The sequence below is a fragment of the Chrysemys picta genome, chromosome 17 (genome assembly GCF_011386835.1).
Source record: "Chrysemys picta bellii isolate R12L10 chromosome 17, ASM1138683v2, whole genome shotgun sequence".
NCBI classification, from domain to species: Eukaryota; Metazoa; Chordata; order Testudines; family Emydidae; genus Chrysemys; species Chrysemys picta.
Window position 1 is genome coordinate 22,104,946 of NC_088807.1, and position 69,211 is coordinate 22,174,156.

General features: G+C 57.0%; 2 protein-coding genes across 2 annotated transcripts; both read right to left on the reverse strand.

The window, feature by feature from the left end:
• Positions 1-11,022: 11,022 nt before the first annotated feature.
• LOC135976219 (immunoglobulin superfamily member 1-like) lies at positions 11,023-53,883 on the reverse strand. The gene is made up of 8 exons (XM_065570965.1): positions 51,772-53,883; positions 51,485-51,520; positions 37,419-37,703; positions 36,794-37,084; positions 19,400-19,470; positions 18,941-18,963; positions 18,330-18,408; positions 11,023-11,046 (listed from the first exon to the last, which is right to left on the reverse strand). The coding sequence occupies exons 1-8, from the start codon at positions 51,800-51,802 to the stop codon at positions 11,023-11,025; spliced, it is 840 nt and encodes a 279-aa protein (XP_065427037.1). The 5' UTR covers positions 51,803-53,883.
• LOC101937995 (uncharacterized) lies at positions 27,586-33,648 on the reverse strand. The gene is made up of 6 exons (XM_065571726.1): positions 32,149-33,648; positions 31,351-31,470; positions 30,786-30,813; positions 30,479-30,528; positions 29,917-29,954; positions 27,586-29,678 (listed from the first exon to the last, which is right to left on the reverse strand). The coding sequence occupies exons 1-6, from the start codon at positions 32,303-32,305 to the stop codon at positions 29,523-29,525; spliced, it is 549 nt and encodes a 182-aa protein (XP_065427798.1). The 5' UTR covers positions 32,306-33,648; the 3' UTR covers positions 27,586-29,522.
• Positions 53,884-69,211: the final 15,328 nt, after the last annotated feature.

Consider the following 69,211-nt stretch of genomic DNA (forward strand, 5'->3'; position numbering starts at 1 on the left):
CACTGGCTCCCAGTGCGACCCTGAGGCAGTGACTCCCCTGCCCAGGACACAGTTTCCCATCAGTGGGGTTGGGGTCCCGCCCCTAGAGCCCAGGACTTGTCAGGCGTCAGGAATGTGTGTAAGGAGCTGGCAGACCATGAGCTGGGAGGCGCTGTCTGCAGCAGGTCCGTGTTCTGGACCCCGGCTGCTGGCCTGAGTTTCTCCGTCCCTTGGCAATAAAACATCGTCTTGTTTTCACAGCCACAGTTGGTCTCCCGGTTTCTACCCCCGGCCCTGTTGGCAGGACATTGCACCGCCCAGCGCAGCACCTTTCCCAGCTCACATCGCGGCGGGAAAGCGAGGAAGAGGGCCAGGGACGGACCAACTCTGAGCATCTGCCACCCAGCTCCACGCCACCTAGAGCAAGTGAGTGGTGGGGGAAACGTCCAAGCAATGGGGCTCCCGGCCTCCCCCTGTAGGAGACAGTTTCCCCGGCTGAGTCTCTGGGGGAGCCAGACCCTGCCAGGTGCTGAACCCCCAGAACCCCAGTCAATGAAATCAGTGAGAACTGGGGGGGCTCAGGCCTCATGTGACTGGGACCTTGTGAACTTTAGCTGGGGGTTCGCAGGACAAGCTCAGCCTCCTTCCCAGGTTCTGGTCTTTCTCCAGCCTGGCAGGGAGTGTGGCCTGGGGCGGGGCAGGGGGAGCTGCTGGTCCAAACTCACTGCAAACCCCATTGCTGTGACAGGATGAGACTCCCCCGGTGTCCCAGTGCCTCAGTGGGGAGGGGGAGCGTTGGGAGCAGCCTGTCCTGGGAACTCCTGCCCGTGTGTGCAGATTGCAGTCCCTGTGCCCGGGGTGGGGCGAGCGCTGAGGGGGAGTTGCCCCAGCGGAGGGGAGGGGGGAGCAGGGAGACCTGTTAGTGAGAGGCTGCCTTGACCCCAGACTCACGGCTGCTCCCCGCTCAGTCCCAGGGTGGAGAGGCTCAGGCGGATGCTGGGGAAGGAGGCTGTGAAGGCGGCTCCAGGGCCCATGGGAAGCCGCTGCCGGCTGCCCCAGGAGGAGAGCGGCCCCTCTGGCCCTGCTGGGGGGACGCAGGCTCTGGCCTGGCCAAGAGGGGGAAGTGCCTGGCGATCTGCAGGAGGGAGACACCAGCTCCCAGAGCAGGCCCTGTGGCACGTTGTGGACCATCATGGAGGTGGCCCAGGGTACAGCTGTGCGGGAGGGACCCAGGCCAGGGCGGAGCCGGGCACGGCGGCTCTGGGGCTTCCTCTCCAGGAAGCAGAGGAGCCAGGAGCCCAGCCCCAGGGCCCAGCAGGGGCCGTCCCCCTGCCTGGCTCCTGGAGAGCCCCCAGCCTGCCCAGAGCAGGAGATGGGTGACCCCGGCTCCAGCACCAGCAGCTCCACCTGCTCCCGAGGGGCCAGCAGCCGCCGCGCAGTGGAGTGTGAGCGCGCGGAGGGTGAAGGCTCCCACAGGGCAGGTGAGGGGAGACACCAGGAGGGGAGGAGGACGGGGGGGCTAGTAACACCCGGCGCACGTCGGTTCACCAAGGCGTCAGGCCTTAGCCACGTGAGCCCCCCGACACTCAGAGGAGCTGGCAGCGTCCAGCAGGCAGAACTGGGCACTGCCGGACGGAGGTTCCTAGGGGGGTGTCTGGGACCGGAGATATCGGCTAGTGTCAGTCAGTTGCACAATCCAAGCAGCAGCTGCCCAAAGTGCTCACTCCCGGAGCTGGGAGCAGCTCACACGCCAGAGGCTGTGGGGGAACAGCCCGGGAGTGGGGGTCTCACAGCGGAGCAGAGGGAGGCTGGCTCCCAGAGTCGAGGGCTGGAGTGACCGAGCAGATCACTGGCCGGATAACACCAGGGGAACGTCACAGGCTGGTTTGTGGTTCTGGGTTTATTACAAATCTGGAGATTAACAGAATGCAAAATAACACAAACAGCCGCCTCGGCGCGTCCCCTCCCCCTCCCGGTGCTGAGCCCCCTGGTTCCCCACCCGTGGGCCTGGGTGGGGCACCACCAGCTGGAGGGAGGGCTACGGGGGGGGGGTATAAGCCGAGCCTGTTCTCTGGGGGGGGAATCACTCTGTCACCCTCTGGAGGCCGACGCTCCCTGCCCTGTTGCTCTGATGACTCCCCCTGGGTTCACACCATGGGGGTGGGTGGGGGGCGTCTCTGCACCCTGGGGCTCTGCCTGTTGGTCCCCCGGCTCATGTTGATGGTTGCATACAGGACGGGCTCGGGGGCAGGGGCTGGGGCCCCCCGCTTGGCCTGCAGCGCCTGGTGGTCCAGCTCGGCGAAGGTGAGTCCATCGGCACCAGGGTCGGGCTCCTGGGGCTGGGAACGGAGAGAGGCACCGGTGTGTGTGGGGGGGTGTTTGTGTGCGTGCGCGTGTGTGTGCGTTTGCCAACACCAACACACACACACAGACGAGACCCCCAGCCACCAGGGGGCAGCGATGACCCCAAACCTCCCCCCCAATGCACAGTTGCTCTGACATAGAATCATAGAATATCAGGGTTGGACAGGACCTCAGGAGGTTCTAGTCCAACCCCCTGCTCAAAGCAGGACCAACCCCAACTAAATCATCCCAGCCAGGGCTTTGTCAAGCCGGGCCTTAAAAACCTCTAAGGAAGGAGGTTCCACCAGGCTCTGTCCTGTCCAGCAAGGGACTCCCGAGAGCTGCTCTTCCCCCTCCCCCCAGATAATTGAGCAACACCCCCCCGGCCCACTCCACCCCACAGAGCCCCATGGGGCAGAGATCAGGGAAGTCCCCCCCCCCCCCCGACATCTGCCCCACATGGAATTCCGCCGACCCTCCACAAATCTCAGACAAATGCAAATGTTTGCAGGACGGTTTGAGGGGGTCAAGGTGAGTTTGGGGGGTGCAGGGTCAGGCTCTTATTCTCTGTGTTCTGGGTCTCCCGCCTCTCTCAGGGGGAGCCCCACTGTTCATCCCCAGCTCCGGTGTCTGCCCTGAGGAGGTACGGGGGGGACAGGCAGAGTCTGGGTGTCGACATCAGAACATGGCTCTAGTGGGACCTGTGCCGGGCCGGATGGCGGGCGGGGGGAGGCTGGATGGTGCACTGGTGCTGGGGGGGATTGAGGGGTGGAGGGGCACTTACCAGGACATCCACCTGCTTCCCTTCACCCACGAGGGCATCTGTGGAATAGAGACACCCCCCGTGGTGAGCAGCTGGGTCCAGACCAGGGCCCCGGGCCCAGCTACTCGCCCCCGATCTGAGCCCTTCGCAGACTGGCCTGCCTCGGGTGGGGCAGGGTCATTAGCCCCATGGTGCAGTGAGGGAAACTGAGGCACAGAGCGGGACAGGGCTCCTCCAAAAGCTCAGTGAGTCAGGGCTGCACCCCACATCAGCATGTGCCCCCTCCCCCGGAAACGGCCCATTCGTGGGGACACCCGCCCCTCCCCCCTGCTCCATGGCTGCCCCCTCAAGTGTGACTTACAGACTGTGGCTGCAGCCTCGGACTCCCTATGGAGAGAAAGAGAGAGAGAGATAGTAACAGAACCCAGGAGTCCTGGCTCCCAGCCCCCCCTGTTGTAACCACTAGACACCACTTCCCATCCCGAGCAAGGGAGAGAACCCAGGAGTCCTGGGACAAGTAGATCGGGGGTGGGGAGTGGAGCTGGGGTCTCACCTGCTCTGGCTTGGGGATGGTCCTTTCCCTGCGGAGACATGAAGCAGAATCGTCCATGAGTCGACCCGGATCCCATGTACCAGCCCTGCCCCTCAGCCCTACAGGGCAGCTGGGATGGGGGGCTCAGGAGGGAGTTCCCCCCACCGCTCTGCCTGGGGAGCCCCACCCTCCAGCTGCTGAGCCTGGATACCCTAGAGACAGGTCCCCGCCCCCTGCAGCCCAGCGCCCCCTAGTGCTGCCCAGGGGCTTTGGGGCCAGCTCTGACTGCCAGGGGAGAGCGCCCCCTGCTGGGCCCCTGCCCCACCCCCTTGGTTTCCTTCCCCATCTCCCATCCAAGCCATGACCCCTTCCCAGCCCGGCTTAGCAGCGGGTTTAACCCTTCCCTCACTGGGCGGGGCACTCACTTCCTCGGGTTCTTCTGTAGCAGACAAAGGCCAGGAGGAGAGGGAGGAGGCCAGCAGCCGCCGCGCTCACCCCAGCGATGATGGTGCGGGTCAGAACCGGTGCTGCGCTTTCTTCCGATCCCCCTGGGAAGCAGCACCAGGCTGTGAACACTGGGAGTAGCTGGTTCGTTACCTGCTGCCCCAGCCCCTCCCCCTCGAGGACCCAGGGACCCACAGCAGAACATTCTATGGGGCTAGTGGGGGGGCAGGAGCAGAGGGGATTCTGGGCAATAGTGGTCAGGGGGGTCACTCCCAAAGGCAGAGGGCTGTACGGGGTGGGGGCAGGGTGTGTGTGGGGTTGTATCTCAGGCCCCTGGGAAGCCAGCTGGTCCCGGATCCTGCAGCAATCCCCACCCTCGGGTCCTGCCCCTGTCCTGGGAATTTCTCAGCAGCTTCAGCTCACTTCTGTGTAGAAATCATATGGGTGGGGGGATGGCAGTGGGAGGGGCCTTCTGGCCAGGGAGGGAGCTTTGAGATCATTGGGGGAACCATGCCCTGCTGAAGCGATCAGCAGTGGAAGACATACCAGTGCTGTCATTGCAACAGCCAACATTAGGTTCCAGAGTCAACAGTATGTCATTCTAAATTGGTGGATTCAAATGTTAACACCATGTCTATCTGGATTGAGACGTTCCACAGTTAATGCTGCACTGGGAAGCACCCCAGGAAAGGGGGAGCCCTGCTTCTGAGCCGTTCCCCCATGCTGTCTGCAGACTCAGGCAGACAGACGGGATACACGGGATCATTATCCCTGGCTCTCCAACCCCACCCCTGTTCTCCCAGGGGGATATGCACTGAGCTGTGCCCCACACTGGGGAGGGGCTGTGCATTGTGGGAAACCTCTCCCAGGCCCTGTCCCCACAAAGCCAATCTGGCATCTGTACAGGCGCGCCCCCTCCCCCCCGCATATGAAATGAGGCCGAGGGGGGTTTCAGATGGGACATTAGCTGTGGGGATCTGTCCCCATCCCACCCAGCCAGCCCTTCATGGCTCTCCCCGGGGGCGGCTCCTTAGGCTGCACAAAGCTATTTCGGTGTGGGGGGGGTGTGATGGCAATTTCCTGCCCCCAGCCCCGGTACCTGGCCCCGCGCTGCCTGGGTGGGTGGGAGCCAGCGCTGTTCCCGGCTGAGTCGGGTCGGTTCCCCCTGTGGGAATAGAACCAGCGTCTGTCAGGGGTGGGGCGTGGGGGTGAGAAAGCTGGAGCCCTGGTGTCTGTGGTTAGTTATACAGGGAACTTCTCCTCCCCACAACCGGCAATGGCGGCTCTTCTCCGGGCTGAGCCGGTGTCCCTGGGGAGAGGACGGGACCCAGGGATTCGGGCCAGCTCAGCGCTCCCAGGGATCCCAAAATAGGGAGAATCGGCCCAGCGAGACCCTGAGCGCAGATACAGCCCCTGCCTGGCTCCACGGAAACCGGAACCTAAATCATTACTGACTAGTATTAATTACCAGGAGCCCTTGTTGTGGGCCAGCTCCCCCGTGTGCTCGGAGCTGTACAGACACACGGCACAAAGATGGTCCCTGCCCCAGTCAGGTGCCATTCACACCTGGAGTCACTGCGGAGCAGGTCTGGGTGCGGCTGTCCCTATTTCGGGGGAGGAACATCCCTGTGTCTATAGAGCTGCAGGGGAGCTTGTCTGCCAAACGGGGCTGAATCAAACCAGGGGGCGCTAATTCCGACAGCCCAGACTTGGTATGATTCCCCTGAGGGTCTGGCTGGGTGTGGGGCTGGGAGTGGAGACGCTGAAGCCTGCCTCTCACCTGATACCACCAGCTCCATGGGGTCGCTGGGGTACGACCAGACAGGCTGGTCCCACTCGGTGCTATATCGACAGCTGTAGTTCCCTGCGTCTCTCCGGTTTATGTGGCGGATGGAAAACTCAACCATGTCCCCCGTGGGGTTCATCAAGTGCTCTGCAGCTGTGTCTCCATCTTTACTCAGCAGGAATCTCGCTCCCTGACACCAACACTCACACCGGACGGTCACGGCTCCCCCCAAGGCGACCCCCCCACTGGGGTGCAGGGACATATTGGGTTTGGGGTAGCTGGGATCTGCAGGCAGGAGGAGACAGACCTTGAGACAGACCCCATCATGGTCACTGTGTCCCATCCCCATAGCCCAGCCCCAGTGATGAGGCCGATACAGGGGCCTGCAGGGAGAGTCTCCTGGATGCTTTTCCCCTGAATCCAAGACCGAGAGAGCTGAACTAGTGAAACAAGAGACATGGGGTCCCCCACCCTTCAGCAGGGGAATGGCGCGGATCCATCTGCAAGGAGCCCGTGGGGGGGTGGCTGGGGCAGGGCAAGGAGAGGCTGAGGGGACCTAGAGGCCAATTGCGTTTTATCTCCATCAGCTGCGGAAGGAGAAATCAGTTGAGTGGGGAATGATCACAAGTGAATCAGAGTTCGCTGGTGTAGCAGGAACTGGTGGTTAGGGTCACACTGGGAACTATTGCTGAGCTCGCCTGGACCGTAACTGCCATTGGCTGAATTCAACCCACTTCCTGGGCAACGATTTACATTCCTGGAGCACCAGGATCTGGCGTTCGAACGTCCAAGGCACTAGGCCAGAACCCACCGCTCTACGGTCCCTTCGCGGCTTCTCCGTTCTTAGGCTGGTTTGTTGTGTCTGGAGCCCTCCCCTTGCGCCGTCTCTGTTTGCTGCTCTGAGTTCCAGCTCAGATACCTGCAGCTATTTCTCCAGGCGATGGGTCGGCTTCTCAATCGAACAACTGTCCCTCCACTGCTTTTTCTAGAGTCCCTTTGCTCTTGGACAATTTTTCCCTTCCCGTCACAGCCCCTGAAGGTTCTGGGCGGACGTTTTGTCCGTACTATTTGCTTTACTTTCGCTCCAGCTCACTTCCTCCTCATTTCTCCAGCCCGTTTCTCTTTGCTCACAGCTGGTTTCTGTCACGTTTCATTCGTGCTTTACTTCTCCTGTGGTTTTCTAACAATTGCTTAGGTGACTTAGAGACTCTTTTTTCTTCTGCCCGGTTCTTCCTTTAACTTTCCCCCTCATGCCTCTGTCTTTCCTCTGTCTGCCTCCTCCTGTTCTGGCCCTCTCTGCCCATTCTTAACAGGACTTTCTCCCTGCCAGTTCTCTGCCTGGCCCCTTCGATGACACAGCTCGGCCACCGGGTCCCTTTCCACTGGCTCCCCACTCGCTGGGTCCCTGCATTTCTGGTGCCGGTTGCTACCTCGCTGTTGTTTCCAGGCTGTTTCTCAGCAGCCACCTTGTGCAGCTCTCACTGCTCTTTAACCCAACAGCGTTCAGCCCCGGTGGGCATCACACAGCCAGCCCTGGAATGCAGGCACAGGCTGGGGGTGGGGCCGGCTTGGCAGCACCTGGTCCCTGACTTCCCTGTGTTCCCCCAGAGCGGGGAAGGCTGGGGCAGCATCCCCCTGGGAAAAGCCCCCTGCTCTGCACTCCCCCTGGGGCAGGGATCCCCCCTCCCTCAGCCCTGAACCTCCAGCAGCTGCTGCTGCCCCTTGCTGTGGAACCCACCAGTGATTCTGTCCCTGCCCCCCAGCCGGGCGTCCCCTCTGCTGGGCCCAGGGCTCAGGGCAGAGCCTGGCTCTGAGCGTCCCATTGGCGCAGAGACTCCCTGATCAGAGGTGTGCACAGGAATGAAAATGTGGCTGTGTTTGGAGCGGCACTTTGTGTGCCCCCCGCAGCCAGAGGAGCTGCCTCTGCTCCACGGAGGAGTTCTGTGCTCCAGCCCCATTGATTCGGGGGGCCCCTTCACCTGCTTCCCCCTTACACATGCCCCTGCCCCTGAGGATACTAAGGCAGACCCCTAACCTGCTACCACCAGCTCCACACGGTTGCTGGGATATGACCAGACGGGCGGGTCCGATTTGGTTCTATATCGGCAGCTGTAGTTCCCTGCGTCTCTCCGGCTCAACCTGCGGATGGGAAACTCAGCCAGGTCCCCAGCCGGCTCCACGTCCTGCAGCGCGTTCGGGTTTCCATCTTTGTACAGAAGGAACCTCGCGTTCTGGTGCCGACCCCGACACCGGGGGGTCACAGCTCCTCCCAGGACGAACGCCCCCCGTGGTCTCAGGGAGATGGAGGGTTTGGGATAGCTGAGCTCTGCAGTGAGAAGGAGACAGGCCGTGAGACAGACCCCGGCACAGTCACTGTGCCCCGTCCTTACCGCACGGTCCCAGAGACGGGGCCCTGGGAGAAAACCCAGCCAGAGGAACCTCTCCGACATCCCAGAGATTGCTGGGAGCTACGCCCGAACTGCCTAAAATCCCGAGCATCCCTCTGCACCCGTCTGTCTACTTAATGGGGCCTCTCAGCCTGGGGGCCAGGACTCCTGCGTTCTATCCCCGGCTCTGGGAAGGGAGTGGGGTCTAGTGGTTAGATTGGGAGGGGGCTGGGAGTCAGAGGTTCTGGGTGCTGCACAGACACAGTGAGAAAAGGCCCCTGCCCTAGAGCCAAGTCCTGATGATCTAACCAGACACAAGGTGCAGGAGGGATGATTATCCCCATTCGTACAAGGGGAAATGGAGGCACAGGCAGGTTAAGTGACACCCAAGGAGTGTCCCATCTGCCCAGAGACCCCCATGACGGTCTGGATGGGTGTGGGGCTGGGAGCCGGGATGCTGAGCGGGCCCCTCACCTACTACAATGATCTGCATGATGTCACTGGGATACGACCAGTTGGGCGGCTCCGATCTGGAGCGAGATCGACATGTATAGAACCCTGCGTCTGCCCATCTGGCGCTGGGGATGGTGAATTCACCCCCGTCCCCAGCAGCATCCAGCTCCCGGATTTCGATTCCACCTTTATACAGAAATAACCTCCTGGCCTCGCACCGACACTGACAGCGGATGGTGACGGCTCCCCCCACAGCGATCACTCTGCTGGGGCTGATGAAGATGGAGGGTATAGGCGCAGGGAGCTCTGCGTTCACACACAAACTGGAGTGAGATGGGGAGACACAAACCCCTCCCCTGTGTCTGTAACCTGCCCTTAGCGCCCAGCCCCAGGGACAGCGCCGGGGTAACAGACACCTCACTGCATCCACAGGGAACCTGTGGGTCGGGTTCTGATCTCAGCCCCTTGGGGTCAATCCGGAGTCACCCATGACTGCACTGGGGGCCGGGCTGGGTTCTGATCTCAGCCCACCTGTAGGGTGACCATATTTCCCTCTGCTGAATATGGGACACCTGGTAAAATTACTCGTATTCAAGCGAGTTCAACGGCAATCAATCAGAGCTACGCAGTACAAACCTTCAAATTCACATCAAGTGACTGAGCCTCTGTTAAAAAGAAATTCTGCGTAGCTGGATTATTTGTATTTACCTTCTTATCTTTAAGGCTTTAGAGTTCACATGGGGAGGGGTGACACACACACACACAGATCCCTATCCCCCCCTACAGGGAGAGGTTGCACACACGCCCACACACACACCTGTACCCCTCTTTTACACAGGGAGGGGGTAACTGACTGACCCAAACCTCCCTGCCCAGCGCTCCCCGCCTTCTTTGCCTGGCTGGGCCCCTGGGGACTAACTCGCCTCTCCTGTTACCTGGGGCCATGTCTTCCTGAGGCAACATGTGTGTTGTGCGGGGGGGGGGGAGACACATGGTCACCCCCCCCCGATTTCTGCCAGGGTTCACAGCAGAATGTGGCCAGCAGTGGCCTTTTGGCCCTGTGCAGGAGGGAAGGGACGGGAGCTGCTTCCAACCACCGGGGATGGGGGAGGGAGGAGGGGGAAGGGCTGACCTGGCCTGTGTCTTTGCAGAGCTCATCTCTCCTCCTCTCCCCCAGGGATGGAAGCAGCTTGTCCCTTCCTGCCCGCACAGTGTGGAAAGGCAGCGAACACCCACAGGCTGCTGCTGGCCACCCACATAACCCAGCCGCCTCCTGTCCCCCAGCTACAGCGCGGGCAGGAAGGGGTTAAGCCCTAAGGCTGCATTGTGCCCCAGGGCCCAGGGAACCTGACTGCAGGGGCCTCAGTGACCCCGGCCAGAGCGGTGGCTCAGCAGGAGAGGGTGCCTAGGGGACAGTGCAGTCCTGTGCTCCCTGGGGGCAGGACCCAGGGCGAAGGGGTCAGGGGTGAAGAGGGTGCTAAGCCCCGGGGCTGCCGTGGAGATTGCAGGTTCAGGGTGTGAACAGGCTGGAAATCACTTTCCCCCACCTCTCCGTCCTGAACACTAAAGTTTCCCTTGCCCCACAGATACTCACGTCCGGACACCCCGCTCTGCCCGGCCAGCCAGCAGCCTGGAAAGGAGACGGGTCGTTAGGGACCAGATACCAGAGCGACTCTGATCAGAGAAACTGGATCCTACACCCTAGTCTCAGATCCCCCCCCCATGCACACCCCATGGGCACACACCCGGGTCTCAGATCCTGCCGCCCCTCAGTGGACACACACCCTCATCTCAAATCCCCCCAACGGGCACATGCCCTGGCTGTCTCCGATACTCACCGAAGAAGAAGATCATGAGAGCAGACACCATAATGGGGGCAGCGAGGGGCCCTCAGCGCTGCCGCCAACACCCCAGTGCCCAGCTCCACTGAGCCCCAAATAAGGAACTGAGCTTTTGGCTCCACCTACAGGAAGTCGACGCTGTCTTGTGTCTTCCTGCGTCCATCACACCTTGTCTCTAATCTGCAGGCGAAATCTAGTGCGGTCAAAGGAAGCAGAGGGCTTTGCAAAACCCAAGAAATACGGGGACTGTCAGCCTGGCCAGGTGTCATGCAGCTCACAGCTTGTCTGTGTATCTGTGCAGAGGGGGTACAGGTCACCTCAACGTACCCTGCAGCCTTGAGGAAGGTGCATCAGGCTGAGAGCCGGGCGACCACGGGGTCTGGTCTTCAATCTTCCACTGACCATGATTTCCATGAAAATACCCTCTCCTTTTCATTCTGGGTTCAAGCCCAGCTCGTGAACCATGTAGGTAAAATTAATAAGTGATCATGCAATTAAAGGCTGGCGTTGTAATGAACCTGCATGAGGAGGCAGAGTTAAGGTCATTCAGGAAACCGTAACTGTGGCATTTTCTGGTGCTGGAGAGTTTGACTCTGCAGCCTTCCCTGTAACTCTGCCAACCTGCCCACCTGCAACACGAGCCATGGCACCGTGTGAGGAGCGGGCACGATGGGGGACGCCTGGGTTTGCTGCCCCTTGCGCCATAGCTGAGTGGAGATGACGGGTTTACACTGTAACGCCTGGTTCTAAGAGGCTTTTCTCAGCGTGTGAATTAAATCAACCAAGTTCAAAAGAAAATTACTGAAAGAGAAATTCCATCCTGAGCCCCCAGTGGGTCACCAGCCGGGAGAGACCCAGGGACCTTCTAATGCCCCCGCAGAGACCCTGCCCCAAGCTGGAGGAGACACTGTCAGTGGTTATGTGGCCAGGCCCTAGAGAGGGACGTGACACAGGCTTTGTTTATACGCCATTGGCTAGAGGGCAAAAGAAAGCTGGGGGTCAGGGGGCTCCATTCCCGGCTCCGGGAGGGGAGTGGGGTCCACGGGTTAGAGCAGGGGGCTGGGAGTCAGGACCTAGGTGTGATGGCTGTGCCATCGCCCGTCCGTTCGCACACAGCGCTGGGTAACGCCGGGGGCACTGTGACTCGGGGGCAGTATTAGAAGATGGTGCAGGAGCCTGGCCAGATGGTCCCAATGAGACTTAACTCCCCCATCCCACTGCTCGCCAGCCGCCCCCAGGAGCCTCTCCCCATAGCTACTCTCAGCCCCACGGAGCAGGAGCAGATTCACGGCCTAGCAGAGTCACCTACCACCGCTGCTTGCTCCCCGTCTCCCATCCTGCCCCCTGTTATATCCCCCTTCGAATTCCCCCAAGCCTGCCCCCCGCACACCCTCCCCCCACACCGTAGCCCCTCTGTCCTCACACCCCCATCCACTGCCCTGTTTCCCCTCAAATGCCCACCCCCCACCCTCACTTAAGAAGGCCGCCATCTCCCAGTGGGCTTGGCACCAGGTTGTCCTCAGGGAAATGGTGCCTACCTGGGCTGGGAGGGGGCCAGTGTGGGGGGCAGGGGAACACAGGGGGTTGGGAGAATGTGGGGGAACATTGCGGGGTGGGGGCCAAGGGGTAGGTGCTGAGAGGGGCAAGGGAGTTGGAGGGAAGTGGGGAGAATGGAAGTTCCCTCCACAGTTGGGGGGCGCCTGGCTTCCCCCATTGTGAGCATTTCAAGGTGAATCTTCCCCATGCCTGACCCTGCGCCCCCTCCCTCCCCTCACCAGCCAGGTAGAGGTGCCCCAGCTCAGCTGGAGTTTTGGCTGGAAAACAAATCCCTACACACACACCCCAGCCGCCGACCCCTAGTCTGTGAGGGGGGAGCCCATCCCCATCCCCCATCCCGCTCACCCCCATTCCCCTTCCACGTCCTCCCGCTCTCCTGTCTCCCCTCCAACGCCCATCCCTTTGCCACTCCAGCACCCACCCACCTGCCCCCTTTCTGTCTCCTCTCAAATTCCTGTTCCACACTCCCTCTCTGATCTTAGCCCATCTCCCCTCTATTCCCTTCCCCCCTCACCCTCGGCCTGTCCCCCACCACAAACTTCTCTATCCCGGCTGCTCTTTGCAGAGGGTCTCACAGGCCCAGAGGGCTCAGGGGGGTTGGAAACTCTCTCCCTCGCCAGCGTTACACAGGCCGGGAGCCGGGGTTCGTTTCAAACTGAGCCCCTGGTTCTACTCGGCTCCTGGGCAAACCCCCAGCAGCAGCCGTTCAAAGGCAAAGCTTTTGGGTTAAACCCACGGACAAGGAATCAAACCCGGCCTGTCTATTGAAATGGGGGCTGAGCGACTGCGGCCAACAGCCGGAGTCAGACCGCTCCAAGTCTCGCTCCTTCGGGAGTCACCGGAGCAGAGCCGCTTGTTTCCAGAACAGCCGGGCTTTGGGGGGAGGAACCGGTTCATTTCACTCTCCAGATGGACGGGCAGGGTGGCTGCTGACCCCACTCCTAGTCCCGCTAGGGTTACCATATCTAACAAATAAAAAAAGAGGACCCTCCACGGGCCCTGGCCCCGCCCATTTCCCCACCCCCAGCCTTGCCCCAACTCCGCCCCTTCCCCGCCCTAACTCCGCCCCCTCCTCCCTCCCACTCCCAGCCACAGGGAAAGGGCTACCCAAGCGCTACCGGCTTCACGGTTTGCTGGGCAGCTCCCAGACCCTGCGCCCCCAGCCGGCGCTTCCCCAGCGCAGCTGGAGCCCAGGAGGGGAAGCGCCCAGCCGGGGGCGCAGGGTCTGGAGGCTGCCCGGAAAACCGTGAAGCCGGTAGCGCTTGGGCTTCGGGCAGCCCCTATGCCTCCGGACCCTGCGCCCCCGGCTGGGCACTTCCCCTCCCGGTCTCCAGCGGCGCAGGGTCCGGAGGCATGGGGGCTGCCCAAAGCCCGTAGCGCTCGGCTCTTAAACAGAGCTGAAGAGTCGGGGAGGAGCTGGCAGAGCCGCCGTGGCTGGAGGCTCTGCTCCTCCCCTGACTCTTTGGCTCTGTTTAAGAGCCGAGCTGCCCCAGCACTACCAGCTTCGCGCAGCCCCCATGCCTCCGGACCCTGCGCAGCCGGAGCCCGGGAGGGGAAGTGCCCGGCCGGCGGCTGGGGTCCGGAGGCAAGGGGGCTGCCCGAAGCCCATAGTGCTCCGGCAGCTCGGCTCTTAAACATAGCCGAAGAGTCAGGGGAGGAACAGAGCCGCCGCAGGAGGGGAACTGCCTGGCCGGCATTTTCCCGGACATGTTCGGCTTTTTGGCAATTCCCCCCAGATGGGGGTTTGAGTGCCGAAAAGCCGGACATGTCCGGGAAAAAGAGGACGTATGGTAACCCTAAGTCCCGCTATTGTGGGGAACTTTCCTGGCTTACACACGCCCCCGTGGGATTGGCTAGTGAAAGGATCTGAGTCCTCGCTCCCACTCCCTTTACCCTGAGGCCTGCCTGACATTGAGGGCTTTCCTTCCTCCCTCCCATGTGGCAGAGTCCTCATAACCCTGGCAAGGCTGGGCCCTGGATCCCTGGGGGCTCGACCCCCAGTCCTGTCATGGTCATTTAGGACAGAGGCGAGGGTGTCCCCGCTCCAGAGCACTCTCTTTGCAGCGGATGCTTCCCTGACCCACTGATCAGTACACAGAGTTCAGAGCACGTACAATTTATTAAACAGCAACTCTTAAAAAATAAGTAAAAATGGAGAAGGTTAAAGGAAACAAGTCACCCGCCCTGTGGGCTCGGGGACACCACAAACAGCTGTCTCTGCATGGGACAGGAAGTTCACAGTCTGTTCCTCACATGTCCCAGGCCTCCTGCCCAGGCCCTGGCCGCTCCCCAGTGTTACCCTAGGGTAATAATCTGCACCTCAAAGTAGCACCACGGGGCCCCTGTATTCACCACTACGATAGAATTATGATGAGTTGGGTACAAAGTTGCCTTGTGATGCGTCATTTTAAAAATCTTGATCTGTTGAACATTCATGTCCTGTTGTATTCTACAGTAACTCGTCGTTTAATGTGGTAGTTCTGTTCCTGAAAAATGCGACTTTAAGCAAAACCATGTTAAGCTAATCCAATTTCCCCCTAAGAATTCATGTAAATAGGGGATGTGAGGTTCCAGGGAAATGTTTTTCGCCAGAGAAAAGACTATGTTTTAGATACACACACACACACACACACACACACACACACACACACACACAAGAACATATACACAGTATAAGTGTAAAAAAAATATTGTACACAGCAATAATGATTGTGATACTTGGTTGAGGTGGTGGAGACAGAGGGTGGGATATTTCCCAGGAGATCCCTTACTGCTAAATGAACTCGCACTCAGCTGAGCCCTCAAGGGTTAACACACTGTTGTTAATGTAGCCTCACACTGTACAAAGCAGCACAAATAGACAGGGCCGGCTTTAGGCCGATTCGGCTGAATTGGGCCCCGCACTAAGAGGGTCCCACACCACAGCTCTCCACCCCGCTCCCAGCTCACTTCCCCCTCCTCCCCTCCCCTGAACGCTCTGCCCCCTGCTGCTCCACCTCCCCTGCTTCCCGCGAATCAGAGGTTCGCGGGAAGTCTGAAAAGAAGCAGGGGGCGGGCAGGCAGCACCAGGTAAGCTGGGGTGGCGGGGGGCACGAGAAGGGCTCCGGGGAGGCACGGCCCAGTCCAGCCCCGGTTCTGGCCAAGCGCGCCAGGCCCAGCAGCTCCGGCCGGGCTCGGCTCCAGCCTGGCCCCCTCGGCTTGTGTCCGGCCCGGGCCCCGCGGCTCGGGTCCAGCTCGGCTTGGGCCTGGCCCCCGTGACTCGGGTCCGGCCCAGCCCGAGCAGCGCGGTGCGGCTCAGGTCCGGCCCGGCCCCTGTGGCGCGGTGCGGCTCAGGTCCGGCCCGGCCCCTGTGGCGCGGTGCGGCTCGGGTCCGGCCCAGCCGCCGCAGCTTGGATCCGACCCAGATCGGGCATGGCCCCCATGGCTCGGGTCCAGCCTGGCCTCCGCGGCTCGGGTCCAACCCGGCCCAGCCCCCGTGGCTCGGCTCGGCTCCGGCCGCTGAGCGGCTCCGGGCCGGACCCAAGCCTGGCGACCCCGGCCGGAGCGCGGCTCGATTCCTGGGGGCAGGGCTTGCCCCAGGAATCGGGCCCTGCTCTTCCTAAAGCCAGCCCTGCAAATAGGAGGAGACACAGCATGGAAGAGAGAGAGACACACACACCCCCTGTGTGTAAGAGAGAGACCAGCATGTTGAGACAGCAGCTGCTGTCCCCTCCCTGCTCTGTGGAGATGGGATAAAGGATCAGGGGGGAGGGGGACACCCTGACATTAGCACCCCTCCCCCCGCACAGCAAGCAGGAGGCTCCCGGGAGCAGCTCCAAGGCGAGGGAGGGGCAGCTGAACTGCCCGGCAAGTGGTAGCCTGCTGGGGGCTGCCACACAGGGAACTTAGGTGAGCGGGAACTGATGGGGGGCTGACAGCCCACCCTGGTTCCAAGCCCCCACCAGCTCGACCCAACGGGCTGCTCTTCCTGCAAGCAGTGGACAAAGCAGGTGGCTGCCAAACAATGTTATAAGGGAGCATTGCGCAACTTTAAACAGGCCTATTCCCTAATTGATCAGCAACATAGCAACGAAACAACGTTAACAGGGATGACATTAAAGGAGGACTTACTGTATGTGTGATCCTTGTATGGGACGTTCTGAAGCATTGCTGTGTGTGCTACTGAAATATGTTGTGAGCTTGGGAGATGCCCACAGCCAAACTTTTACCTGTGTCAAAGGACCAGCCAGCCAGTGTTAATGGCTCATCAACACCCCTCAAGGAAAGAATCCACTATCCCAGAGACTGTGTACAATGGAGATTGCTGGACCAATGGGGACTGGCTGATCCCCGGGTCACAGCAAAGATCTTTCCAGCAAGTGGGAAATAAATATGAAAGAGGGAAGGGACATAATCCCTGGGCTTCTTTTCCCCACAACTCCATACCTGGAGGAACATCCGGAGGACTCTGAACCGGGGAAGGGTGGTCCCAGGCTGGAATGGAGTCCAGTCTGTGTACTAAGGATCTGTAACCTGCTTGTCCCATCTGTCAGGGGGAGACACTGCCTGATTCAAATCCTGTTTCGTTTGAGGAACTTAGACTGCAAATATATTTTTATTTCTTAAGCAACCAACTCTGATCTCTGCACCTGCTCTTTATAACCACTTCAAATCTCTCCTTCTGCAGTTAATAAATCTGTTTTATATTTGACCTAAAACAGTGTGTTTGGTTGAAGTGCTGGGAAATCTCAGCTCAGTACCTCTCTTTAGCATGGGGAGCTGGCCAACCAAAAACCCCACTGAGTGTCAGTGAGGGGCCAACACTCCCCTTACATTAGCAAACGGACAGACGGGAGGTGGGGGGAGACAGGATGGTGCAGGAGGGGAGTCTGGGGGTCTCAGGGTTGGGGCAGGGAGCTGGGGCGCAGGAGGGGGTCAGGTCTCTGGGCTGGGGGTGCAGGTTCTTGGGTGGGGCTGGGAATGAGGGGTTTGGGGTGCAGGAAGGGGCTCCGGGTTTGGGGGGGCTCCAGGCCGGGGGATTGGGGCGCAGGGTTGGGGCGTGGGTTTACCTCCGGCAGCTCCCGGTCAGCGGCGCAGCTGAGATGAACACAGCCGGCTGTTCTGGCTCCACAGCGGACCCTGGTGGGAACAAGGTGGAACTGCAGCACTTCTGGGGCAGAATGTATTTTCCCCGTGGGGGGAAAATTCTCTGCCTGCCCAGTGCTGCAGAATTCCCCCAGGAGCAGAAGTTCATCACAGCACCTGCCGCAGAGCCCGGTTAGGGCAGAGTGGGGCACCCAGGGCTGCTGGGGGGTCACAGACTGGGGCTCAGGAACTAGTGGGGTGACAGCATTGACTCTGGGGATGGGGGAGGGGGGCTGCAGGGACACATGGGGACGGCGGTTGCAGGGACAGGGGCTGATGTGCCTGACTGAATGGGAGAGGCTTGAGGTCAGCCAGGGTCTGCATGGGGGAGGCTTCCCAGCTCCCTAACAACGCCCCCCCCTCAATAAAACTCTTCTCCCACTCACAAACAACACCCTCCAGGTTCACTCCTAGACTCCTTCCCTCTCCCTCAGCTCCTCCATTACCCCTGACTCCCCCAGGTCGTTGCACTGCTTCTGACAGGTGCAGGAAATACAGTTCTGTCGTGTAATTTAAATGAATTACTCAAAGTTCTGTGTTAACATGCCTAGTGAGGAATGTATTTTTTTCTTTTAAATAACCAGAATATTTTTTTGGTCTCTATTGTTACAGACACACTCGCTAACAGATATTTTGAAATAAATGACCAAAATAATTGAAACTGGCAGGATTATATTGTGTTATTTTGACAAATAAAATTTGCAGAATTTTCAAATATTGTGTACAGAATTTTTTATTTTTTGGTGCAGAATTTTTTATTTTTTGGTGCAGAATTCCCTCAGGAGTATACAGTTGTCCAGGCTAGTGGGAAGTGAATTCAGTACTGGGGACAGTGCTGGCTGGGAAGCCCCTGGGCCCCGACTCCTCTGTGCATCCCCTGAGCGGAGGCAGCATCCCCCTGGGAAAGGCCCCCTGCTCTGCAGCTCCCCCTGGGGGCAGAGATCCCCCCAAACTCAGTCCCGAATCTCTAGTGGCTGCTGCTCTCCCCTGGCTGGGGAACCCCCAGTGACTCTGTCCCCACTCCCCACACAGGCGTCCCCTCTCCAAGCCTGGCTCTGAGCATCCCACCAGGGCGACCCCCTGAGGGTCTGGCTGGGGGTGGGGCTGGGAGCGGGGATGCCGAGCTGGGCCACTCACCTACTACCAGCAGCTCCACACGGTCACTGGGCTCTGACCAGACAAGTGGGTCCAATTTGGTGCTATATCAGCAGCTGTATCTCCCTGCGTCTCTCCGGCTCACGTTGCGAATGGGAAACTCAGCCATGTCTCCAGCAGGCTCCGTGTCCTGCAGCACGTTTGGGTTTTCAATGTTTTACAGAAGGAACCTCACGTTCTGGTGCCGACCCCGACACCGGACAGTCACAGCCCCCCCCCAGGATGACCCCCGGCTGGGGCTCAGGGAGATGGAGGGTTTGGGGCAGTAGGTCTCTGCAGTGAGAAGGAGACAGGCCATGAGACAGGCCCCGGCACAGTCACTGTGCCTCGTCCTCACGGTACAGAGCACCCCTCTGTACCTGTCTATCTATTTAATGGGCCCCCCCAGTCCAGTGTCCCCCCTCCTAATCCCCGACCCCCCCATGGGCCCATCGAGCCAGTATCTGCCCCTGGAGGAGTACACAGCAGCCGCCAGTATCTGCTGCCTCTCTGGGTCCCCGGCCGGGTGTCCCCCTGCTGGGCCCAGGGCTCAGGGCGGAGCCTGGAGCTGAACCTCCCATCAGGGTGGACACTCACCAAGGGTCTGGCTGGGTGTGGGGCTGGGAGCAGGGACAGATTAGGGGATTAGGAGATCAAATGGTGGCCACGTCAGGCCTAAAAATCTCTGACTCTATGAAGTGTGCGGGGGGAGGAACAGATCCTGCTGTTTTACTGTTTCACCTGCTTGTTCCCTAGAATCACTAGTGAGCAGTGGGGTGATTTGGGGAGCAGCTGAGACACCCGAACAGGCCGGCCAGGGGCAGACACCAGCCCTGCGAGGGAGAGGTGGGCGTGGCAGTGACTTCACAAGGGCCTTGGGCAGGAACTCAGCCTAGTGGGCAAAGGTGGTGAGGCGGCTGTGACCTCACAGAGCTCCCTTGACATCAGACATGCAGTACAGGGGGGCAGGGCAGGGGGAACCTCAGAGACCCCTGTGGCCTTGCTGCAGCAAATCTCCTTCTCGCCGTCTCTCCTGGGGGATTTGTGTTCACGCACCTGAGTGCTAAGGAGGAGCTTCTGTGGGAGTTTTCTCCTTTCCAGCTTGATTCTGTAGAACGCCGACACCCCTGTGGAGAAGGTAAGATTCTCAGTGAGGGCTGGAACATTTCAGTCTGATCCAAAGTTTGCCAGCTAAGTGCTAAGCTCAGAAAACACAAGGTAAGTTGGCAGGAAAATGTCCCACCTAGGAATCTGCCCCTTAATAGCTGGGTAACTAATGGGTCTCAAAATGTAATTGTAAATGAGGAATGATTATCGGACAGGTGTCTTCCTAGTAGGGTCCTGCAGATATCGGTTCTTGGCCCTACATGATTTAATATTTTGATCAGTGACTTGGAAGCAAATATAAAATCATCTCTGATAAAACCTGCAGATGACAGACAGATTGGGGGACGGTAAGTAACAGACAGCAACATACATTGTACTACCTCCAAATGTAAAGTTATACCTCTAGGGAAAAAAATTTAGGCTATATGTACAAGATGGGGGGCTCTCTCCTGGGAAGCAGAGACCCTGAAAAAGACTTGGGGTCATGTTTGCTAATCAGCTGACCAGGAGCTCCCAGCGGGACACTGTGGCCGAAACGGCAAATGCGATCTTTGGATGCCTACACAGCAGACTCTCAGCTAGAAGTGGAGAGGTGTATTTGGCACTGGTGTGAGCACTACTGGAATATTGTGTCCAGTTCTGGTGTCCACAATTTGAGACAAATGCCAATAACTTGGAGAGGGTTCAGAGAAGAGCCACAAGAATGATTAAAGGATTAGAAAACATTCCTGATAATGATAGACTCAAGGAGCTGAATCTATTTATCTTAACAAAGAGACGGTTAAGGGATGAGCATAAGGGAACAATATTTGCTAATGGGCTCTTCACTTTAGCAGACACAGGGATAAGAAGATCCAATGGCTGCAAGTTGAAACTAGACAAATTCAGACTGGAAATAAGGGGAACATTTTTAACTGACAGGGTTTGGAACAATTTACCCAGGGTTGTGATGGATCCTCTATAATTGGACTTTTTAAAATCAAGATGGGATGTTTTTCTAATAAATCTGCTCTAATTCAAACAGGAATTATTTTGAGAGATGTTCTATGGCCCATGTAATACAGAAGATTAGTTTTTATATAATCAGTAGTATGTCTAAAAGTGCATGTGTCTTATTAACTCTGTTTTCTCCTACAGCTCCAGTAAGAAATCACAGCCTGTGTGGAACCGGCTGTCCAATGCTATCTGTGATTTGGGGGGCGTGTCATAACTATAAAGGGAAGGGTAACAACCCTCCTCTGTACAATACTATAAAATCCCTCCTGGCCAAAGACACCAAAATCCTTTTACCTGTAAAGGGTTAAGAAGCTCAGGTAACCTGGCTGACACCTGACCCAAAGACCAATAAGGGGACAAAATACTTTCAAATCTTGAGGGGGGAAGGCATTTGTTTGTGCTCTTTGTTTTGGTGGAGTTCGCTCTTGGGACTAAGAGGGACCAGACATCAATCCAGGCTCTCCAAATCTTCTGAACAAGTCTCTCATATTTCAAACTTGTAAGTAACAGCCAGGCAAGGCATGTTAGTTTAGCTTTCTTTTCTCAAATTGTAAATGTTCCTTTTGCTAGAGGGTTTGCTGTAACTTTGAACCTAAGGCTAAAGGGAGTTCCTCTGGGCTCTTTAAATCTGATTACCCTGTAAAGTTATTTTCCATCCTGATTTTACAGAAATAATTTTTACCTTTCTTTCTTTAGTTAAAAGCCTTCTTTTAAAGAACCTGATTGATTGTTCCTTGTTTTAAGATCCAAGGGGGTTGGATCTGGACTCATCAGGAATTGGTGGGGGGAAAGGAATGGGAATGGTTAATTTCTCCTTGTTTTAAGATCCAAGGGTTTGAATCGGTGTTCACCAGAAAATTGGCGAAAAAGTCTCTCAAGGCTACCCAGGGAAGAGTTATAGTACTTGGGAGGGAGATATTCTGGAGGGGAGGTAGACAGAGTTTCCCAAATGACTCATAAATCATCCGACGAAATGGGTATTCACCCACGAAAGCTCATGCTCCAATACATCGGTTAGTCTATAAAGTGCCCCAGGACTCTTTGCTGCTTTTACGGATCCAGACTAATACGGCTAACCCTCTGATACTATAAATAATTTGGGTGGTGGCAGCAAAACCAGATCTAAGCTGGTAGTTAAGCTTCAAGGTTCTCATGCTGGTCCCCACATCTGTACCCTAGAGTTCAGAGTGGGGAAGGAACCTTGACAACTGGTCTTTTTAAAATCAAGATGGGATGTTTTTCTAATAAATCTGCTCTAATTCAAACAGGAATTATTTTAAGAGATGTTCTACGGCCCGTGTAATACAGAAGGTCGGACGAGATGATCAGAGTGGATCTTTCTGGCCTTGGAATCTATGATTCACTGGGGCCTTTGGAATTTGTCCTTTTTTGCTTGTCTTTACCTCCCTTCCTCTTGTCTTTGCTTTTCTCTTTCTTGTCCCATTTCTCTCTGCTGCTCGTCTTCCTGACGAGGGTGGGGCTGTTCACCAGCTGTCCTTGTAAGAGGCCCTCACAAAGAGGTGGGGTGGGAATCGTTTGCGGATGATGATCTCCCCCACAATGCTCTCCTATGGGGACTGATGCTGTCGTCTGGCCGTCTGTTCCCTTGCTCAGCTCCCAGCCCCGGAGAGTCTCCACACGGATGGGCTAAGCTTGGGGTTCTCACTGAGTTAACAGGGAGGAGACTCAGGTCCCTGTTGGCTGAGTGCAGCGAGGCTGAAGGCTCAGTTCAATGGCATTTCTTTGTCTGTCTGTCACACGATAATTTTTTATTCCAAAATTTCTCCGCATCGCCGGGAAGAACCTTGTTGGTTTTGGTGACAATTAAAAAACAGCAGCACCAGAAAAGCCTGATTTTCTGCACCACGCCCATTAAATTGGTGCTGTAGGCAGAGGTGCTTTGTGACATCAGAGTTAACTCAGCCAGTCAGTGCTAACTCTCTCCAGGTGATTTGCATAATTCAACCCCATTGGTTAGAATGAGTCAACCTGCGGGTTTCAATGGGGAGATGACCCAGGCAGGTGGCAGGGTGAGGATTTAAGATCAGGGTTAGTGGAGGGAGTGAGTGATGGGCGGGTTGCTGAGTTGTGGTCGATGTCACAAGGTTACTGCTCAGCTCCTCTGTCTGCAGCGCCACGTGGGCACCGACTGCCGAGGGGAAGTTTTTGTTGATCTGAAACGTATAAAACAAGAAGAACAGATGAGGAATGGCTCAGACGATTTGACAATCAAATGTAGGGGCATTATCCCGTGCAATTGTTACTGGTTCAGGGATGGAAACTGGGCCTACAGAAACAAACAAGTGTCCAACCCTCTAGTTAGTCTCTTTTAAGATCGAGTAAATAATTTTCAACCAATTATTGATATGATGAATTTCGCTGCCTTCGCTCCTATAACCGAATATGAGCAGTTTATGATTAACTTGAATGTGGAAGTTCTTCTAAAATCAGGGTTAATAAAAAGGATTTTTTCAAAAACAAAAAAACACAAAAGGGATTTAAGAAAGATGTCAATTGGATTATTGTCATTTAAATAAAAAACATGTTTGTTTGTTGTTTTAAAAACAAGGCTAGTGGGGATTAAATTTGAAATTATGACAACCCATGTTAATGCCTTTCCAAACTTCTAAACAGGGCCGGCTCCAGGGTTTTTGCTGCCTCTGAAATTTCATCTCCTGGATAAGCGACCTCCTGGTCAGCAAAAACTCCCTTTGCCAGCCGCTGAGCGCTGCAAAAACCACAAATCACCCCCCACCCCCACCCCCCCCCACCCCACACAGGCACAAATGATCAGTTCTGCTCTGTGATCATGAGACTGGTTTTAAAAATACCGAGCGTGGTTTATAAACTAGGGAACGTGGCTTTAATAATTAGGAGCTCGCTTTCCAAATTGTGCGCTTGGCTGCAATAGAAACCGGGACACGGCTTGAAAAAATCCTGAGAGTCTCTCAAACAACAGCGAGGCAGTTTTAAAAATCGCAGGAATAGCCTGAAACTCAAAGGTGCAGTTAAAAAACCAACCAACCACGAGAGCTTGGTTTTAAAATGGGGCGAGTGGTTGAAAACCTTGCAAGATTGGTTGACAAAGAGTGACCGTGGTTTTAAAAAATCAGGAGCCTGGCTTAAAAATCACAAAAGTGGTTTAGAAATTGTGAGATTCGTTTCAAAAGCAGGGTCTTTTAATTTGCCTTCTGTTAGGGTTTTTTTATGTTGTCGATTTGTTTTTTGTGTTTTATTTTCTTTTGATCCCCACATTTGCCAACTTCCCCACTCAACCAGGAATGCTAGAAACTGATGGTTCTTGCAAACAAAAATGTCCCATAACCCCTGTGGCAGCAAGAGCTGGAAGCTTTAAGGGAAGTAGCAAAAATGGCAAGACTTGGAATAAAATCCCCCAGACTTGGCAATGCTGTGAAAGCCATGGATCAATGCCCCTGGGGGAAGCCATGCTGGGGCGGAGAGCGCCCCCTTCGGCCTGGAGCTAGGCAGAGGGTCACAGATTCCTAGATTCTCAGCCCAGACGGGACCACTTTGATCACGTAATGTGATCTCCTGTATAACGCAGGCCAGAGAACTGCCCCGAAATAATTCCTAGCGCAGACCTTTTAGAACAAATCCGAACTTGCTTGAAATGCTGTTGGGGATGGAGAATCCACCCCCACCCTTGGTCAATTGTTTTCTCCGTTAAAAACATACGTTATTTCCAGTCTTAGCTTCAACGTCCAGCCCTCGGATCGTGTTAGCCCTTCCTCTGCTAGACTGAAAAGCCGGTTATTAAATCTTTGTTCCCCACGTAGGTACCGATAGACTGGGATCAAGTCACCCCTGGACTTTTTCTCTGTTCAGCGAAACAGCTGGAGCTCCTGGCGTCTCTCGCTCTCAGGCAGGTTTTCTAACCCTTTATCATCCGCGTGGCTCTTCTCTGACCATTCGCCAATAGATCGACCTCCTTCTTGAATGGTGGCACCAGAACGGGACACGGGATCCCGGCAGCAGTCGCCCCAGGGCCAGATCCTGAGGGGAAATCACCTCTCTGCTCCTCCTTGAGATTTAGACATCCCAGGATCACATCGGCCCTTTTGGCCTGGGAGCTCCAGATCCGTTCAGGTGATTCTTCACCAGCGCCCCTCCGCCCCCCCGCCCCGCCCCGCCGCATGTTTGTCAGAGGGCGGGGGAGGGAAGGGGCACGGCTGTCCAGTTACTGCCGCAGCTGAGTAATTTGGGACACCGAAACCCCACGCGCCAAACCAGAGTCGCTGGTCAAAGTGAGCCCAAGCTCACAGACATGCCAATTCACACACACACACACAGAGTAGATCTGAGCCCAGCCACCAGGGGGCAGCAGGGACACACTGTCACGAAGCGGGGGATTTTCGTAGTGTTTTGCATGAATACTGTGTGTGCCTCAGTTTCCCTGTGCACTGCATGTGTAACAAGGTGGTGGGCGAGGGTTGGTTGGTGCAGAGGACCAGGTGTGACCTCGCCTGGCAGCCGGAACCCCAGACAACAGCCTGGAGATGGGGAACCCGAACAACTGGTGACCTGGTGTCTAAGGGGCCCACCCCAGCTTGGCCGCCAGCCGGTTCTGGCCAGTGGGAGGACAAAGGGCTGAGGAGAGAGGACCCCGGTGACCTGTTTGCCCAGAATGAAGACACAGGGTGGAGGAGGGGCTGTGGGGAGGTGATATCGGATGATCGAGTGGAAGCAGCTCGCTCTGGGCTGGGGACAAAGAGCAGCCGGAGCCCACCTGGATTGGGACAGACCCGGCTGGACGGTGCTGAGACGGGCCAGGCCCGAGCCCCTGAGAACTGCCTGGGCTGGGTTCGGCCGTACAATAAACCTCCTGTTTTACGCTGGCTGGAGATCAGGGGCATCGCTCCCTCTGGGGGTGGCAGCCCTGGGGGGTCAGAGTGTGGGGACCCCTCCAAGGGAGCACCCAGAGAGAGCTAGTGAGGCTGGAGGCTCAGAGGTGTGGCCCCAGGAGGCCGCGGGGCCAGAGGGCCTAACCCCGGAGAGCGAGTGCGCCCCTCGGGGGGGGGGGGGCTGTCACACCAAAGGGGGGTCTCCCAGGGGCCGTACGGAGCCGAGAGAGCCCAGGGCCTGGGAGTCCATCACACACACACCCAGAGTGGGGGCAGTTCTGATCACAGTCTCCGGGGGCAGCAGGACACACACAGAGTACATCGCCTCCCCCCAAGTAATCCCCTTGGCTCTGGTCTCAGCTGCAGTTCCCCTTCCGACCCCATGGACCCCCTGCAGGGCTGCCCCCTCCCCGTGACGGGGTGTCCCCTCCCCCCACCCAGCTCTGTGCCAACTGCGCTTGACTCGGCAGGTCACTGTGTGTTGTGGGCAGGATGCGCACGCTGCTGCCCTGCAGACCCCACTCCTGTTTGAAGGGGAATGGGGCCCGGGGCCTTTCCCCTCTAGGGGGCGCCGACCCCCACCCGGCCCCAGGGCAGGGACTGGCTGGCTCAGGGGGGCAGGGAATGGGGCGCGGGGCCTTTCCCCTCTAGGGAGCGCCGGCTCCCATCCAGCCCCAGGGCAGGGACTGGCTGGCTCAGGGGGGCAGGGAATGGGGCGCGGGGCCTTTCCCCTCTAGGGAGCGCCGGCTCCCATCCAGCCCCAGGGCAGGGACTGGCTGGCTCAGGGGGGCAGGGAATGGGGCCCGGGGCCTTTCCCCTCTAGGGGGCGCCGCTCCCATCCGGCCCCAGGGCAGGGATTGGCTGGCTTAGGGGGGCAGGGAATGGGACACAGGGCCTGTCCCCTCTAGGGGGCGCCGCTCCCATCCGGCCCCAGGGCAGGGATTGGCTGGCTCAGGGGGGCAGGGAATGGGGCGCGGGGCAATTGGCCATCATTTCACTGGATTCAATGAGCCCAGATGCCCAGGGGGGTGAATGTTTCCTGGTTGGGATGGTAACAGACCACAGCGCAGAGCAGCTCCCCAGTGCTCTTGATCTCCAGTTTCACTCTTTCCAGCCAAGAGGCGCTTTAACTGGCCCCAGTCCCTTCTCCGGACCGCGCTCCACCCCTGCCCTCCCCCCAGACTGGAATTCATCTGATGCCGTCGGTCGCTGCTGAAGCATCAGAAAGAAGCGCAGAGAAAGAACCCAAAACACTCCTGGAGACGCCCGAATACATTCAACCCAAAGCCAGGGACCCGTGTGGGTAGCGTGAGAGGGTGAGGGCATCTGATTATTTATGAAACTCCAGCTGCGAAAAATTATCAGAGTCAAGGGGAGGTGGATGGGGGTGAAGGCTGAAAAGGGAGTGAGTGGGGTTGGGGGGAAGAAGATAGATAGATATAGGGGGTGGATAGATAGATAGGGTGGATGGGGATAGATAGATAGAAGGGGTGTGTGGGGATGAATAGATTTCTCCCCTCCCCCTTGTACATGCAGATCGGGAAGAGAGCAGGTGACTCTTCTGTGTCCTTGACAGCCTCTATTCCTCCGTCCTTCCACTTCTGCGTTCTCTCCCCCCCCACCCCACCCACACCCACAGCATTTTGCACCTTTGGCAGAAACTTCCTGAGCTCATGGAAATAGGACATGGGTGGGGAGGGGCAAAGGGATACAGGACCCCCACCCACTGGTGAAGGATAGTTGAGTCTTCTTGTGCCCCTGCCTTGGGCTGGATCAAAGCCAGTGCCCCCCAAAGGGGTAAGACCCTGTGTCCCATTGACCACCCCCCCTGAGAGAGCCATTCACCGGCCCTGGAACAAGGAGATACCCCATTCCCCTCCCAGAGCCAGGGGTGTGTGATGTTCCCCTGGTGTTATCCGGACCGGTGATCTGCTCGGTCACTCCAGCCCTTGACTCTGGGATCCAGCCTCCCCCTGCTCCGCTGTGACACCCCCACTCCCGGGCTGTTCCCCCACAGCCTCTGGCACGTGAGCTGCTCCCAGCTCCGGGAGTGAGCACTTTGGGCAGCCGCTGCTTGGATTGTGCAATCGACTGACACTAGCCGATATCTCCGGTCCCAGACACACCCCTAGGAACCTCCGTCCGGCAGTGCCCAGTTCTGCCCGCTGGACGCTGCAAGCTTCTCTGAGTTCATCTATTTAACGAAGAAATTGACATGTACCAGGCTTGTTCTCCCCAGGGGAGTCTGACATGCTTCATGCCAAACACGCTGCTTCCGGTAGAACAAACCAACACATTTATTAACTACAAAAGATGGATTTTAAGTAATTATACATCATAGCACAACAAGTCGGATTTGCTCAAATGAAATAAAAGCAAAACGCATTCTAAGCTGATCTTAACACTTTCAGTGCCCTTACAAACGTAGATGTTTCTCACCACAGGCTGGCTGGTTGCCCTTCAGCCAGGCTCTCCCCTTCAATCAGCGCTTCAGTCGCTGGGTGGTGGTGTCTGTAGATGGAGGTGGAAGAGAGAGGAAGAGCATGGCAAACGTCTCTCCTTTTTATCATGTCCTTTCTTCCCTCTTCCCTTCAGAGTCAGGTGAGCATTACCTCATCGCAGTCCCAAACTGACCAAGGGAAGGGGGGTGACTCATGGAGAGTCCAACAGATCCTTTGTTGCTGCCTAGGCCAGTGTCCTTTGTTCCTGTGAGGCTGTGCTGGGTTGGTCCCACACATGTCCTGATGAGGTGTGAACTGCCCCTCTGCTCCTGGAGAGTTTTTGACAGGGCTTGTTTTAAGCCATGAGGACACATTTTCAGCCTCATAACTATATACATGAAATTACAACCTATAACATCACTACAAGAACAATGCTCAGTGCATCATGAGCCTTCCAAAGACACCCGACATGACAAACTTTGCATTGGATACCACACAATCATTTTACAAGGATGAACATGGGGGTGCAGAGTGTCCCCACCCCAAGGTTCAGAGTGTCACAGGTGGGGACTAGCAGGCTCGGGGGGGGGGGGGCTCGTTAAGCAGGAGTTAAGGGAAACTGAGGGAATGGGGAGATGGCCAATGTCTGAGCACCCAGGGCGGATGGACGTGGGTCAGTCGTGTCTCTCCAGGCCAATCTGTGGGTCCGGAGGCTGCAGGGGCCAGGATCTCGGGGGAGGAGGGGGAGCATCTTGTGCAGGGGCCAGGATGGTGGAGCTGAAGGGACTCCTCCTCCACACACCGCTGAACAGCAAGAAAGCCTCATTCTGTGGAAAACAGCCCCCCCACCCCTTGCAGGGGGGATTCAGAACTGCTCCGCTTTGTGTCCTAGCCCCCGCACTGCTCCCAGTGAGTGGCGATTCCCATGTCATCCCAGAGGCAGGGCCTGGGGGCAGGGCCCGGGGCCCTTGCAGGTAAGTTCCAAGGTGGGGTTTAGCTGTGAGGCTCTCCCTGTGCCCACGTTGTCTGGCCTGGGGTCCCGAGGAGGGGAACATCGGGATCACAGGGTGATGCCCCCCTGATCTCTCGTACGGGCACCGCCCAGGGATCACTTCCCCTTTGCCCCCCCCGGCTCACGGTGATGGATCCCCCAGCACAGCAGGGAAGGGAGGACCCCATGGGGGGATGTAAACAGCCGGCGCCAATTGGTTACGGGCATCAGACCCTTCTGCAGCTTCACCCAGAGTCAGGGTGTGAACCCCAGCATCCTGGACAACTGATGCCCTTCCCCAGAGGGGCTGCAACCCAGTGCTGAGCGAGGGGTCCCTGTATAACCAGTGCCCCACCCCAGAGGTGGCTGCATCCCAGCAGTGGGCAAGAGATCCCTGTATAATCAGCCCACACCCCAACCCCATCTCCCCCAGGTGTTACACACATTCCCGGCACGGGCACAGGGGGTCCTGGAGTGCCCAGGTTGGGCTGGTTTGTGGTTCTGTGTTTATTACAAAACTGGATATTAACAGGATGCAAAATAATATAAACAGCCACCTTGGCACATCCCCCTCCCCCTCCCAGTGCTGAGCCCCCCACACCGGCCCCTACATTTGGGTCTGGGTGGGGCAGGGGGACAGCAGCTCCATGGGATGGGGCTGTAGTGGGGGGAGGGCAGCGTCCCCCCTAAATCTTCCTTAGAAGCAGTTCTCAGGGCTGGCGCTGCAGGGGGGTGAGTCTGTCGCCCCCTGGGGGCCGGCGCCCCATGGCTGCGGGGGACTCTCACTGTGGGGCCCCCTGGTTCACGTTGATCGCGGCGTACACGCTGGGCTGGGCGGGCTCGGGGGCAGGGGCCAGGCGCCCCCGCTTGGCCTGCAGCGCCTGGCTGTCCAGCTCGGCGTAGGTGAGTCCCTCGGCGCCGGGGTCGGGCTCCTGGGGCTGGCGGGGGAGAGAGTGACTGGGGTGTGAATCCACACACACACACACACACACACACACACACACACACACACACACACACGGTGATCCCATAAGTTGACCCCCCTTCCAGAAGCCCAAGCCCCACCCTAAACCACTGAGTGTGCCAGGAAAGGCTGGGAAGGGGGGAGGGGGCTGCCGGGGCCCATGAAAGTCAGGGTTGGGGGGCAGGCCCCATGGGGGAACAGGGGACACTTACCAGGGTCTGCGGCTCTTTCCCTTCGTCGATGGAGGCATCTGTGGAACAGAGACACCCGCTGAGCTGCACCCCCGGCCGGCCCAGAGCAGAACCCCACACCCAGCTCCGACCCCTCTGTCCAGCCAGGGGGCTCAGAGCCTGGCACAGCCACCCCTCCCCTGCCCCACAGCATGGGCCAGGGTCATTAGTCCCGTGTTACAGAGAGGAAAACTGAGGCACAGAGATGTCTGCGGGTTACAGCGGGGGGGGGGGGGGCTGGGAGTCAGAACTCCTGTGTTTTCGCCCTGGCTCGGGAGGAGAGTGGGGTCTAGACTAGTGGTTAGAGCAGGGGGCTGGGAGCCGGGAGTGGATGGGGAACCAGAGCGGGAAGGGAGGGTGGCCCCAGGGAGCTCCTGGGAGTCCAACACTCTCAGCTGACACCAGCTACCTCTGGGACCCTCTCCTTAGTCCCGCCCGGCAGCAGCTGTAAATCAGGCCCCGCCCCATATGGGTGGAGTCCCCACAAGCTCCCTCTCCACAGGGTCCTGCCCCACCCTGGTACCCCCTTGGGTGTGTTACTCACAAACGGGGTCTTGCTGAGCTGGGGTCTTCAACACCCCCATAGGGCTGGTGCTAAAAGAGAAAATCCCCTTGTAAATGTCATATCCCCCCACCCGCGGGGGAGATTCCTCAACACACCCAGAGAGCCCTCCCATCCTGCCTCACATTGAACCCAGTTCCCTAAGCCTCCTGCCCCAACCACCAGACCCACCCCCACCCCACCCTGCTCTAGCCACTAGACCCCACCCCCCTCCCCGAGCTGGGACAGAACCCAGGAGCCCTATGACCCCGGCAGGTCGATCGGGAAGGGGGAGGAGCTGGGTTCCTACCTGCTCGGTCTCGGTGCGGCTCCTTTTCCTGCAGAGGGAAACAAACCAGAATCCCCCATGAGCCGATCGGGATCCCCCGGTCCCAGCACCCGGCCACTCACCCCCACAGGGCAGCAGGAATGGGGGGTTTGGGGGGCTCCCCTCTGCTGCTGAGCCTGGATCCCTGCTGGGGTGGCCCGGACCAACAGGGGGCAGCACAACACCAGAGCATGCACCGGGGGGAGGGGCAGATTAACTCGGGGGGCTTTTCCTGTCCCCAATCCTCCCTCGTTAGTGACTCCTTATAATGAACCTGATCCAGGCCGTTCGGCTCCTCTGTCATCCCATGTACCGGAGAAGCACGGTGCCGGCGGCTGATTATACAGGGACCTTTCGCCCGGCACTGAGATGTGGCCACCTCTGGGGTGGCACCGTTGTGTGTACAGGGATTACACATGGAACAGCGCCCCCTGCTGAGCCCCCTGCTCCTTGGCTTTCCCAGCACAGTCCCCCATCCAAGCTGTGACCCCATCCCACCCTGCTTAGCGGCAGGTTTAACCCTTCCCTCGCTGGGCAAGGCACTTACTGGCTCGGGTTATTCTGAAGCACACGAAGACCACAAGGAGGAGGAGGACAGCAGATGCCGCGCTCACCCCGGCGATGATGGAGCTGGTCAGACCCGGAGGTGCCGGCGATTCCGATCCGCCTGGGAAACAGCAGCAGCCGTGAGTGCCGGGAGCGGCTGGTCTGTTCCCCCCACAGCCCCTCCCACCCCAGGCGGCGCCCAAGGGGCTGGGACACCGCAGGACGCAGGCAGAAGAAAATTCTATGGGGAGGATTTTGGGGGGCCCAGGGAATCAAGTGGGGTCAGAGCCAGCAAGACTGGGGGGATTGGTTGTATTAGGGAGTGCTGGGTTGCAGGGCGGGGGCTCGGTAGGGGGCTCTCTCCCCATCAGTCGGGGCTGGCCCCACTAGCGCAGCGCTATGGGGCGCTGTCTGATCCACCCTGGCCATCATTTCCAGTCCCCTCCCATATGGTGCAATGGCACCAGCCAGGTCTGACCGCACCATCTCTGGCCAAGGGGCCCATCTAGCCCGGTATCCCGCCTCCCATGCTGGCTGCTCCTGGCTGCTTCGCAGGGAGCTCCAGCTCCCCACACCCTGCCTGTGGCCACTGATGGGCCCAGCTGCCCCCAGAGGAAGCCTCTGGCTGCCCCATTAGCGGTGGGTTCGTGTCTGAGCAGGAGGCTTCGCTCCCCTCCCAAATCCATCCGCGGGGGGGAGTCACTGCCCCTGAGAACAGCCTCTGTCTCTCCCCCGGGCAACCACTGGGGGAAGCTGCCCCATAGTCTGTGACTCAATAGATTCCCCCCGGCCCCGGTACCTGGCCCCGCACTGCCTGGGCGGGTGGGATTCGGTGCCGCTTCAGGCTGTGTCGGGGCGGTTCCCCCTGCAGGAAAGAACAAGAGTCCATCAGTGCAGGGGGAGGGGCTGAAACTCCAGCTCAGCGATCGCCCCACCCCTACCCCGCAACTCAGCATCTATCCTCAGGGTCATTCTGGGTGGGGGGAGGGAGATTTTTATGGCCAGGGCCGGTGCTGTCTGGGCAGCCCCTGTGCCCCGACTCCTCTGTGCATCCCCAGAGCAGGGGGAGTCCAGGGGAACATCCCCAGGCAAAAGTCCCCCTGTTCTGCAGCTCCCCCTGGGGGCAGGGATCCCCCCTCCCTCAGCCCTGAATCTCCAGTGGCTGCTCCCCGGCCGGATGTCCCCAACTCTGGGCCCAGGGCTCAGGGCAGAGCCTGGCTCTGAGTGTGCCATAAGTGCTGAGCCCCTAAGCGTCCAGATGGGGGTGGGGCTGGGAGTGGGGATACTGAGCTGGGCCCCTCATCTGAACCCACCAGTTGCCCGGGGTCGCTGGGCTGCGAGGAGACAAAGGGCTCAGATCCAGGCTGGGTTGGGTCGGTTCCCCCTCCGGGAATAGAACCAGCGATAACTCAGCATTCTGGGTCCCCTGCTCTGAAGCTCCCCATGGCACTGCCGGATTAACCTTTTGTGTGCCCAGTGCCAAACATATTTGTGGGCCCCCAGGGGGCAAAGGAGCATGACGCAGGGGGGTCGGTCCCCAGAGCGAGGGGCCAGCCAGGGGCAATGGGGCATAGCATGGTGGGGCTGGCCCTGCTCCACCCAGCCTAGTGCAAGGGCACCGTATACACACCGGCAGTTGCCAGACGCATACTGGCCAGCCCAGCCCTGAGCTGCCAGCCTGCCCCTTCTCCTCGGGGGTGAGACCACATGTTGTGCCACACAGCCCCCGACTCCCTATGCCCAGTATCCCCCGGAACTGCTCTGCCCAGCAGCCCCACACGCAGACCCTCCACTTGCCTGGAGCTAGGGGACCATATGTCCCCATTTGGCCAGGACAGTTCCCTTTTTAAGCTCTGACTTTTTTGACAAAAACGGGCATTTATCCCATTTGCTCTTGCCAACTGATCAGCGGCTCACGGCAGGGGCAGGGGGGTATGTGTAGGGGGAGTGCGGGGGCCTGCCTTTGCTCTGCCCTGCCCCGATTCCACCCCCTGCCCCGAGGACCCCCTGCCGCCTCTTCTTTGCCTCCTCCCCTGAGTATGCTGCGACCCCACTCCTCCCCCTCTGTCATGGAGAGAGGGGGGACACAAGACCCTGCACCCCCGGCTTCCTACGATTCACCATGACTCTCAGCCAGCCAGGAAAGCAGAAGGTTTATTTAGACGACAGTAACACAGTCCCAGGCAGGTCTTGCAGGTACAGACCATAGGACGCCCTCAGTCAGGTCCATCTTGATGGGGGGCCAGGGAGGCCAGAGCCCCGTCTGGGCTCCCCTCCATTTTCCCAGCCAGCTCCAGCCGACTCACCCAGCCTCCCCCCAGCTCCTCCCCCAGCCTTTGTCCATTTCCCAGGCAAAGGTGTCACCTGGCTCCAACCCCGCTCCTGGGTTCTCATGTTACATGCTCGGGTACCTGGCCTCAAGGATAGTCTCTCATCTCCAATGCAGACAGTCCCAGTACAACTCCCCTGCAACCTTCCCCGGTCAATACTCCCCTCTCCCTGCTGCGTCACAGGCACCCACCCAGTATTCAAAGAAAACATTAAGAACATTCCCACTTCGTCACACCCTCCCTCCCGGAGCGCCGGCAAACAGCTGTTTGGTGGTGGGGAAAGCGCTGGGAGGGAGGGGGAGGAGCGGGAATGCGGCACGCTGGGGGAGGAGGCGACAAAGACGTGGGGCGGGGGGAGCTTGGCTGCCAGTGGGTGTGGGACAGAGGTGGGGGGCAGAGAAGAGCTGGCGGGGCCTTGGACTGCAGCCCAAGCAGAGCGGGCCAGGCTGGGTACACTTTGGAGCCTGGCCCTGGCGCCATGGCACCAGTGGTGCCATTGTAAACCCAGTACTGCCTGGAGCCCTGTCCTGGGCCAGCTCCCCGTGTGCTCGGAGCTGTACAGACACACGACACAGAGACGGTCCCTGCCCCAGCCAGGTGCCATTCACACCTGGAGTCACTGCGGAGCAGGTCTGGGCGCAGCTGTCCCTATTTGGGAGGAGGAACGTCCCTGTGTCTATAGAGCTACAGGGGAGCTTGTCTGCCAAACGGGGCTGTATCAAACCAGGGGGCGCTAATACCGACAGCCCAGACTCGCTCTGAGACCCCCTGAGGCCCCAGCTGGGTGTGGGGCTGGGAGGGGGAACGCTGAGCCAGGCCCCTCACCTGCTACCACCAGCTCCACGAGGTTGCTGGGCTGCAACCAGACAGGTGGGTCTCACTTGGTGCTATATCGGCAGCTGTAGTTCCCTGCATCTACCCAGCTCACGTTGCAGATGGGAAACTCAACCACTTCCCCAGTGTGCTCCGTGGCGCGCTGTGCATCTGGGTCTCCAGCTTTATGCAGAAGGACCCTCGTTCCCTGACACTGACACTCACATTGGACGGTCACGGCTCCCCCCAGGGCGACCCCCCCCCCCCGCTGGGGTGCAGGGAGATGTTGGGTTTGGGGTAGCCGGGCTCTGCAGGCAGGAGGAGACGGGCCGTGAGACACAGACCCCGGCACGGTCACTGCGTCCCGTCCCCACAGCCCGGGCCCAGTGACGAGGCCGAAACAGGAACCTGCAGGGAGAGTCTCCTGGATGCTTTCCCCCCGAATCCAAGACCGAGAGAGCTGGGCTAGTGACACAAGAGACACGGGGTCCCCCACGCTCAGCAGGGGAACGGCGCGGATCCATCTGCAAGGAGCCCATGGAGGGGTGGCTGGGGCAGGGCAAGGAGAGGCCGAGGGGACCTAGAGGCCAATTGTGTTTTATCTCCATCAGCTGGGGAAGGAGAAATCAGTTCAGTGGGGAATGATCACAAGTGAATCAGAGTTCGCTGGTGTAGCAGGAACTGCTGGGTAGGGTCACACTGGGAACTATTGCTGAGCTCGCCTGGACAGTAACTGACATTGGCTGAATTCAACCCACTTCCTGGGCAACAATTTACATTCCTGGAGCACCAGGATCTGGCGTTAGAACGTCCAAGGCACTAGGCCAGAACCCACCGCTCTACGGTCCCTTCGCGGCTTCTCTGTTCTTAGGCTGGTTTGTTGTGTCTGGAGCCATCCCCTTGCGCCGTCTCTGTTTGCTGCTCTGAGTTCCAGCTCAGATACCTGCAGCTATTTCTCCAGGCGATGGGTCGGCTTCTCAATCGAACAACTGTCCCTCCGCTGCTTTTTCTAGAGTCCCTTTGCTCTCGGACAATTTCTTTCCTCCTGTCACTGCCCCTGAAGGTTCTGGGCGGATGTTTTGTCCGTACTATTAGTTTTACTTTCGCTCCAGCTCACTTCCTCCTCATTTCTTCAGCCCGTTTCTCTTTGCTCACAGCTGGTTTCTGTCACGTTTCATTCGTGCTTTACTTCTCCTGCGGTTTTCTAACAATTGCTTTGGTAACTTAGAGACTCTTTTTTCTTTGTGTTTCACTGCCCACTTCTTCCTTTAACTTTCCCCCTCATGCCTCTGTTTCCTCTGTCTGCCTCCTCCTGTTCCTGCCATCTCTGTCCCTTCTCAACGGGACTTTCTCCCTGCCAGCTCTGTGCCTGGCCCCTTCGATGACACAGCTCGGCCACCGGGTCCCTTTCCACTGGCTCCCGCTCGCTGGGTCCCTGCATTTCTGGTGCTGGTTGTTACCTCGCTGGCTGCTGGTGTCTCTCCTGGCGCTGGGCAGCCTCCCTCCAAACTCTACCAGACATTTCTACCAGGAGCGCTGGGGGTGGGGGAGGAGCTGCTGGCTGCTGTCTCCTGCTGTTTTCTTTCTCTCCCCACCACAAAAAATTCCCCCCCAGGCTCGAGCTCCCCCCACTTCCGCTGCCCGGGAATCCTTGGGGGTCTCCCCACAGCTGTTGTTCCCAGGCTGCTTCTGAGCAGCCAACGTGTGCAGCTCCCGCTGCTCTTTAACCCGACAGCCCCCAGCCCCGGTGGGCATCACACAGCCAGCCCTGGAATGCAGGCACAGGCTGGGGGCGGGGCCGGCTGGGCAGCCCCTGGGCCCCAATTCCTCGGTGTGTCCCTGGAGTGGGGAAGGCCGGGGCAGCATCCCCCTGGGAAAGGCCCCTGCTCTGCAGCTCCCCTGGGGCAGGGATCCCCCCTCCCTCTGCCTCGAAACAGCAGCAGCTGCTGCTGCCCCCTTGATGGGGAACCCACCAGTGATTCCGTCCCTACCCCCAGCCGGGCGTCCCCTCTGCTGGGCCCAGGGCTCAGGGCAGAGCCTGGCTCTGAGCGTCCCATTGGCGCAGAGACCCCCTGATCAGGGGCATGAACAGGAATAAAAATGTGGCCGCTTTTGGAGAGACACTTTGTGTGCCCCCCGCAGCCAGAGGAGCTGGCTCTGCTCCCCGGAGGAGTTCTGAGCTCCAGCCCCACGGATTCTGGGGGCCCCTGAGCCTGCTTGGCCCCCTTGCACATGGCCCTGCCCCTGAGGATCTGGCTGGGGGTGGGGCTGGGGGTGGGGATACTGAGCCGGGCCACTCACCTGCTACCACCAGCTCCACGGGGTCACTGGGATGTGACCAGATGAACTGGTACCAATGTCGGTAATAATAGCAGCTGTAGCTCCCTGCGTCTCTCCGGCTCACGTTGCGAATGAGAAACTCAGCCAGGTCCCCAGCAGGCTTCGCGTCCTGCAGCGCGTTCGGGTTCCCATCTTTGTACAGATGGAACCTCATGTTCTGGTGCCGACCCTGACACCGGATGGTCACGGCTCCCCCTGGGGCGACCCCCCCGCTGGGGCTCAGGGAGATGGAGGGTTTGGGGTAGCTGAGCTCTGCAGTGAGAAGGAGACAGGCCGTGAGACAGACCCCGGCACAGTCACTGCGCCCCGTCCTCGCCGCACAGTCCCAGAGACGGGGCCCCTGGGAGAAAACCCAGCCAGAGGAACCTCTCCGAGATCCCAGAGATTCCTGGGAGCTACGCCCAGGATCTAACCAGACACAAGGTGCAGAGTGACTCTATATCCCCATTCATACAAGGGGAAATGGAGGCACAGGCAGGTTAAGTGACACCCCAAGGAGTTTCCCATCTGCCTGGAGCCCCCCCCCCCCCCGAGGGTGTGGCTGGGTGTGGGGCTGGGAGCCGGGACACTGAGCCGGGCCTCTCACCTGCTACAATGATCTGCACGATGTCACTGGGATCTGACCAGTTGGGCGGCTCCGATCTGGAGCGAGATCGACATGTATAGAACCCTGCGTCTGCCCGTCTGGCGCTGGGGATGATGAATTCACCCCTGTCCCCAGCAGCATCCAGCTCCTTGATTTTGATTCCACCTTTATACAGAAATAACCTCCTGGCCCCACACCGACACTGACAGCGGATAGTGACGGCTCCCCCCTGGGTGATCACCCCGCTGGGGCTGACGGAGATGGAGGGTCTGGGCGCAGGGAGCTCTGTGTTCAAACACAAACAGGAGTTAGATGGGGAGACACAAACCCCTCCCCGGGTGTCTGTAACCTGCCCTTAGCGCCCAGCCCCAGGGACAGCGCCAGGGCTAACAGACACCTCACTGCATCCACAGGGAACCTGTGGGCTGGGTTCTGATCTCAGCCCCCCAGGGTCAATCCGGAGTCATCCCTGACTGCACTGGGGGCTGGGCTGGGTTCTTCTGATCTCAGCCCACCAGGAGGTGATCATATTTCCCTATGCTGAATATGGGACACCTGGTAAAATTACTTGTATTCAAGCGAGTTCAATGGCAATCAATCAGAGCTACTGTGACAATGCGGTTCTGGCGGAACCCAACTGAGAGTGCCAACTCAGGACAAATTGCTCAAATAGGGCAGTTACAGCCCAAGGCTGGGGTTTTTTCCACCTCTAAGGCAAACCACCAGCCAGACTAAGAGGACTCCAGTCTCACCCCACTGGCTAACTGCAAGTCTCACAAGCAATCTCCTTAGATACTCCAGTTTCCCAGTATTACCACCAGTACCACTCGTTATGGGGACAAATGGTTATGAAAACCAATACCCCAGTAAAAGAAAAAGGTTCTCCTGATCCCAAAGGACCAAGCCCCAGACCCAGGTCAATATACAAATCAGATCTTACCCACAAATCACGCTGTTGCCGATCCTTTAGAATCTAAAATCTAAAGGTTTATTCATAAAAGGAAAAAGATAGAGATGAGAGTTAGAATTGGTTAAATGGAATCAATTACATACAGTAATGGCAAAGTTCTTGGTTCAGGCTTGCAGCAGCGATGGAATAAACTGCAGGTTCAAATCAAGTCTCTGGAATACATCCCCCGCTGGGATGGGTCCTCAGTCCTTTGTTCAAAGCTTCGGCTTGTAGCAAAGTTCCTCCAGAGGTAAGAAGCAGGATTGAAGACAAGATGGAGATCAGGCATCAGCCTTATATAGTCTTTTCCAGGTGTAAGATCACCTCTTTGTTCTTACTGTGGAAGATTACAGCAACATGGAGTCTGGAGTCACATGGGCCAGTCCCTGCATACTTCGCTGAGGTACAAGGCGTATCTGCCTTCTCTCAATGGGTCCATTGTATAGCTGATGGTCCTTAATGGGCCATCAAGCAGGCTAGGCAGAGCTAATCTCAGCTTGTCTGGGATGTCACCCAGAAGCATAGCATAAGTTTGCCATACAGACAGTATAGAGCCAATATTCATAACTTCAACTACAAAACTGATACACACATCTAGACAGCATAATCATAACCAGTAAACCATAACCTTGTCCTAGACACCCCATTTGACCCCCTTTATACAAGATTTGGGTGCCACTACAGGACCTTGGTTGCAACAATGATCTATACGGTCCCAGTTTATGTCAATAACGTCACACCCCCAACGCAAAATTGATGCAGGAAGGGATGACACAAACATCATTGACTGCATCCCAAGAGCTCCCCATCCTGGGTTCTGTCTCACTACAGCTAGTATTGGGTTAGAAGCCATACCAGTGTATAACAGAAATGGTTCATCAAAGTCATGTTCAATAACATGATTGAACCTCTTTACAAACTCAAGGTAACATTTAGTTAGAACAATAGTGGATTGGATCTGCTCTGGCAGCATGGTTCCTGTATGTGCCATGTGATCTTGCCAAGAGCTAAAGAAAACTGCTACTTTATCCATACAAGCTCGGGCCAATGTTTGGAACCCAATTAACATCGAATAAATGCAGATATTAATGTTCTTCATAGTCCAGGAATCTTGGCATTTAGCCATGAAAGCAATATGGTAGTGTGCCTCAGTCTTCCTTTTCATACAGCACATTAGGTCTGGAATGTCCTCTCCCCTGTGAAAAGTTCCCATATTGTTTATATGCATTGCCTGTGAAACCCCAGTGTAACAAGGCCTTTTAACATAACGTGTGTTTTCATGTATTCCTTTTAACATGTTCAATGAATTCTCCAAAAGATTAGGCACATTGTATATTTTTACCGTTTGTGGCAATAGCAACACATTAATTACAAAATTTAGCAATAACAACAAGTTCATTGCAAGTGTCCATCTACAGTCATGTTTGTCATGCCACCCCTTTGGCTCAATACCATTGGAGTTTGGGCATTTTAGGGTTAACCTGTGGCTTCCCTTTGCAAAATTCAGTTTTCTCTTTCCTCCTTGTCCTGCAGGATCAAACCCTGATTTCTCTTGCTTAACAGAATTCACTGGCTGATGGGGTGGGCCCTCTGTGCTAACAGCTATTAGCAAGTCCTTCCTTTCCCAGCCAGGCAAGTAATTTGCACTACCCCAGACCAGAGCCAGTCCACCAGTTTTCATATTCGTAACTGCTATCATCCCCAAGGCTGGACTCTGTCTTAAAGAGATACCACACAAATCCAAAAAGTCTGCGGGTGAGAGTTTGCTTCCTCTCCCCCGCATCCTCAAGCATTTAGCCATAAAACTGCTCTGCTCTGACACATCAGTAACCAAATCTGTCCTCAAACCCTGAAGCACAAACTGCTCATTTAAAGAATCAGAAAGGAGACATTCCTGTTCCAACACCATTGTCTCCCCAACAAGTTGGCCCCACACAGCCACTTGGTTATAGGGATGCCTCAATCCCTTAACAACTTTTACTTCCTCTGAGACCTTCTCAAAGCTACCCACACTGGATCTTTTACAAGGAAAGTTAGTGGATCCCTTCACAACAGACAATTTTTGGCTGCTAGGAACTGAAACTTCCTTGATTAAATCACTCTCACACCCTTCAATTGCAGGGAACTGCCTGCACCGAGTACCATGAGGATTCCTTTCTCCAGGAGCTTTTCTAAGCAGCAATTCACCCCTCACAGAAATTCTGCCCTTACCCTCTTCACCTAGGGCTTGCTCTAAAGGCACACTTTCCTGAGCAACAACAGACTCTGTCTGGGTCTTACTTACATTCAGGATCACCTTTGGCCCATCAGGCAGATCTCTACACAATCCCCTTTCAGGCGAACCCATAGACTTCCTAGATAAAAGGTTAGAAATACTTCCCTTCTCTTTGCCACACACAAGCTTAGGAATTTTTTCCTTTTTGCTACAAGTTGTTAAACTGTCCGTAGGTAACACAACCAAATTACCTTTCTGCTCTCCTTGTGCCCTGGCTAGGGTATCACCCTGATCAGACAGAGTTGTTACACCCTTCTCCAACCACACATGAGCAACAGGCCAAATACAAGCACCAGAACTGTTTGGTCTCTGGGATTTTGCTAAGCCACTAACTGGATGCAACCTAGTTACGGGGCCATTCTCCCCAGCAGATGCAAACTTAGGACCATTCCCTTCCTGGGCTTTGGTTGAATCCAGAACCAACTCTGAGACAACTAAATTACTCTCAACCATCACAGGCCGAAAGGCACCTTCTGTCTGCTCCACAGACAAAAAAGAGTTGGAGACGCATTTTCCTTTACTAGACATACTGTTTGGGATTTCATTTCCCTTGTCCCAGCACACCGGGCTGTTCACAGACAACTGCTTGGAGACTGGGGTAGCTTCCTCCATAGGCAAGTCAACACCCCTGACAGACACAGGCACATTTCCTTCACTGTCACTGTTCTTCGCACAGGAAACAGATAAGGTATAAGGGCACTCATCTTCCACTCTCCTTGCCTTCCCAAACTGCTGACTAGATAAAGCCATCAGCTCACAAGACTGCCTAGGCTCATCCAAAATCTCCTTGTTCTCCTCTCCCTTCGCTTGATCTAATTCCAGATTTACTTCTGAGACATTAGATAGACATTCAGAAACTTCATTCACAGCCAAACAGCTACTTTCCAAAGACAAACTTTTGGAGAAACCCTCCATAGGCACAACCTTAGGATCAATCCTCTCTTGTGCCTGGTTTGTATTAACTTGACTGACCATAGCTTTAATATCATTTCCAATCATAATATCCTTAGGGATTATGTCTTTTACTCCCACAACCATGGTGCCCTCCAATCCCTTCCATTTCAGGTGGATTTTAGCCAAAGGCACCCTGACAAAATACTTAGATAAGGCTACAACAGTTACATCTTCGCCTGGCAAATAATCTTCCTTCCTGACAAGACTTGCTTTAACCAGAGTAATATCTGCTGCGGTGTCCCTCCATGCCATACACCTCACTCCATTCACTTCTGCACTGCTAATAAACTCTGCATTATTTCCCCCATATTTAGCTTTAATGTGAGTTTTAAGGTCAAATCCTTCAGAGACAACAGAAACAGCATTTGCACACAGGGCACCAATGCTGGGCTCTGTGTGGCTTGCCTGTGAGTTTACAACAACAGGGTTAGCATTGGCCGTGGCATTTGGGGTTGCTGGTTTTGGGCTGCCCTTCAGTGTCGGGCAGTCTGGTCTCATGTGGCCCAGCATACCACAGCGATAGCATGTAACCTGCTGGGGATGCGAGTTCCTACCCTCCGGGCCCCCTTGAACTCCTTTAGAAGAGTCAGGTTTATTTTTAAATCCTTCCCTCCTCTTGAACTGGGGAGACTGGTGATCAGTTTTCCCCGGGGTTTTACACCCTTCTCGAGCCCTGTTTTGGGTATGGGCATCGGCAATCTCTGCTGCCCGTAGGACTGACTCAGGGTCCCTGTCACACACAGCTGCTCTCACATTGTCAGGCACAATGTCTAAGAACTGTTCCAAAGTTATTAAGTCCAGCAGTTTTTCAAAACTCCCATGAACCTTGGCTCCCATAACCCACTTTTTAACAAAACCCATCAGCTTATGAGCACATTCTACAAAAGTACAATCCTTAGACATTTTAAACTCTCTAAACTTAACTCTGTAAGATTCAGGAGTAACCTTGAATCGCCTTAACACAGAATCCTTAAACCGCTCATAATTTAACGCTTCTTGTTCCCCCAAGTCATTAAACACCTCCCTGGCTTTTCCAGTCAGTCTGGTTAGCAGGACAGGCATTCGCTGACCCTCAGGGATCTGGTACAGATTGCAGAGGCGTTCAAAGGTAGACAAAAACTCCTCTATATCCTCAGTATCATTGTAAATGGGACACATCCTTTCCCAGTTTTTCTCATGGCGGGGGGGAAGTGGAGTACCAGGTGGGGATGACTTTCTCCGCTCTTCCATTACTTGGAGCTGAAGTCTGGCCGTCTCCTGTTCCATCTTGTGAGTCTCCTGTTCCATCCTGTGAGTCTCCTGCTCAGCAGCGAGCAGCTCTAGACGCCCCTTACGGGCTCTCTCTTCAGCCTCCTTCTTTCTTTGATCAGCCTCTTTCTCTCTCTCAGCAGCCTCTTTCTCTCTCTCAGCAGCCTCTTTCTCTCTCTCTCTTTCTAACTCTGCTATTTTGTGCTTCTCCAGCAATCGAAGATCTGCCAGCTTCTGTTCATGCTCAAATTGCAGTTGACTTGTCACCCTTTGCATCCTAATTTTTTCTGCATCTTCTGCAGCCTCAGGTAAGGGCTGTGCTCTTGCCCCCTGATCACTGGCTATTAGCAGATTTCTCAATTCTTCCTTTGTAGCTTTCTTTCTAAAGCTTATCCTCTTTTCTGAACACAAATTTTCCAGGGCTTTTTTCCCAAGTCCCTCATATGCTCTTTGCTCAGCCATTGCAGCAGCTCTTTAACCAACAAAACTCTCAATCCCAAAATTCAAATTTGGATAGCGTGGGGTTCTGACCCAAAGCTTAATTGACCTGGTTCTGTGGATCCAAGCACGACTACGCCACTGTGACAATGCGGTTCTGGCGGAACCCAACTGAGAGTGCCAACTCAGGACAAATTGCTCAAATAGGGCAGTTACAGCCCAAGGCTGGGGTTTTTTCCACCTCTAAGGCAAACCACCAGCCAGACTAAGAGGACTCCAGTCTCACCCCACTGGCTAACTGCAAGTCTCACAAGCAATCTCCTTAGATACTCCAGTTTCCCAGTATTACCACCAGTACCACTCGTTATGGGGACAAATGGTTATGAAAACCAATACCCCAGTAAAAGAAAAAGGTTCTCCTGATCCCAAAGGACCAAGCCCCAGACCCAGGTCAATATACAAATCAGATCTTACCCACAAATCACGCTGTTGCCGATCCTTTAGAATCTAAAATCTAAAGGTTTATTCATAAAAGGAAAAAGATAGAGATGAGAGTTAGAATTGGTTAAATGGAATCAATTACATACAGTAATGGCAAAGTTCTTGGTTCAGGCTTGCAGCAGCGATGGAATAAACTGCAGGTTCAAATCAAGTCTCTGGAATACATCCCCCGCTGGGATGGGTCCTCAGTCCTTTGTTCAAAGCTTCGGCTTGTAGCAAAGTTCCTCCAGAGGTAAGAAGCAGGATTGAAGACAAGATGGAGATCAGGCATCAGCCTTATATAGTCTTTTCCAGGTGTAAGATCACCTCTTTGTTCTTACTGTGGAAGATTACAGCAACATGGAGTCTGGAGTCACATGGGCCAGTCCCTGCATACTTCGCTGAGGTACAAGGCGTATCTGCCTTCTCTCAATGGGTCCATTGTATAGCTGATGGTCCTTAATGGGCCATCAAGCAGGCTAGGCAGAGCTAATCTCAGCTTGTCTGGGATGTCACCCAGAAGCATAGCATAAGTTTGCCATACAGACAGTATAGAGCCAATATTCATAACTTCAACTACAAAACTGATACACACATCTAGACAGCATAATCATAACCAGTAAACCATAACCTTGTCCTAGACACCCCATTTGACCCCCTTTATACAAGATTTGGGTGCCACTACAGGACCTTGGTTGCAACAATGATCTATACGGTCCCAGTTTATGTCAATAACGTCACAGCTACGCAGTAAAAACATCCTAATTAACATTAAGTTGACTGAGCTCCTGTTAATAAGAAATTCTGCATAGTTGGATTCTTTGTATTTACCTTCTTATCTTTAAGGCTTTACAATTCAAATTGGGAGGGGTGATATATACACCCCTATCCCCCCCTCTACGGGGGAGGTTTTACACACACACCCACACACACTCCTGTACCCCTCTCTCACACAAGGTGGGGGTGACTGACTGACCGGAACCTCCCTGCCCAGCGCTCTCCTCCCTCCATGCCTGGCTGGGCCCCCGGGGACGGACCTGCCTCTCCTGGTACCTGGCACCGTGTCTTCCCGAGGCAACACGTGGGAGGAGGCAAGAAGACACAGGGTCACATGCCCCCCCCACCCCGATTTCTGCCAGGGTTCACAGCAGAATGTGGTCATGTTGCGGAGTGTGGGGGAGTCAGGGCCCTGCACCCCTCTTCCTGAGATTCACTGTGACTCTCAACCAGCCAGTAAAGCAGAAGGTTTATTTAAGGACAGGAACACAGTCTCAAGCAGAGCGTGTAGGTACGACCAGACCCCTCAATTAGGTCCCTCTGGGAGGTTCAGGGAGCTTAGACCCCAGCTTGGGGTTCCCTGCGTTGCACCACCCAGCCCAAACCGAAAACTAAAAACAAACTCCTCCTGCTGCTCCTCTCTTACCCCTCCCCCCAGCTCCTCCTCTCCTTTGTTCAGTCTCCCGGGCAGAAGGTGTTAATTCTCCCCACCCCCGTTCCTGGCTCAGGTTACAGCTCAGGTAGCTTCCTTCAAGGGAAGTCCCACATCCCCACTGCAATCCCCCTGCAACATTCCCAGGTCAAATCTGCCTGCTCCCTGCTCCGTCACATCTCTCCCCCCTTCGAGACTGAACTGAGCGGGGTCACTCTGACCAGTGACCTGGGGAAGTTCAGGGCTCCCTCTCCGGGACAATGCGTCCGCTATCAGGTTGTCACGTCCCTTCACATGGACCACGTCCATGTCATAATCGTGCAGGAGCAGGCTCCATCTCAGGAGCTTGGCGTTGGCTCCTTTCATCTGGTGCAGCCAGGTCAGGGGAGAGTGGTCGGTGTGCACGGTGAAGTGACGCCCAAAGAGATATGGCTCTAGTTTCTTGAGGGCCCACACCATGGCCAGGCATTCCTTCTCGATGGCCACGTAGTTCTGCTCCCGGGGTAGCAACTTCTTGCTCAGGTACACGATGGGGTGTCTCTCCCCCTTTTCATCCTCCTGCATTAACACCGCCCCCAGTCCCGTGTCTGAGGCATCGGTGAACACCATAAAGGGCTTGTCAAAGTCTGGGTTTGCCAGAACTGGGCCATTGACCAGAGCCTCCTTCAGCGCCCGGAGAGCCTCCTGGCACTCCTCGGTCCAGACCACCTTGTCTGGCTTCCCCTTCTTGCACAGCTCAGTGATGGGGGCGGCTATGGCACTAAAGTGGGGCATGAACCTTCGATAGTACCCCGCCATCCCAATAAAGGCTTGGACCTGCTTTTTGGTTTGAGGAGCGGGCCAGTCTCTGATCACCTCCACTTTGGCTGGTTCCGGCTTTAGGCAGCCGCTTCCCACCCGGTGCCCTAGGTAGGATACCTCAGCCATCCCCACCTTGCACTTCTCCAGTTTTACGGTCAGCCCAGCCTCCTGGAGTCGGTCCAGCACTTGTCTAACCTGGGACATGTGGTCCTCCCAGGTCTGGCTAAAGACACAGATGTCATCGATATACGCCACGGCAAAACTCTCCATCCCCCTCAGTAGCTGATCCACCAGGCGCTGGAAGGTGGCCGGCGCTCCCTTGAGGCCGAAGGGCAGGGTCAGGAACTCAGAGCCCCAGAGGGGTGACAAAGGCCGATTTCAGCCTGGCATCTGCATCCAGCGGCACTTGCCAATAGCCCTTTGTAAGATCCATGGTGGTAAGGTACCGAGCACCTCCCAGCTTGTCTAGGAGCTCGTCCGGCCTGGGCATGGGGTAGGCATCGGCTACAGTGATGGCATTGAGCTTCCGATAGTCCACACAGAACCGGATCGACCCGTCCTTTTTGGGGACCAGCACCACCGGCGAGGCCCAAGGGCTGGAAGACGGCTGGATCACCCCCAAAGCCAGCATGTCATTGACCTCTCTTTCCAGGTCCTGAGCAGTTTTCCCTGTGACTCGGAAGGGGGAGCATTTTATAGGCGGGTGCGATCCTGTCTGCACCCGGTGGACAGTCAGATTAGTGCGTCCAGGCTGGTTGGAAAACAGCTGTTGGTACAGATGCAGCACCCCTCCGATCTCAGCTCGCTGGGCAGGGGTTAGCCGATCAGAGAGGGGAATTGCTTCCAGGGGGAAGCCAGCTCTTGTCCCAGGGAATAGATCTACTAAAGGGTCATCTCCCTGCCCCTCCCAATGTCCACACACGGCCAACACCACATTCCCCCTGTCATAATATGGCTTCATCATATTCACATGGTACACCCGGTGGTGGTGTGCCCGGTTCGACAGTTTCACCACATAGTTTACCTCGTTTAGTTGCTTGACAACCTTGAAGGGCCCTTCCCAGGCGGCCTGGAGTTTGTTTTTCCTCACGGGGATGAGGACCATCACCTGATCCCCCGTGGCGAAGGCGCGGGCCCGTGCTGTGCGGTCATACCAGACCTTCTGCTTCCTCTGGGCTCTGGCCAGATTCTCCCTGGCCAGGCCCATGAGCTCGGCAAGTCGTTCCCGGAAGGTCAGGACATACTCCACCACCGACTCTCCCTCAGGAGTGGCCTTCCCCTCCCATTCGTCTCTCATCAGGTCCAGGGGCCCCCTTACCCGCCTTCCATATAGCAGTTCGAAAGGCGAAAACCCGGTAGACTCCTGGGGTACCTCCCTGTACACAAACAGCAGGTGAGAAAAGTACTTGTCCCAGTCCTGCGGGTGCTGATTCATAAATGTTTTCAGCATCATTTTTAGCGTCCCATTTAACCTCTCCACCAGCCCGTTGGATTGGGGGTGATATGCTGAGGCCCAGTTGTGCCGGACCCCACAGCTCTCCCACAAGCACCGGAGTAGGGCCGACATGAAGTTGGACCCTTGGTCCGTCAAGACTTCCTTGGGGAACCCCACTCGGCTGAAAATGGTCAGCAGCGCATCTGCCACAGTGTCTGCTTCGATGGACGATAAGGGCACTGCCTGGGGGTAGTGGGTGGCGAAATCTACCACCACCAGGATGTATTTCTTCCCCGACCGGGTCGTCTTGCTGATAGATCCCACTATGTCCATGGCCACCTTCTGGAAAGGCTCCTCTATGATGGGCAAAGGTCTCAATGCTGCTTTCCCCTTGTCCCGGGCCTTCCCCACCCTCTGGCAGGGGTCACAGGATCGGCAGTACTGCCGGACGTTGGTGAAGACCCCGGGCCAGTAAAAGTTCTGTAGCAGCCTCTGCCTGGTGCGCCGGATCCCCTGGTGCCCTGCGAGAGGGATGTCATGGGCCAGGTACAGTAGCTTGTGGCGAAACTTCTGGGGAACCACCAGCTGCCTCCTGATCCCCCACGACTCCACTTCCCCTGGGGGAGCCCACTCTCGGTACAGGAACCCCTTCTCCCACAGGAACCTCTCCTTGCATCCTCTCATCATGGTCTGTACCACACTGAGGTCAGCCAGGCCCCTTAGCTTCCGCAGGGAGGGGTTCTTCTGCAACTCGGCCTGGAACTCGGCGGCTGGGGAAAGGATGGGGACCTGCTCCCTCTCGTCGGCTGGGTCGGAAGCCCCAGCCACCCCGAGGCCTGTCCTTGGGTGTTCCCTCCCCACCCGGGAAGGGTTCGGTGCCTCCGGTGTGACATCCTTCCCAAGGTCAGGGCGTAGTGCCCCTCGCCGGCTCTGGCTACGGGTCACGACTAAGGTGGTCTGGGGGCTGCTTGGCCAGTCCTCTAGGTCCCCCCCATCAACACCTCAGTGGGCAAATGGTGGTGCACTCCCACGTCCTTGGGGCCCTCCTTGGCCCCCCATTTCAGGTGTACCCTCGCTATGGGGACCTTGAATGGGGTCCCGCCCACCCCGGTCAGGATCAGGAAGGTGTTGGGCACCACCCGATCTGGGGCCACCACCTCGGGCCGGGCCAGTGTCACCTCTGCGCCCGTGTCCCAGTATCCATAAACTTTCTTCCCATCCACCTCCAGGGGAACAAGGCACTCGCTCCGCAGGGACAGCCCCGCGCCAACCCTGTAAACGGAGAACTTTGAATCCGGAGCATCTGGCCCCCCAGAGAAGCTGGCCTGGGGCCCTTCGCTCTCTTGAGCAGTTGATAAGCTGCCAGCCCCTCTTGCGTGAGAAGCCTGCCCCTCGTCCGTCTGGGCCTCTACCAAGTTAACCCGGTGCGGGTTCGGTCTGCTCAGTCTGTCCTTGAGCTTGGGGCACTGGGCCTGAACGTGGCCTCTTCGGCCGCAGTAATAGCAGCTCATGTCCCGTGGGTCCCCTCGAGCCGGTCGGTTGTCCCTGACGCTGGGCATTCCCCGTGGGAGGGGATTCCCCATATTCCCCCTTTGGGAGGTCCCAGGGTGACTCTCTGCATCGCGGCGGGCCTGCTCCTTTGGGGCTCCTCCCTGCCACCCCGTGACCGGCTCTTTACAAACTCATCGGCCAGCCGCCCTGCGTGTCGCGGGTTCTCTGGCTTTCTGTCCACCAACCACAGCCTCAGGTCGGATGGGCACCGCTCATACAGTTGCTCCAGTACCAGCAGTTTAATCAGGTCCTCCTTCGTCTGGGCCCCATCAGCCCACTTGCTGGCGTATCTTTCCATGCGGACGGCTAGTTGCAGATATGAGATCTCAGGGGTTTTATCCTGACTCCGGAACCTTTCCCGGTACATCTCAGCAGTCAGCCCAAACTTTCGTAGCAGGGCCTTTTTGAATAGTTCGTAGTCCCCTTTCTCTGCCTCTTCCAGTTGGCGGTACAATGCCACGGCTTTGGGGTCCAGTAAGGGGGTAAGGACCCGGAGTCTGTCCGCAGGATCAACCCGGTGCAGCTCGCAGGCCGTCTCAAAGGCCTCCAGGAAGTCATCCATGTCCTCCCCCTCCTTGCGTGGGGCCAGGATGCACTTATCAAAGCTCCGTGCAGTCCTGGGTCCCCCCTCACTCACCGCAGCCGGGGGTTCGCTGCCCTTCAATCTCGCCAGTTCCAGTTCATGCTGTCTCTGTCTCTCATTCTCCTCCCGTTCATGCTGTCTCTGTTGTTCACGATCCTCCAGCTCTCTCAGTTTTAGCTCTTTCTCCCATTCCAGCCAATTCTGCTCCATGGATGCCGAACGTCGCCGGGAGGATCCTCTGCTGGCCGGCGAGCTTCGCCGGGAGGATCCCCTGCTGGCCGGGGGGGTCACAGCGCCCTCGGTATTTGCTGGGCTCCTCCCCACCCTTCCCCTAGGCATAGGAAGGAGGGGTCTCGGGAAGCCCTCAGCAGCCGGCTGACCACTCCCAGCAGGGACAGACACTGGTGCCTGCGCTGCATTTGCCAGGCTGCTTCCCTGAGACACAGGGATCAGTTCATTCGCGCGATCTTCCGCCTCCAGCCGGGCAATGAGCTGTTCTTTGGTGAGCCTCCCAATGCGCAGCCCCCTCTGCTTGCACAGCTCCACCAGGTCGCTCTTAAGCCGCTTGACATACATCTTCCTGCTGGCCACTCACCGGCCTGTGTGCTCACAGCTCCCCACAGTTCCCAGGGGGACCCCTAGTGTGCCAGTCCTTCTCGAGGTCACCACCTCTCTGCCAGGGTCGAGCTGCAGACTTCTCCGCCCCTGGGACCACTCGCTGCGATCCCCCCGGGGGACCCTGTTACTGCAAAAGTCCTTCTCGCTGGTCACACACTCCCAGGGGTAATAACCGTCTCTCTCTCACTCTTCAGCACGCCTGGTCCCCGTCAATCCCCCTTTGTTTTACTGCTCCCCAGTCACTTACTGCAGGAAGCGCCGTCCACGGGGTGCAGTAGATCCGGCCGCTGCCACCAGTTGTTGCGGAGTGTGGGGGAGTCAGGGCCCTGCACCCCTCTTCCTGAGATTCACTGTGACTCTCAACCAGCCAGTAAAGCAGAAGGTTTATTTAAGGACAGGAACACAGTCTCAAGCAGAGCGTGTAGGTACGACCAGACCCCATCAATTAGGTCCCTCTGGGAGGTTCAGGGAGCTTAGACCCCAGCTTGGGGTTCCCTGCATTGCACCACCCAGCCCAACCTGAAACTAAACCAAAACTCCTCCTGCTGCTCCTCTCTTCCCCCTCCCCCCAGCTCCTCCTCTCCTTTGTTCAGTCTCCTGGGCAGAAGGTGTTAATTCTCCCCACCCCCATTCCTGGCTCAGGTTACAGCTCAGGTAGCTTCCTTCAAGGGAATTCCCACATCCCCACTGCAACCCCCCTGCAACATTCCCAGGTCAAATCTGCCCCGCTCCCTGCTCCATCACAGGTCAGCAGCAGCCTTTCGACCCTGTGCGGGAGGGAAGGGACGGGAGCTGCTTCCAGCCACCAGGGAGGAGCAGGGGAGGGAAGGGCTGACCTGGCCTGTGTCTTTGCAGAGCTCATCTCTCCCCCTCTCCCCCAGGGATGGAAGCAGCTTGTCCCTTCCTGCCCACACAGTGTGGAAAGGCAGCGAACACCCCCAGGCTGCTGCTGGCCACCCACATAACCCAGCCGCCTCCTGTCCCCCAGGTACAGCACGGGCAGGAAGGGGTTAAGCCCTAAGGCTGCATTGTGCCCCAGGGCCCAGGGAACCTGACTGCAGGGGCCTCAGTGACCCCGGCCAGAGAGGGGGCTCAGCAGGGGAGGGTGCCGAGGGGGCGGAGCATCCCCGCGCTCCCTGGGGGCAGGACCCAGGGCGAGGAGGTGGGGGGTGAAGGGGGTGCTAAGCTCCTGTCTGGGAAGCTGCTGTGGAGTCTGCAGCTTCGGGGTCTGAACAGGCTCAAAATTGCTTCCCCCGACCTCCCCGTCCTGAACACTAAAGTTTCCCCTGCCCCACAGATACTCACCTCCAAACTCCCTGCTCTGCCCAGCCAGCCAGCAGCCTGGTAAGGAGACAGCTCATTAGGGACCAGATCCCAGAGCAACTCAATACTGCACCCTGGTCTCAGTTCCCCCCGCACCATGGACATACGCCATGGTCTCACATTCCCCCATATGGACACACACCCAGGTCTGAGATCCCCCCGCCCCTGTGGGCACATGCCCTGGTCTCAGTTTCCCCCCATGGGCACATGCCCTGGTCTCAGATCCCAACCCCCTATGGACAAAAGCCCTCTCTGTCTCCTATACTCACCAAGGAAGAGGATCATGAGAGCAGACACCATAATGGGGGCAGCAAGGGGCCACTCAGGGCTGCCTCCAAGACCCAGGTGCCCAGCTCCACCGAGTCCCAAATGAGGAACTCAGCTGGTGGCTCCAGCTACAGGAAGTTGACAATCTCTCATCTCTTCCTGCGTCCATCACACCCTGTCTCTAATCTGCAGATGAAATCTACTGCGGTCAAAGTAAACAGAGGGCTTTGCAAAACTGGCCAAGTGTCATGCAGCTCACAGCTTGTTTGTGTCTCTGTGGAGAGGGGGGACAGGTCACCATCAACTTACCCTGCAGCCTTGTGGAAGGTGCATCAGGGTGAGAGCCAGGCTGTCACAGACTCACAGGTTGTGCCCACTCTTGGCCCCGTGCGGTCCGTGGGGGGTGCCCCTTTCAGTGAGACGGCCCTTTTCCCGGGGGTCCAATCTCTCTTGGGGTTAGGCCCCTCCACCTCCAGGAGCCACACCTCTCTGAGCCTTAGCACACCTGTCTTTTGCCATGGGGCCCCTCAGGGAGTCCACTCGCTCTGGAGCGCTGGGGTCTCTTCCCCCGAAGGGGACGATGCAACCCTGTTCTCTAGACCAGAGTGACTCTCAGCCAGCATGAAACAGGAGGGTTTATTGAGCATTGAACACAGCACAGGAAACTCTCAGGGCCTGAGTCCTGGCCTCCCTCAGCACAGCACATCCCAGTCTTCCCTGCATCCAGGTGGGCTCTGCCTGCTCCCCCTCTCCAGCCCCGAGCCCCCCTGCTCCCAGCTGGGCATCTGATATCACCAACCCCAAGCCCTGCCTCTGTCCATTGTCTTCTCTCCATGTAAGCAGGGTCATAAACCGGGTTGCCTGGGCCTCCTCTCCTCTCTTCTGTCCTCTGGCCCCTCTGGCTGGAACCGGCTGGTTAGGTCACTTGGTCCTCTCTTTGCAGCCCATTGTCCACCCACTGGCCAGAACTGGCTGCAACTCCTGAGCTGGGCCTCCGGGTTGTCAGGTCACCAGTCGCTGGGGTCTCCATCATCCAGGCCATCGGGTGGGTCCCAAACTCCCTCTCCCCTCACCTCGTTAAACCAGTAACACCCAGGGACACTGAGACCCACTCCCTCTGTATGCAAACCATTGAAAACCAAGGAAAACACAAGAAAATCCTCCATTTCGTAACACAGGCGACCATGGGGTCTGGTCTTCAATCTTCCACTGACCACGATTTCCATGACAATTCCATCCCCCTTTCATTCTGGGTTCAAGCGGCTGGTGACCCATGTAGGTAAAGTTAATACATGATCTTGCAATTAAAGGCTGGCGTCGTAATGGAGCTGCATGAACGGGCAGAGTTAAGGTCGTTCAGGAAACTGTAACTGTGGCATTTCCTTTTGCTGGAGGGTTTGACTCTGCAGCCTTCCCTCTCAGCCTGCAAACCTGCCCACCTCTGACACGAGCTGTGACACCGTGTGAGGAGCGGGCGCGATGGGGGACGCCTGGGTTTGCTGCCCCTTGCGCCATAGCTGAGCAGTGATGACGGGTTTACACTGTAACGCCTGGTTCTAAGGGGCTTTTCTCAGCGTGTGAATTAAATCAACCAGGTTCAAAAGAAAATCAGAGAAAGAGAAATTTCATCCCAGTCCAACAATGGGTCACCAGCCGGGAGAGACCCAGGGACCTGCTAATGCCCCCACAGAGACCCTGCCCCCGAGCTGGAGGAGACACTGTCAGTGGTTATGTGGCCAGGCCCCTAGAGAGGGACGTGACACAGGCTTTGTTTATATGCCATTGGCTAGTGGGCAGGAGAAAGCTGGGGGTCAGGGGGCTCCATTCCCAGCTCCGGGAGGGGAGTGGGGTCTAGTGGTTAGAGCAGGGGGGCAGTGGGGGTCGGGCTGGACCCGGGTGTGGTGGCGGCGCCGTCACCCCTCTGTTCTCACATGACTCAGGAGCACCATTAGAAGATGGTTCAGGAGCCTGGTCCGATGCTCCAATGGGCTTCTTAAATTCCCGACCCCCCTGCTCACCAGCTGCCCCTCAACTGCCCAGGAGCCTCCCCCCATAGCTGCCCCCGGCCCCGTGGAGCAGGAGGGGGATGAACAGCAGATTAGCTGCCAAGCAGAGTCACCCCCAGCCTGTCACCCATAAATAATACCCCCCACCCCAGCCTGCCCCCCCCAACCTCCCATCCTGCCCCTGGCCTATTCCCCTTCAGAACCCCCTGAGCCTGCCCCCCGCGCACACCCTGCCCCCACCATGGCCCATCCCTCCTCACACCCCTGCCCTTTTCCCTCTCAAATGCTCATCCCCACCCTCAGATTGCTGCCATTTCCCAGTGTCCCCAGTTGGCTGGGCACCAGGCTGGGCTCAGGGGGGCAGGAGGGGGCAGGGGAATGCAGGGTTGGGAGAATGTGGGGGAACATTGGGGTGTGAGGGCTGAGTTGTAGGAGCTGAGGGGAGCAGGGCAGGGGCAGGGAAAGGGGGACAATGGAAGTTGCCCCCCCACATTTTGGGGGCATCTGCCTTTCCCCCTTGTGAGCATTTCCAGGTGAATCTGCCCCATGGCCATGGGAGGCACTAGGGGGCATCGCAGTTTTGGCCGGGTTTTGGAGGGTTTGGGGTAGCTGAGCTCTGCAGTGAGAAGGAGACAGGCCGTGAGACAGAGCCCGGCACAGTCACTGCGCCACGTCCTCACTGCACGGTCCAAGAGACGGGGCCCCTGGGACAAAACCCAGCCAGAGGAACCTCTCTGAGATCCCTCTCTCACACAGGGGTGGTGACCAAACCTCCCTGCCCAGCACTCTCCGACCTCCGTGCCTGTCCTGGTACCTGGTGCCATGTCTTCCCGAGGCAACACGTGTTTGTGTGGGGGGAGACACAAGGTCACATGCCCCCCCCCCCCATATTTCTGCCAGGGTTCACACCAGAATGAGGCCAGCAGCAGCCTTTCGGCCCTGTGCGGGAGGAAAGGGACGGGAGCTGCTTCCAGCCACCAGGGAGGAGCTGGGGGGGAAGGAATGACCTGGCCAGTGTCTTTGCAGAGCTCATCTCTCCCCCTCTCCCCCAGGGATGGAAGCAGCTTGTCCCTTCCTGCCCGCACAGTGTGGAAAGGCAGCGAACACCCCCAGGCTGCTGCTGGCCACCCACATAACCCAGCCGCCTCCTGTCCCCCAGCTACAACGCGGGCAGGAAGGGGTTAAGCCCTAAGGCTGCATTGTGCCCCAGGGCCCAGGGAACCTGACTGCAGGGGCCTCAGTGACCACGGCCAGAGGGGGGGCTCAGCACGGGAGGGTGCCCAGGGGACGGAGCAGCCCCGTGCTCCCTGGGGGCAGGACCCAGGGCGAGGGGGTGGGGGGTGAAGAGGGTGCTAAGCCCCTGCCTGGGGGGCTGCTGTGGAGCCTGCAGGTTCGGGGTGGGAACAGGCTGGAAATCACTTCCCCCACCCCCACTCCAGAGCTTAGCTGAGGGGCTGAGAGGCTCCCCCGTGCCAGCGCTGTGTGGGGCTGTGGCACATCCAGGGCTCGGCTCCCCCTGGCCAGTGCCCCAGGCCGGAGGGTCTTGGGCTTTCCCGGGGCGCCGGCCCAGCCAGAGCCAGTGGGGGAGGAAGGGAGGAGCCTGCCAGCCAGGCTATGGGTGAGCTGAGCGCTCCGACCAGGGGTAGGTACTCCCCACAGCGCTGGGTTGGGCTGCGCACCGCCGGGGGGACATGTAGGCGCAGCGGGGCTGGGGGGGGGGGGCTGAAGGGGCAGAGCAGGGAGAGGAGAGTGAGAGGGGGAGATGTAAAGGACCGGTGGGTGGGCAGCAGAGGCAACAAGTAACTGGCCGCTGCTGGCACCTGCCCGCACCCACCAGCCACCGGAGCTCACACCGGGCGGAGACAGGACGGGGGCGGGGCCCTGCTGGCCAAGAGCCGGCGCAGCAGCTATATTGGCAGCTGTAGCTCCCTGCATCTCCCTGGTCTGTGGGGCCTCCATAGTGGGCTATGTGTTGGGGGGAACCTCTCCCAGGCTGAGTACTCACAAACCAACCTGATATCTGTCCAGATGGGGCATTTGCTGTGGGGATCTGCCCCCATCCCACCCAGCCAGCTGTTTGTGACTCCCCCCGGGGGCGGCTCCTTGGGCTGCACAAACCTGTTTCAGGGGGGGGTTGATGTCCATTTCCTGTCCGCAGCCCTGGTACCTGGCCCTGCACTGCTTGGGAAGATGGGAGCTGGCATGGTTCCCATCTGAGGTGGGTAGGTTCCCCGTGCAGGAATAGAACCAGCGTCTGTCAGAGGAGGGGTGCAACGGTGAGAAAGCTGGAGCCCTGGTGTCTGTGGTTAGTGGCGAGGACAGGACCCAGGGATTCAGGCTGGCTCAGCACCCCCGGGATCCCAGAACGGGGAGGATTGGCCCAGTGACACCCTCAGCTGGCACGCAGCAGGGGCTGCCCTGATGGACCGGCAGGGGAACTGCCAGCCCCACACACTGCATCTTCTTCCCACCACCAGTCTTGCACACCCACCCTCATCGTAGGCCACTGGACACAGCCGCTCACCCTTGGTGAGCAGGCGTCTGGCAAGCAGGGATCTGGTACTGATGCGGGGGAGACAAAAAATATGGGACAATTTGCCTGTTTTTAAGAAAAAATCAGGACACCTGCAGGAGGGTTACATACAGGACTGTCCCTTTTAAAAACGGGAAGTCTGGTCACCCTTCACCCCGGCCCAGTCAATCAGGACTCACCCCCGACTGCACTGGGGGCAGGGCCAGGTTCTGATCTCAGTCCCCTGGGATCGATACAAGGAGGTTGAACTGATTTTTGAGGTGAAGGTTCAGGGCTCAGCTCCTCTTTTCCTCTCCCCCTTCCCCTGCCCCGTCCTGAACACTACACATTTTCCCTGCCTCACAGATACTCACGGCCTGACACCCCACTCTGCCTGGCGAGCCAGCAGCCTGGAGAGGAGATGGGTTGTTAGGGACCAGATCCCAGAGTGACTCAATACTACACCCTGGTCTCAGATCCCCCCTACATGGGCACATGCCCTGGTCTCAGACCCCCCCTCCCCATGGGCACACGCCCTTGTCCCACATCCCCCCCATGGATACTCGCCCTAGTCTCAGATTCCTGCCCCCCACCATGGGCACATGCCCTGGCTGTCTCCAATACTCACCGAGGTAGAGGATGATGAGAGCAGATGCCATGATGGGGGCAGCGAGGGTCCTCCCAGCACAGCCACCACACCCTGATGCCCAGCTCCACGAAGCCCCAAATAAGGAACTCAGCTGGTGGCTCCAACAATGTCTCGTCTCTTCCTGCATCCATCACACCTTGTCTCTAATCTGCACGTGAAATCTACTGTGGTCAAAGTAAGCAGAGGGCTTTGCAAAACCCAAAAAACCCAGGAAACCCAGGGACCGTCAGCCTGGCCAAGCATCATGCAGCTCACAGCTTGTCTGGGTCTCTCTGGAGAGGGGGGGGAACAGGTCACCCTCAACGTACCCTGCAGCCGTGAGGAAGGCGCATCAGGCTGAGAGCAGGCGACCACGGGGTCTGGTCTTCAATCTTCTACTGACCACGATTTCCATGAAAATTCCATCCCCTTTTCACTCTGGGTTCAAACAGCTGATGACCCATGTAGGTAAAATTAATACCTGATCGTGCAGTTAAAGGCTGGCATCGTAATGGAGCTGCATGAGGGGGCAGAGTTAAGGACATTCAGGAAATTGTAACTGTGGCATTTCCTGGTGCTGGAGGGTTTGACTCTGCAGCCTTCCCTCTCAGTCTGCAAACCTGCCCACCTGCGACATGAGCCGTGGCACCGTGTGAGGAGTTTTGGCAGGAAAACAAATCCCTTCACACACACCCCATCTGCCGACCCCGACTCTGTGAGGGGGGAGCCCATCCCCATCCCTCCGTCCCACTCGCCCCATTCCCCTTCCACTGCCTCCCCCTTTCCTGTCTCCCCTGAAACGCCCGTCCCATCACCCCTTCTGCACCTACCCACCTGTCCCCTTTCTGTTTCCCCTCAAATTCCTGTCCACACTCTCTCCCTGATCTCAGCTCATCTCCCCTCTAAGTCCTCCCCCACCCTCGGCCTGTCCCCCCAAACTCCCGTTCCCGGCTGCTCTTTGCAGAGGGTCTCACAGGCCCAGAGGGCTCAGGGGGGCTGGAAACTCTCTCCCTCGCCAGCGTTACACAGGCCGGGGTCCGGGGCTCGTTTCAAACTAAGCCCCTGGTTCTACTCAGCTCCTGGGCAAACCCCCAGCAGCAGCCATTCAAAGGCAAAGCTTTCGGGTTAAACCCACAGGCAAGGAATCAAACCCGGCCTGTCTATTGAAACGGGGGCCGAGCGACTGCAGCCAACAGCCAGAGTCAGACCATCTCCAAGTCTCGCTCCATCAGGAGTCACCGGAGCAGAGCCGCTTGTTCCCAGACCAGCCGGGCTTTGGGGGGAGGAACTGGTTCATTTCACTCACCAGACGGACGGGCAGGGCGGCTGCTGACCCCGCTCCTAGTGTAAGCGGGGGAATGATCCCGCTATTGTGGGGAACTTTCCTGGCTTCTGCACTACCCCGGTGAAGTGGGCTAGCGAAAGGATCCGAGTCCTCGCTCCCACTTCCTTTACCCAGAGGCCTCCCTGCCCTTGAGGACTCCCCTTCCACTCTCCTGTTTGGCAGAGTCCTCGTAAACCCCGACAAGGCTGGGCCCAGGATTCCTGGGGGGCTCAACCCCCAACCCTGATGTGGTCACCCAGGACAGGGGCTAGGGTGTCCCCACTCCGGGGTACTCTCTCTGCACTGGGCACCTCCCTGACCCACTGATCATTTCATACAATTTAAAGCAAATACAAGTTGTTTAATTAACAATTAATTTTAAAAAGGAATAAGGAAAAATGGGAAAGGTTAGAGGAAAACACATCACCCTGCTCTGTGGCAGGGAACATCACAGTGTCTCTGGAACGTCAGGGCAGGTCACAGTCTGTTCCTTGTAGGTCCCAGGCTCCTTCTCAGGCCCTGTCTGTGCTGCAGGGACGCTGTGGATTGGACACTTGCTCTGGCGGTGGCCACACGCTCTCAGGCTCTAGGTGGCAGGACCCTTCTTCCCAGCGTCGCCCCCGCTCAGTCGGGGTTATGATCCCCCTGCAAGTCTGGCCTGCAAGGCCTCTTGGCTGAGGCGTCTCCCTGCGCTGGGCCCACTGCCCAGGGTCCCCCTCACTCTCCCCAGCTGCTCACCGCACTCGGACTGCACACGGCTCCGGACTGCTCCAGCCCCAGCTCCGGACTGCTCCAGCCCCGGCTCCAGCTCCACTCGACCTCAGCACGGCTGCTGCTGCTGCTCTGCCTTCAGCTCCCTGGGCTGCTTCTCTGGCCCCTCTGGCTCTGGTTACTGCAGCTCTGCCCCCAGCACAGCTCTGCTCTGCAGGCTGCTTCTGTGACTCTGCTCCCAGCTCTGACCTGCTTCCTGGCTGCTTGTCTGGCCCCTCTGGCTCTGGTTGCTACAGCTCTGCTCCCAGGGCAGCTCTGCTCTCTCTGGCTGTGCTCTGGCTTTGGGGCTGCAGCTCTGCTCCCAGCTCAGCTCGGGCCCCTGCTCTCTCCTTAGCTCAGCCCCACTCTGTCTGCCCCAGGCAATTCCAGCTCACACGGGACGGGACCCCCCCCCCCCCGGCCTCCTGACTCCCTGATTAGCCTGCCTGCCCTGTCAATCAGGCTGATCTGGAGCATTGGCCTCTCCCCATTGTTCCTGGGGACAGTCAGTCTCAGGCTCCTGATTTCCCATCGACCCTTCCCCTTTTAGTGCTGGGAGCTAGCCAACCCAAACACCCCCACTGAATATTAGTAAGGGGGCAACAGTCCCCTTACACAGACACTGTTAATGGCTCATCAACACCCCTCAAGGAAAGAATCCACTATCCCAGAGACTGTGTAGAATGGAAACAACAAGGAGTCTGGTGGCACCTTAAAGACTAACAGATTTATTTGGGCATAAGCTTTTGTGGGTAAAAAAAACACTTTTTCAAATGCATGGATTGAAAATTGCAGATGCAGGCATTATTTACTGAGACAGGAAGAGAAGGGAGTTACCTCACAAGTGGAGAACCAGTGTTGACAGGGTCAATTCAATCAGGGTGGATGTGGTCCACTCCCAATAATAGATGAGGAGGTGTCAATTGCAGGAAAGGCAAAGCCGCTTTTCTAGTGAGCCAGCCACTCCCAGTCCCTGTTCAAGCCCAGATTAATGGTGTTAAATTTGCAAATGAATTTTAGTTCTGCTGTTTCTCACTGAAGTCTGTTTCTGAAGTGTTTTCGTTCCAGTATAGCTACTTTTACGTCTGTTCTAGAATGTCCAGGGAGATTGAAGAATTCCACCTGGACTTCAACAGTTTCCACCCCACCATCAACCTCAGCCTGGACCAGTCCACACAAGAGATCCACTTCCTGGACACTACAGTGCAAATAAGTGATGGTCACATAAACACCACCCTATACCGGAAACCTACTGACCGCTATACGTACCTACATGCCTCCAGCTTCCAGCCAAGACACACAACACGATCCATTGTCTACAGCCAAGCCCTAAGATACAACCGAATTTGCTCCAACCCCTCAGAGACAAACACCTACAAGATGTTTATCAAGCATTCTTAAAACTACAATACCCACCTGGGGAAATGAGGAAACAGATTGACAGAGCAAGACGGGTACCCAGAAATCACCTACTACAGGACAGGCCCAACAAGGACAATAACAGAACACCACTGGCCATCACATACAGCCCCCAGCTAAAACCTCTCCAGCGCATTATCCACGATCTACAACCTATCCTGGAAAATGATCCTTCACTCTCACAGACCTTGGGAGGCAGGCCAGTCCTCGCTTACAGACAACCCCCCAACCTGAAGCAAATACTCACCAGCAACTACACACCACACCACAGAAACACCAACCCAGGAACCAATCCCTGTAGCAAACCTCGTTGCCTACTCTGTCCCCATATCTACTCTGGCAACACCATCAGAGGACCCAACCACATCAGCCACACCATCAGGGGCTCATTCACCTGCACATCCACTAATGTTATATATGCCATCATGTGCCAGCAATGCCCCTCTCCCATGTACATTGGCCAAACCGGACAGTCCCTCCGCAAAAGAATAAATGGACACAAATCGGACATCAGGAATGGTAACATACACAAGCCAGTAAGTGAACACTTCAATCTCCCTGGTCATTCTATTACAGATTTAAAAGTCGCTATCATTGAACAAAAAAACTTCAGAAACAGACTTCAAAGAGAAACAGCAGAACTAAAATTCATTTGCAAATTTAACACCATTAATCTGGGTTTGAACAGGGACTGGGAGTGGCTGGCTCATTACAGAAGCAGCTTTTCCTCTCCTGGAATTGACACCTCCTCATCTATTATTGGGAGTGGACTACATCCACCCTGATTGAATTGGCCCTGTCAACACTGGTTCTCCACTTGCGAAGTAACTCCCTGCTCTCCATGTGTCAGTATATAATGCCTGCATCTGTAACTTTAGGGTTAGGGTTAGGGTTAGGGTTAACTTTCACTCTATGCATCTGAAGAAGTGAGGTTTTTACCCACAAAAGCTTATGCCCAAATAAATCTGTTAGTCTTTAAGGTGCCACCAGACTCCTTGTTGTTTTTTTCAGGGAGATTGAAGTGTTCACCGACTGGCTTTTGTATGTTACCATTCCTGATGTCCGATCTGTGTTAATCTATTCTTTTACGTAGGGACTGTCCGGTTTGGCCAGTGTACATGGCACAGGGGCATTGCTGGCACATGATGGCATATATCACATTGGTAGATGTGCAGGTGAACGAGCCCCTGATGGTTGTAGATAAATCTCTGATAATTTTCATATGACTTTACATTGTGCCTCTTCAATGGTCCAGGTCGGCCTCAGCCTCCGAGCCTGAATGACAGGGCAGCAGGCTAATCAGGGAATCAGGAGGCCAGGGTGTCAGCTGGAATTGCCTGGGTCAGTCAGCGTGGGGCAGAGCTAAGGAGAGAGCAGGGGCCCGAGGTGAGCTGGGGAGCAGGGCCAGGCCAGATCCAGAGGGGCCAGAAAAGCCGCCCAGGGAGCAGGTCAGAGTTGGGAGCAGAGCCAGAGACAGCCCAGGGAGAGCAGATCCTGTGCTGGGAGCAGAGCTGCAGTTACAGAGCCAGGTGTGGTGAGCAAGTGGGGCCAGCCAAGGGGGGACCTTGGGCAAAGGGCCCAGTGCAGAAAGACACCCCCAGCCAAGGGTCCTTGCAGGCCAGCCTGGGAGGGGGATCTTAACCCGACGGGGGGCTGATGCTGGGAAGAAGGGTCCCACCACCCAAAGCCCGGAGGTGTGTGGCCACCGCCAGAGCAAGTGTCCAACCCGCAGCACAGCCAGGGCCTGAGAAGGAGCCTGGGACCTAAAGGAACAGACTACGAAGTGCCCTGATGTCCAGAGACACTGGTTGTGATGTTCCCGGCCACAGAGCAGGGTGATGTGTTTTCCTTTAACCTTTCCCATTTTTCCTTATTCTTTTTTTTAATTAATTGTTAATTAGACAACTTGTATTTGCTTTAAATTGTATGAAATGATCAGTGGGTCAGGGAGGTGCCCAGTGCAGAGAGAGTACCCCGGAGTGGAGACACCCTCGCCCCTGTCCCAGGCGACCACAGCAGGGTTGGGGGTCAAGTCCCCGGGAATCCTGGCCCCAGCCTTGTCGGGGTTTACGAGGACTCTGCCAGACAGGAGAGGGGAAGGGGAGCCCTCGAGGGCAGGGAGGCCTCTGGGTAAAGGAAGTGGAAGCGAGGACTCAGATCCCTTCACTAGCCCACTTCAGCGGGGTAGTGCAGAAGCCAGGAAAGTTCCCCACTTACACGTACAATGGAGATTGCTGGACCAATGGGGACTGCCTGATCCCCAGGTCACAGCAAAGAAAATATAAAAGAGGGGAAGGGATATAATCCCTGGGCTTCTCTTCCCCACAACACAACACCTGGAGGAACATGTGGAGAACAAGGACTTTGCACTGAGGAAGGGTGGCCCCAGGCTGGGATGGAGTCCAGTCTGTGCATTGAGGGTCTGTTACCTGCTTGTACCATCTGTCAGGGGGAGACACTGCCTGATTCAAATCCTGTTTTGTTTGTAGAATTTAGACTGCAAATTTATTTTTAGTTCTTAAGTAGCCAACTCTGATCTTTGCGCCTGCTTCTTATAACCACTTACAATCTCTCCTTCTGGAGTTAATAAATCTGTTTTATATTTGACCTAAAACAGTGTGTTTTGGTTGAAGTGGTTGGGAAATCTCAGCTCAGTACCTTTCTTTGGCACTGGGATCTGGCCAACCAAAAACCCCACTAAGTGTCAGTGAGGGGCCAACACTCCCCTCACATTAGCAAATGGACAGACAGGGGGTGGGGGAGAGACAGGATGGAAATGGGAGTGAAATGCAGCTTCTGGGAATGGTGGCAGGCGCTGGATGCAGGTTAGTGACAAGCGGGTGCGTTGGCTGAAAGGCGACCACGACCCCTGGTGCTCAGACCCTGGGTGGTTACAATCCGGGCAGGGCCAGACTCGCGTTGGGTCCGTTCTCCTTAGCCAGGGCAGGTGGGGTGGGTGCCACACACCCGACTGCAGCATCCGATGGAAAGCCAGGAGAGTGAGCTCGGAGAGGAGGAAAGACACAGCCCAACCAGGGCAGGGAAAAGGATCTCCAGGGCCTTCGCAGCGATGCTAATCGGCTATCCCCTGCTATCAGCTGCAGGGTGCCCCCTCCCCGCCATGGACACTGATGGGCCCAGCTGCCCCAAGATAGGGTTGTCAACTGTCTAATCACACAAACCCAAACACCCTTGCCCCGCCCCTTCCCTGAGGCCCCCCCTTATCTGAGGCCCTGCCCTACTCACTCCATCCCCCCTCCCTCCGTCACTGGCTCTCCCCGACCCTCACTCACTGTCAGTGGCCTGGGCCAAGAGGTTGGGCTGTGGTGAGGGGGGGCTCTGGGCTGGGGCCGAGTGATTTGGAGTGTGGGGGGCGGCTCTGGGCTGAGCATGGGGCAGGGGGTTGGGGTGCAGGATAGGGTGCACAGTGCTGCCTCTAGGAGGGGGTTCGGACTGGAGAAGGGGATTGGGGTGGGGAGTGAGGGGTGTGGGCTCTGGGAGGGAGTTTGGGTGCAGGAGGGGGCGCTGGGCTGGGGCAGGGTTTTGGGGTGCAGGAATGAGTGCAGGGATGGGGCAAGGGATTGGGGGGCAGGGAGTGAGGGGGTGGGCTCTGGAAAGGAGGTTGGGTGCAGGAGGGGGTTCGGAGCTGGGGCAGGGGGCTGGGGTGTAGGAGGGAGTGAGGAGTGCTGACTCTGGCCGGGTGGTGCTTACTTCGGGTGGCTCCTGGTCGTCGGCGCAGCGGGGCTCAGGCAGGCTCCCTACCTGCTCTGGCCCCGCGCCGCTCCCAGTAGCAGCCGGAACCACCCTGTGGCGCCTCAGAGATGAGCAGGGGGTTCCGCACGCTGCCCCTATCCTGAGTGCCGGCTCCGCAGCTCCCATTGGCCGCATTTCCTGGCATTGCGAGAGGGCAGAGACAGGGCCAGGGATCCAGGGCACCATCCAAGATCTGCCCCCTCCCCACTCCCTCCTCCAGGGGGCTGAAATCTCTTCCACACATGACACCTTCACTGGCTGGACGTCCCATCTGCTGAGCGCCAGGGCTCGCGGAGACCCCCTGGGGCCTGGCTGGGTGTGGGGCTGGGAGCCGAGGTGCCGGGCTGGGCCCCTCACCTGCTACAATGATCTGCACGGGGTCGCTGGGCTCCGAGTAGGCAGCTGGGTCTGTTCTGTTGCTATAGCGACAGGTGTAGCTGCCACCGTGTTCCCGTCTGGCGCTGGTGATGGGAAATTCAGCCTCAGAGCCAGCAGGGTCTGTGTAAGTCAGATAGTTCCCATCTCCAGCCTTGTAGAGGAGGAACCTCATGCCCAGGTGCTGGTACTTTCCCTCCCACAGCCACCACCCCACCGGGGTGACAGAGATGGAGGGTTTGGGGAGGGACCCCTCTGGATGCACAAACAAACAGGCAGTAAGTGGGGGTGACACAAACCGCGTCCATCTCATTCAATCCTCTGCCCATCTGTCACTCCAGCGTTTTACCCCCCGCCCGTCCCTGGGGTGCAAGCCCGGCCCCGCGGCTCACAGTCGGGGAGAGACACAGGGGGGAAAAGAGATTTCCAATCTCAGATTCCTTCAGTTCTCCACCATCAATTCATCCCTGCCCCTATTGCAGTCAGAAGTGACTCCGGATTGTCCCTGGGGGCTGAGATCAGAACCCGGCCCTGATCCCAGTGCAGCTGGGGATGAATTGGGATTGACCCTGGAGGGGTTTGTGAGACAAATCTGTGTCCTTTGAGCAAGCGGCTCCCAGGACAGGCCCCCCAAGAAAATATGTTTACAAAATCCCAGGTTGTTCTAACATTTTCCTGCCCACCCCTGGGGCTTAAACTCTGGCTCTGCTCTGCCCCAAACCGCTCCCAGCTGCTGGGGATTTAGCTCTGCTCGCTCTGCACGGTGCCGGCGGCCCCTCTGGGGACGGGATATTCCCAAAGCTGTTTAGGGGACGTTCCGAACGCCGGGTCGGGCTGAGCCTGACCCACGAGCAAAGCAGTGACACGCGCATGTGCAGCAAGCCGAGGGTGAGACACAACTGTGCCTTGCTCCAGTCCCTCTGCGTGTCCACGTCTTACAGCCCTGCTCTGCCTGACCCGTTCCCTGGGCTCCTGCCCGTTCCCCGGGCGAGTGTGGGGGCACTGCGGGGTGGCTGGTGCCTTCACTCTATATTTCCTGGGGGGCAGAGCTTTGAGTGCTGCTGAATTCACCCTGTGTGGTGCCCATCCCTGTAATGAGTGGGGCGAGGTCTCAGTCCCCACCTCTGGGTGTGGAGGGGAGCAGAGGTCTGACAGGATCATCCCCTTGGGGATCTGCACCTTCCCCACCCCCCACCCACATCCCTCGTCCTTAATGTGGAAATTCCCCCAGCTGCCCCATTCCCCAGATACTCACGTCCGGACACCCCGCTCCGCCCGGCCAGCCAGCAGCCTGGAGAGGAGACGGGTCGTTAGGGACCAGATCTCAGAACAACTGGATCCTACGCCCTGGTCTCAGATCCCACCCATGGACACACGACCTGGTCTCAGATCCCCCTGCCCATGGGCACAGGCTGTATCTGATACTCACCGAGGAAGAGGAAGGTGAGAGCAGATGCCATGATGGGGCAGTGGGGGGTGTCACAGACTCACAGGACTCGTGCTCTCTCTCAGCTCCGTACGGTCCCTGGGAGGAACCCCCTTCAGAGCGACAGCCCTTCTCTGGGTCCACTCTCTCCTGGGGGTTAAGCCATAGGCTCCTCCGCCACCTGGAACCGCACCTCTCTGAGCCTTCAGCACGCCCTCAGCACAGGACATCTAAATCTCCCTGTATCCAGGTGGGCTCTGCCTGCTCTCCCCTGCCAGCCAGAACCCCTCCTCCCAGCTGGGCATCTGATATCACCGGTCCCAACAGCTCCTCCCCTGTCCATTGTCTTCTCTCCAGGTAAACAGGTCGCCTGGGCCTCCTCTCCTCTCTTCTGTCCTCTGGCCCCCTCTGGCTGGAACCGGCTGGTCAGGTCACCGTCGTGCTCTCTCTGCAGCCCATTGTCCTCCCACTCGGCCTCCGGGTCACCCATCACTGGGGTATCTGTTAGAACCCTCAACCCTCCCACTTCCCTGGTTCTGGTCACGCAGACAGTGAGCAGCAAAAGACCAGACGTCCGAAGCGCAGCCAATGTGATGTTTAGTGGGGTTAGTTTCCAAGCAAGCATATTCCAAAGCCCTTCACACCAGTTGGGCTTTTCTCTATACGACGATAGAGTTTGTTCCCCAGTGTCCCCTTCCCAGCTCTGACGCCGCAGAGCGTTTACCCTGCATCCCCCTTCCCGGCTCCGACGCCGCAGAGTGTTTACCCTGCGTCCCCCTTCCCAGCTCTGACGCCGCAGAGCGTTTACCCTGCATCCCCCTTCCCGGCTCCGACACCGCAGAGTGTTTACCCCGCATCCCCCTTCCCAGCTCTGACGCCGCAGAGCGTTTACCCTGCATCCCCCTTCCCAGCTCTGACGCCACAGAGCCTTGCCTGTGTCCGTTCCCCATTCCCTATATTCTGTTCCCGCTCCTGCCCCCTCCCTGTTAGCAAACGTGATTCCAGTTTCCCTTCCTACTTCCTGTTTGACCCCAGTTTATATGGTGATATTCTCATCTATACCTTAGCCAATCATTTTACTGAAATTTAGCCAACTGCTCCTAACATATTCTAACATAATTCTCTAACCATTTTACTAAAATTTAACTGACCAATACTAACCACCTCGTTAAAGCAGTAACACCCAGGGAAACTGAGTCCCATGCCCTCTGCATGAAAACCATTGAAAAAAACAAGGAAAAAAAAAGAAATCCCCCCACTACATCACAGCACCCCCTGGAGGTAAAACACCCCGGTGCTGAGCTCCACCGAGCCTGAGGCCCGAGTGCGAGTGGAATGAGGAACTGTGCCAGGGGCTGCAGCCCCAGGAAGCCCGTGATGCGCTCAGCCCCTTTCCTCCCATCCCTGCAATCTCGAGGCCAAATCCACCATGGTCAGAGTAAAGCCATGCAAAGCAATCCACACCACCTCCTGCAGCTGCCCAGCCCCCCACCATCACCTCCCAGCCCCACATGGGAGCTGCCCAGTCCGGGGACCAGCTGGGAATGGGATAATCTCAGGTGTCAAGAGGTTTCCAGGCAGCCCTGACCTTTTCCAACAGGCCCGTCTAGCCTCTCTGGAGCCGCAGCTCAGAGCAGAGGAGGGCTCCCCCACACACACAGTGCCCCCCACAGAGCGACCCTCTCCCATGGAGAGATTCCTTCCCGACCTGGCAGAGATTCCTTCCTGACCTGGCAGGGCCCAGCACTCGCCCTGGAGCATGAGGGTGGAGGGACCTGGCCAACCTCCTTCTCAGGTAGTGTCGCTGTAGATGCTGTTCGTAGCCAAGTAGCGTGAGACAGAGACTGAACAGAGGGGTGGGAGGTTGTGGTTTCTGGCCCCCGTAATCGGACAGGGGAGGGATAAATTTAGATCCTAAGTTGCTAAAGCAGCAGACGAAAAATCCGTGAAAAGGGGAAGTGTGTCCAGAGCCGGCGCTCGCTTCCTGTTTCTGCTACTGCCAGTGAAACTCACCGAAAACCTGACTCCACAGCGGTGACCCTGTTATATACTCTGGTTTTGGGACAGAAGTGGGCTCTAGTGGTTAGAGCAGGAGGGTCCCCCCCCGCCATAGACGCCAACTTCTACTGTTGCTGTTGGGTGCTCGACCCCTGTCTGCCCATGGCCCCACCCCAACTCCACCCCTCCCCCTCCCGCCCCCATTCCAACCCCTTCCCCAAAGTCTCCACCCCAACTCCGCCCCCTCTCTGCCCCTATTCTGACTCCTTCCCCAAAGCCCCGCCTCATCCCCACCTCCTCCCCTGAGTGCGCCATGTTCCAGCTCCTCACCGCTCCCTCCCGGAGCATGCTACAGCTGTCCATGTGTATGTGACAAATTTGCCTCCTTGCAGTTAAGTAGAATAATTTTATTTCAGCACCCACTAATTTTTCCCTGTGGGTGCTCCAGCCCCTGAGCACCCACAGAGTCGGCACCTATCATAAATATAAAGGGAAGTGTAACAACCTTTACGTATGCAGTAACATCACATCCCTCTTGGCCAGGAGTACAGAATCACTTACCTCTAAGGGGTTAATCAGTTCAATTAACCTAGTTGGCAGCTGACCAGAAGGACCAATGGGGAAAGAAGATACTTTCAAATCAGGGAGGGGGGGGAGGCTTTGTTTGTTCTCTTGTGTGTGTTCGCTCTTGAGAGAAAGAGTGGGACCAAGCAGGTAACCCAGCTCCTACTGAAATGCTACATCTAAAATTACAGAAATTGTCAGTAATAACAAGGAAATGCGTTAGATTATCTTTTGTTTTAGCTTGTGAATTTTCCCTATGCCAAGAGGGAGGTTTATTCCTGTTTTGTACTTTGAAGTTGAGCCTAGAGGGGAAATCCTCTGTGTTTTAAATTTTTTTATTACTCTCTAAAATTACCTTCCATCCTGATTTTACAGAGGTGCTTCTTTTATTTATTTTTATAATAAAGTTCTTCTTTTAAGAACCTGATTGGTTTTTAGTGTCCTAAAAACCCAAGGATCTGGTCTGTGCTCACTTTGTTAACCTATCGGTTGGCATATTATTCTCAAGCCACCCCAGGAAAGGGGGTGAAGGGATTTGGGGGGATATTTTGGGGGGGGGGGGGGACAGGGCTCCAAGTGACCCCTCCCTGAATGTCTGTTTAAATCACTTGGTGGTGGCAGCAATACCATCCAAGGACAAGAAAAGGTATTTGTGCCTTGGGTAAGTTTTTAACCTAAGATGGTGGA

Bases quoted from the DNA above. Each gene is read 5' to 3' on its own strand.
- LOC101937995 (XM_065571726.1), bottom strand. From the start codon at position 32,305: ATGCTGAGTTGCGGGGTAGGGGTGGGGCGATCGCTGAGCTGGAGTTTC. The intron at 30,814-31,350 runs GTAAGTGCCTTG...TTCCCTCTGCAG, and splicing joins CTTCAGAATAACCCGAGCCA to GAAAAGGAGCCGCACCGAGA. The intron at 30,529-30,785 runs GTAGGAACCCAG...TTTCTCTTTTAG, and splicing joins GCCGCACCGAGACCGAGCAG to CACCAGCCCTATGGGGGTGT.
- LOC135976219 (XM_065570965.1), bottom strand. From the start codon at position 51,802: ATGGTGTCTGCTCTCATGATCCTCTTCCTTG. The intron at 51,521-51,771 runs GTGAGTATAGGA...TCTCCTTACCAG, and splicing joins TCTCATGATCCTCTTCCTTG to GCTGCTGGCTGGCTGGGCAG. The intron at 11,047-18,329 runs GCATCCCCGCTC...CTCCTCATGCAG, and splicing joins TAGGTGAGTGGCCCAGCTCG to GTTCATTACAACGCCAGCCT.